Source organism: Cricetulus griseus, chromosome 3 (genome assembly GCF_003668045.3).
Source record: "Cricetulus griseus strain 17A/GY chromosome 3, alternate assembly CriGri-PICRH-1.0, whole genome shotgun sequence".
Taxonomy (NCBI): domain Eukaryota; kingdom Metazoa; phylum Chordata; class Mammalia; order Rodentia; family Cricetidae; genus Cricetulus; species Cricetulus griseus.
This window is the reverse complement of record NC_048596.1, coordinates 94831646-94903734: the sequence shown is the minus strand read 5'-3', so window position 1 is coordinate 94903734 and position 72089 is coordinate 94831646. Positions and strand designations below refer to the sequence as shown.

The 72089-nt window shown below is 40.8% G+C and overlaps 3 pseudogenes; 1 reads left to right on the top strand and 2 right to left on the bottom strand.

The window, feature by feature from the left end:
* LOC113834864 overlaps nt 1-5486 on the bottom strand; it is a 7698-nt pseudogene extending 2212 nt beyond the window's left edge.
* A 20887-nt stretch (nt 5487-26373) lies between these two features.
* LOC113834865 lies at nt 26374-49629 on the top strand (annotated as a pseudogene).
* An 11268-nt stretch (nt 49630-60897) lies between these two features.
* LOC113834866 lies at nt 60898-64393 on the bottom strand (annotated as a pseudogene).
* Between the last annotated feature and the right edge of the window lie 7696 nt (nt 64394-72089).

Below are 72089 nucleotides of genomic sequence, written 5' to 3'. Positions count from 1 at the left end.
TTTGTTAGGATATTTATTTTCAAGGAGTAAGATCCCAAACAAGTTTGGGAATTTATTAACTCATCATTTCTTCATACATTTTTCCATATGCTACACCCAGCAGTGAATAAAATAGATAGAAATTTCCTTTCCAGGGAGTAACAATACAAAACACCAACTGATACAGAGATGGAAGAGCTAGGCCAGGCAGTGTGAAGGCAAGATTGTGGAGGGTATAGGAAATCTCAGAGTTACAATATTGAGTTTTAAGGTGAGAAGGATTTGTGTTAACTCTGAGAAGATACCTGAAACTGTTGAGGGCTTGTGTCATAGTCCTCGGAAGGAAATGATGAGTTATTTAATGACAAAGGAAGTTGCCCAGAGAAGCATGTTTTTTGTGGGTACATTCAGAAATTTAAAAACAGTTAATTGCATGGTATTTTCCAAATAAATAAAAAAATGCTGTATTTTGCCCTGAATGAGATGGAAGGATGTAGGAAGTAGTAAAGGATGGTTATACATAGTTTTGTTTACATTTCTCTTATAGAAAAATAGTCCCACTAACTATTAATATCATTGGGATAGTACCAGGTAGTTTATTAAGGCATTCTGTGTTGTGTTAAAATTGTCCATAATTTATTATTAAAACCATCTTACGGTTAGTGAAAATGCTTTTGAAATGTTCTGAATTTCCATATCAATAATATTTAAGATGAAACAATGGAGAACTATCTAGTTACACCAGAATGGAAAAGAAATAGAAGCAATCCAAATGAGGAAAATGGTGTTTGCAGATTCAATCATTGCCTAAGATACACCTTAATACAGATCTAAGGAAAATTGATCCTTCAACTTATTGTAAGCTAAGCAATAAGTAAATGAGTTCAATTGGATGCTTTCAAAACTGCTTTTTGCCCCAGAAAGATACTAGAATCTAATGGTTTTCATTAAGAAGATTTTCTACAGATCCTGTTTCTCAAAGTAGAAAAGAACAATGAGAAGCAAGTGGTCCTTAAACACTGGTTAACATGTAGAAGGACTGCATTCTTCTGAATACAAGAGCTTAAAATTATTTGGGTGATGACAAGAAGGACAAACTCAAAGTATAATTTGATAGATAGCATTATATATACCTAGGCATATTTATATATGATCATCATAAATGTCTTGGGACCATAATGTGGTGGGTGGCAGAACTTGGGCTGGCTGACAGAAAGTACCCATATGGCAGCAGGCCTCGCATGGCTGGGCGGAAAGACTTATTGCTCCAGGTAAGGGTATTGAACATCTCCGTAAGAATTTCTTAACCAATTGAAATTCCTTGTTGGGAATTTTCTGTTTATATCTGCACTATTTTTAAAATTTGATTACTTGTTTTGTTGATGTCTGCTTCATTGCCTCTGTCAGATGTTAGGTTTGTGAAGAACTTTTCCCATTTTGCAGGCTGTCATTTTGCCCTATTGGTGGTATCCTTTACCTGACAGAGACTTCAATTTCAATAGTTCTCATTTATTTCTTGTGGATCTCAGTGCCTGTGCTAATGGTTTTCTGTTCAGGAAGTTATCTTCTGTGTCAATGAGTTCATGATTATGTCTCACTTTCTCTTCTATCAGCTTCATTGTATCTGGATTTATGTTGAGGTCTTTGATGCACTTGGACTCAAATTTGGTACAGGGTGAACATTATGGATCAACTTTTTCTTACTATGGCACTCTAGTAGAGCTTGAAATCAGGGATATTGATACATCTGGAAGTTCCTTTATTATCCAGGTTTGCTTTGGCTATCCTGGATATTCTGTTTTTTTTCATATGAAGTTGAATATTGTTTTTCAAGATCTGTGAAGTCCTGTGTTGTTATTTTAATGGGGATTGCATTGAATCTGTAGATTACTTTTGACAAGATGGCCATTTTTAGTATGTTACTTCTACAGATCCAAGAGCATGGGTGATGTTTCCATCTTCTGATATCTTCATCAATTTCTTTTTTCAAAGACCTAATGTTTTGCCTTACATGCTTTTCACTAGCTTGGTTATAGTTACACCTAACATTTTATATGTTTTGAGTCTTTTATAAAGTTGTTTATTCTATGATTTCCTTTTCAGCCCATTTATTGTTTGTATATAGGAAGGCTAGTAATTTTTTTAGTTAATCTTATATGCAGCCACCTGAATAAAGGTGTTTATCAGCTGTAGGAATTCCCTGGTAGACTTTTGGGGGAGATTATGTATACTATCATGTCATCTGAGTTCTTCCTTTCCAAGTTTATCCACCCCATTTCTTTTAGATGTTTTATGTTCCAGCTAGAACTTCAAGTACTATATTGAGTAGGTATGGAGAGAGTGGACAACCTTGTCTTCTTCCTCATTTTAGTGGAATATCTTTGAGTTTCTCTCCATTGAAATTGATGTTGGCAACAGGCTTGATGTATATTACATTTAGCTATGCCTCTTGTCTATGGAGAAACCTTGATTAAGAGGTACCACTGAACACATTGCTTGGGCCTGGTCACTGTTACCATGGCCACACTGCTTGGTTGTGGTCTGAGTGATGTAACAAGGGTTTAAGTAGAAGGGAGACACACATGCAGGCCCTTTTCTCTCATGCCTGACTGAGTTGACTAGGAAGCATCTGTGGGTCCCTCCTGCTCTGCTGCAAACCTGGTCACTGGCTCCCTTGCAAGAGTACTATTCCTTAATAAACTACGTTTTAAAAATCTGTTTCTGACTCCCCTTTGTAAAACTCATTATTTGGTGTCATGAGAGGGACTGAATTGGAACCCATGGGTGGGTCTTTACTAGTGGGGTTCATTCCTCTGCCACCTTGGAGCCGGGGTATCCTTTCCCCTCTCCCTTCAAACCTGCTGGCAAGAAACGCCCATGAGCACTAATTGCCACTGAATCTTTCTGTCACCATAGCTTACACTGCAAGGAAGCTGTTGCCACTTGTCATCGCATGGGGGTTTCATCCATCCTGGATCTGTCTCCCAGAACATGCACTTTTCTAACTCTCTCTGAAAGTCATTCAGATATTTTTCAGATAGTCTTGAGACCAAGGAAGCCATCTGCAGCTGAAAACTGCACCATCACAACTGGCCACCTGGGCCACCTGGTGGTCAAACACAGTTACTGTAACTAGAATGGAAACTGACACAGGTAAACTCACATTATGGCAGAACATCTGGCAAAGCAGACAATTGGGAATATTCTTGCTTCCTATGTGAACTCAATGTTAGAGGCAGCTTATTACTTGCTGGTAACATGCATATATACTATGTTAGCCATCAGCTTCACAGTTCATGTGATATTTCTAACCAGAGGACTGAGACACAGGGAAATGTCAGCTTAGAAAATTGGATGATAGATATAAAAGCTAGCCAGGAAAATTTGATCTCTGAAATGCAAGACATGAAATGTTTATGTTATGAAGTTGAGGATACTAACTCTGGCCATGCTACATTACTAACACTGGTAGAACAAACTTATGGCCAAATAGTAAACAATTTTTTTCCCGTGTCTGATGCCTTAAATGGAAAGATAGCTAAGAACCTGGACAGGATTTGTGAACTAGCATAGACAATTAGCACCATGTCTGATGAATCTATGGTGCAGGCTAAAAGCTGGTGTCTAGGATAGGACATTTAGAAGGCAATTTACATGCCATTCATATTCTATCTAAGGATGAGAATATTAACGTTTTCGAAGCACCTGTAATGAAAAAACAAGGAAACTTAATGATTCTATGAAATTATTAGATTACTATATGATTCATGAAATTCAATCACTGCATGAGACAGTGGTTGCCTGTCTCCAAGCCTTGGATGACTCAGGTTTGGATTCCTCTCAACCTGATGCACCTATTCCAATCAAACATCAAGAAAACCTTCCTAAGGTTGTTATGGGCACACCACTGGTCTTCAAAGAGACTACAACAGAAAAACCACCATCCAAAAAATACCCAAATTGTCATGACACATATCAATGGGAACCAATGCACCTGAAAGACCGGAAAGGAATCAAGGAGTCAGTTGTCTCATATGGTCTCCATAGCCTTTATGCCAAAGAATTATTAAATTTGTGCACAACTTTTAATAGGGTAATGCCCATAGATTGGGAACATGTAATATCTGCTGTGCTTGAAAATTCATCTCAAATACAGTGAAGGGCTCTATGAAGGGAGGAAGCAAAAGCCCTCGAGCTTCAGTGCGTAAAGAAAGATTCTGAAGCTCCCAAAGATAAGATTCTTGGTGAGGGTCTTTATGCTGAGCCACAGGTTCAGGCTGAATATCATGAACACATACTGTCTTTATGCAGGTCAGCATCTTTAAATTTCTCAGACAAAGTTTGTGAACCAGGAGAAAGAGCAGAAACTTATACTAAGATAGCACAGGGACAGACAGAACAATTCACTGACTTTTTACAAAGACTATACAGGGCAGTAGAGTTAACAGGTAGCAGTTCCAGAACCTAGAAAAATACTCAAATACTCTCTAGTTTATGAAAATGCAAATCTACTGAGAAAAAATACATTTGCCTTTAATGATAAGATCAGCACCACTTGAAGAATGGGTCTTGCATACAGCTAATCTAGACTATGGAGTCCAAGATATAGAAATTGGGTAGGAGAGGCAATCTCAAAAGGTTTAAAAAGATACCAAGAGATTAACTTTTCTAAAAGTGATGACTCAAGGACTGGGAAGAAGAAGCAAATCCCGAAGGTCTAAAAAGACACCAAGAGGCCAGATGCTTTCAGTGTAATGAAACAGGAACTTGGGTAGCAAAAGGAATCCCTCTAGGGGATCCTGTAGCCATGCCTACTTAGGGGCTGGCTACACGTGTGCCTGACCACGTCTGTGAGGGCATGTTCAGGGTGATGTATAGAAGGTTTAAGAGTGAGGGATGCCCACATGGCTGGCCTGCTATCCCTTTCATCTTTGCCTTGCTGTATTTACTGCTGGCCTGTCAGTTGGCTAGGTCACTCTGTAAGTAAGGCTTTTCTCTATTAAATTCCCTTGTATTTTTGACTGACACTGTATTGGTAATTTCCCAATTATCTGGTGTCAGAAGCAGGATCTTGTAAACCTGAGTCCCATTTGGGAGAGTCTGTGGGCCCTACAGGGCAGCAGTCTAGGCCGGGAAATGCCCTCTCTCCACAGGTGTTCCCAGCTTGCAGCCTACCCACTGCACCACACAAGTGAGCTCCAGCTTCCACTAAGCTTCTCAGAACAGTCTGCCCAGCTGGGAGAGTTCTCCAGACCTCCCACGGTTTTACCGCCATGTGCATGGGACCAGCCCAGACTGCAGCCTACCCGGGCCTGGAGGCCTCCTACCCTTGAACCAAGTAGGCCTGGGGAGTATGTCACGCCTTTCAGCAGGGTCCTCACCTTCCCCTGGCCGAAGAAGCCATAAGGCAGCATCTCTTTCAGTATTTGAGGCCCCAAGGGCGTACAATTCCAGCTAAAGCACAGCCACCTGTTTGACCTCAGCTCCAATGCCTCCAGTGGTGCCATCTTGCCTGACCCAACATTGCCAAAATCCACATTGACTAACTGAACGCCTTCACCACTTGCTGGTCAAAGATAGTTGTGTATGTGGAGTAGAAATCATCAGGTAAAATCATGATAGTATATTTGTACACCCTCTCATAATTGTTATGCTCCCATGGTTGCCTTTTCTAGTATACATACTTATACAAGCAAATATTACTATTCTAACACTTATGTTTGAGTCCCACACAGCCAACGAAGACCTGCCTGAGAGAAATCCTGTATGCCCCTTCACTGGATCCAACTAGCTCCTTTTCAACTGACACTCTGGCCAGAGCTTCAGGTACTGTCTTTAATCAAGTTGAGGATTTCATGTGAGATTTTTGAATCAAGCAAATCCCATCTAACAAGGACTTGATACAATCCATTCAAGAATTTAACTATACTAACATTTTCCTCCTACAGGAGCCCACGAGGCTATGGCCATCCCATTTCAGCAGAAAGTAAATTGGAGGATGCTATGCCCCCTTTGTTTTCACTTAGGATAATGTATATCCCTAGTTAGGGATAGCTTCCTATTTTTTATGGTTAGGATTGGAAGGATGTGTTCAGGCTTGGACACTTCTTTCAGATGACGTTAGAGTTTAGTTAAAATAGATAGTTAGGATGTGACATAAGCAGATAGTTCTATCTTCTTATATTTCACCTTTATGATTGTTAATTTTGGATAGTTTACATTGTAAAGTTTTAATCCTCTTTTAGACTAAAAGGGAAATTGTAGGGGATGTTGTAGCCATGCCTGCTTAGGGGCAGGATACAGGTGTGCCTGAAAATGCCAGTGAGGGCATGGTCAGGGTGGTGTAGGGAAGGTTTAAGAGTAAGGGATGCACCGGGCATTGGTGGCTCACGCCTTTAATCCTAGCACTCTGGAAGCAGAGGCAGGCAGATCACTGTGAGTTTGAGGCCAACCTGGTCTCCAGAGCAAGTACCAGGATAGGCTCCAAAGCTACACAGAAAAACCCTGTCTGGAAAAACTAAAAAAACAAACAAACAAACAAACAAACAAAAAAAAAACAAAGAGTAAGGGATGCTCATGTGACTGGTCTGCTTTCGATTTCATCATTGGCTTGCTGTACTTAGTGCTGACCCATCAACTGGCTAGGTCTCTCTGTAAGTAAGGTTTTCCCTATTAAATTACCTTGTATTTTTACCCGACTCCATTTTGGTAATTTCCCCTATTAAATCCCCAGAGGGTCATGAAGGCATCAGGATCCTAGATGTTTCAATTGTTGCATAATACATCATATTAAGAGAAATTGTAGGCAAAGCAATTCCCAAAATGTCTCATATAGAAGCCCTCCTCTTCCTGGATTATGTAGGAGATAGGGTAAGGGCAGACACTGGACCAATGAATGTAGATTGACCAGAGACATACAAGAAAACCCTTTACAATCTGGAAAATCCTGAAGGGTCCTCTCGAAGGCCCCCATGTCGAGAAAGGTGAAGAAAATCTCTCACAGAACATAAAGGTAGTATAGTGCTTATGGTAAAGAATGGTACCATTCTTGTTGGTAGTGTGGCTACTGAGGAGGAATCAAACGTGACTTGAGGAGACTAAAAACCTGCCTTATTTTGGCAAACTTCTATTAAGGATCAGAGGCCTCAGGAGAAAGTAAAAATAAATAATACATTTATTACTGGTTTAGTAGACACTGGGGCTGATGTGACTATTATAAACCAAAAGTCCTGGAATCTGGGATGTACACTAAAGGAGGTGATTGTTCACATTTTAGGGATGGGTCCTCTATCTAGAGTATGCCAGAAAGTTAGTGGGGCTTTCTGTATTGAACTGGCAGAGAAGAAGGTTAAAGTCGTATGTAGCAGACATTGCAAATAAATCTCTGGGGTCATGTACTTTTATAGCAATGAAAAATCCAGATTAACATTCCTCCAGTATCCAATGCAAATCATATACAACCTGTAGATGATAGACAAAATATAGTAAGGCACTATGGAAAACAGATACAAACCACCCAGGCTGTACATAAACAAAGTACAAATGATTAACCTACAGGCGAACCAGATGCTCTAACTTAAAATGGCCTACAGTGAACCTGTCTGGGTAGGACAATGGCCTGTGATCTCTGAGAAGCTAAAGGCTTTATAAAAGCTAGTGCAGGAGCAGCTAGATCATGGGCACATAGAAGTTTCTACTAAACCTTGGAATTCTCCTGTATTTGTAATCAAAAAGGCAGCAGGTAAATGGAGAATCTGACAGACATGATTGCTATCAATAAAGTAATTCAGCCTATGGGATCTCTACATCCTGGAATGATTTTGCCTTCTTTGATCCTGGAAGGATTGCTCATCATTAGTATTGATTTAGAAGGTTCCTTCTTCCCTGCATGGTTAAAAGAAAAGGATAGGGAAAAATTGCATTCAGGGTACCCACACTTAAAAATTCCCAGCCAGTTAAGAGATTTCAGTGGAAGATTTTCCACAGTGAATGTTAAATAGTCCTACCTTGTGCCAGCACTTCATACAAAAACCTTTGGAGATAATTTGTAAGAAATTTCCATGATCCATAATTTATGATTATATACGTGACATATTATTTTTGGATACTAAGAAGGAAACATTAGAATGGATGTCTGAGACAGTGAAGGAACTTCTAACTAATTGGGAATTACAGACTGTCCCAGAAAAGATACAAAGAGGAGATTCTATTAATTATTTAGGTTACAAAATAGACTTATGAAAAATCAGGCCTCAAGAAGTACAAATTAGAAGAGAACATTATCAAACTCTTAATGGCCTGCAGAAATTGGCAGGGGAAATTTCTCAACTACAGACAATAATTTGACTAGAAAGACATGGCTTAAAGCATTTAAAAATGTGGCTTAAAGGGGACAAGGACATAACAATCCACTAATATTATCTGCTGAAGCAGAAAAAGAATTACAATGGGTAGAATGAGAATACTAGATGCACATGTAGATGGTGTGGACCCTAATTTAGACTGTACTCTTATTATTTTGCCATCCAGAGAATACCCTTCAGGGATTCTGATGCAGAGGTAAGATATATTAGAATGGATATTTCTGCCACATAAACAGAATAAACAGCTAAAGACTACATAGAAAAGATTTCTGAAATGATTCTAAAAGACAAATTAAGACTTTGTCAATTGACTGGAAAAGACCCAGCAGAAATTATAGTACCTTCAACTAATGAGGAAATTCCCTCCTTATGGAAGGACAATGAATGCTGACACATAGCTTTTCCTAACTTCTTGGGAACAGTAAGCAACAATTATCCCAGAACGGACAGAATTAAATTAATAAAAAAGGCAATCTGGATCCTTCCATATATTGTAAGATAAACACCTGGAATCCTTACCTTCTACACTGATGTGAACAAATCAGGTAAGGCAGGATATAAATCCAGAGAGATAAGTAGGGTAGTTTGTAGTGGACACTGTAACCCCACCTGCTTGGGGCTGGCTACAGGTGTGCCTGACCACACCTGCCAGGGCATGATAAGGGTAATGTGGGGAAGTTTTATGGATGAGGGTCACTCACATGGGAGTACCTTCTTCTTTTTTATCATTGGCTAGCTGTACTTACTCTGTGCCCTGCCGGCTTGCTAGGTTGCCCTGTAATAAGGCATATCCCTAATAAATACCCTGATATCTTTTCCCGACTTTGCGTTGTTAATTGTCTCATATCTAGTTGTCAGGAGTGGGATCTTGCAAGCCTAGGTCCTGTTTGGGATTGTTGCATGTCACATTGGGATAGCAGACCAGCCAGCCGGGAAAGTCCTTTCTCCACAGGTGTCGCCAGCTCTGCAGCTGACCTACTAGCTGCACCAGCCTGCTGCTCAACACAAGCATATTCCTGCTGCCACTGCTCGGCCTCTCAGAGAACTGTGTGCCCAGCGGTGAGAGTTCTCCAGACTTCTACACGGTTTTGCTGCGATGAGTAAGAAAAACCACTGCAGTTTATACATGTATGTACACAGGACTGCTCCGAACCATGTCCTACCTGCCCTGGAGCCCCCTTTGTAATGCCCTGAGCAGTCCTTGGCCATCATCTGTGCCTCTCTCAGCAGCTGTGGTCCACATTCAGGATCCCGATTGCCACAAGGCTTTTAAAGAACACATATTTGATGCCAAACAGGTCTGCCAGGCCCACTAGCACAAGGCAATGATGAGATTCATTGTTTATTGATTTTCAGCGTGCCAGAGGCTCAGAATGTCATAAGAAACATGATGTAAATTACAAATGTTTAAAAAAGGACTTCTCCATCACTTGGCAACAAGCCAAGGAGATAGTGAGAAACTGTGCTACTTGTTCTTTTTATAATCAGACTCTATTGCCAACAGGCTGTAAACCTAAGAGCATTCAGAGAAATGAGGATTGATGGATGTCTTTCATTTTACAGAATTTGGAAATTTGAAATATGTGCATCATACTATTGATGGGGAATGTACTGTGTATGTTTATCTTATTGATTGTTAAATAAAATACTGTTTGGCCAATGAGACAACAAGTAGACGGGACTAGGAGTCAGAGGATTCTGGGAAATGTAGTAGAGAAGTTCTGATCAAGGCAGGAAGTGACATTGCAAGGAGACTCATATTTAAGTGAAGGAGAAACAGGAAGGGCCCTCTTTTCCCCTCCGTTCCTACTCCAGCGGCATGATGTGATCCACAGCAAGGAGGGATGCCAATAAGGTGTCCGATAAGATAAGTCTTATAAAATATATAGATTTATGACAGTTAAGACTAGGCTAGAAGATGAGAATCCTAGTCATTGGCCAAGCAGCTTTGTACCTAATACAAGTTTCTGTGTATTTATTTTGGCCCTTACTCGGCCTGGTGCTGGCATAAAGCATACACGTGGCGGTGGGGCATGACAGCTTTTGGTGGAAAGATTTATTGTAACATACTATAGACACATTCTCAGTGTTCCAATAGGCTACTGCTCTTAACTCAGAGAAAGCCGATTCCATTATTACAAACCTGCTAGAGGTGATGGTGGTTATGGGTATACCTGCACAAATAAAAACTGACAATGCTCCAGCATATATCTCCACAAAATTGGAAGTTTTTCTAATATTATAACATAAACAATGTCACCGGTATACCACACAATCCTTTGACAAGCAGGGGTTGAGAGATCTAACAGAACACTAAAGGAGGTGCTCCATTAACAGGCTGGGAAAATAAAAACCCCCAAACTTAGGTTGCATAATGCTTTGTTAACACTAACTTTCTTAATGCCAATGAGAAAGGACAAACAGCTACAGAAAGACACTGGACTACGAAAAAGAAATGCTGAACTGAATCTGCTGGTATACATACTCTCCTTTGTATGGAAACCAGTACATGTGTTACCTTTGGGAAGGGGTTTTCGATTTATTTCCACAGAAGAAGAAAAACTTTGGATACCATCAAAGTTGATCAATATTTGAGTTGATAAGGAAAAACTCACAATGAGGAGAAATGACAGGTGTTCTACTGGGTGATAAAAAAGGGTTCAAGTAGGAGGGAGGTGTGCAGCAGGGCCCTTTTCTCTTGTGCCTGGCTGAGCTGACTGGGAGGCATCTTGTGCGTCCCTATTGCTCTTGTGCAAACCTGGTGACTGTCTCCCTTGGGTGAGTACTCTTCCTTAATAAACTACCTGTTTTCAATCTATTTATGACTCCCCTTTATAAATGTCATTACTCTTGTATCCCTGATCTCTTAGACTAATCATGAAGGGGTGTTGAATTTTTTCAAAAACATTTTCAGAATCTAACAAGATGATCATGAATTTTTTTCTTTCTGTTTGTTTATATGATGGATTATATTGACAAACTGTCATATGTTGTACCATCCCTGAATCTCAGAATGAAGCCAACTTGGTTATGATGGTTGATCTCTCTGATGTGTTCTTGCATGTGATTTAATGTGGTGATATTGTACTAACTTATATCTCATAAACTAAATAGAAACCTCCCAAAGGAAAGGGAAGTGTTTGCTTTGATCTTCACAGGAAAACTCATCTCTAGAAGTCAAAGGATAATGCATGGGTAGATACTTTAATTTTGGATACCATCAAAGTTGAACAAGATTAGTGTTAAAAAATCAAAACCTCTGGATCAGAAGAAATGATAGTTCATCCACAAAGGTCTATCTCATACACTATATAGAAGCCTCACAAAGACAAGGGAAATGTTTTATTTTTATCTTCACAGGGAAACTCATCACTAGAAAGCAAAAAGACACTGCATGGTTGGATACATAAAGAAGAGAAGGTAGCTATCCAAAAGAACCATCACACTTAAGAAATTTGTCATATAGTGAACTCCAGAAATGTCTTTATATATGATATCTACTTCTATTTATCTCCTAGTCCCTATTCAATTAAACCAATTCTGGTTTTAGAGTTGGCTTTGACTCTCCTCCTCTGAATCCAAAAATGTTGTTAAAATTCAGAGTTTCTATACTATATCAAGAAGCCAATTGATGTAAGACAGAATAAGAGAAACATTTGGGGACTGTCATTTGTCTATTCTTGGCTCTTTCTCTAAAAGTATAAATTCCATCATAATTATTATTTTCCTTATTGTTGCCTTTCCTGGCATGCATACATATAAATGTTAAGATTTCTCTGATAATATTTATGTATACGTTTCCCACAGCCAATGAAAATCTTCCTAACAACAATCCTTGAGCTCTCTGGAAAGAAAATGGCCCCTACCTCAATAAGTCGACAGGATCCAACTTGATTCCTTTGAACTGACACTCTTGCAAAGTTTTGGGAACTGACTTCAATGAACAAAAGTACTTCAATCAAGATGAGGACTTAACCTAGACTTTCAATCAAGCATCTCCCCCCCAAACACAGACTGGATATAATACACTCAAGGCTTTCACAACTTTAACATTTTCTTCCTATGGGACCTCACGAGTCTATCGTTGTCCCATTTCAGCAGGAACTAATCTGAAGAATACTATGCCTCCTTTCCGCACTGTTGTCACTAAGGATAATGTACACCTAGGTAGGGCTAATTTCCTATTGCTTAGGTATGGGTTTGGAATGAGGTGTTCAGGCTTGGACATCTCTTTCACATGACTTTAGAGTTTAGTTGGAATAGATATACTTAGGATGTGATATAAGTAGGTTATTGTATCTTCTTGTAATTCACCTTTATAATTGTTAATTATATATAATTTACACTGTTAAGTTTTAATCTTCTTTAGACTAAAAGGGGAATTGTAGGGATAAACCTTGATTAAGAGGTACCACTAAAACAGCAGCTTCTTGTGCTAGGTCACACTTTCCTAACCACACTGGCTTGGGCTTGGTCACAGGTACCCTGATCATGCCCAAGTGATATTTTGTGTCTTGATCTATAAAGTTTGCACATGGTTATGTGGAAAAAACTTCTGCCAGGAGTGGCCTGAAGCACAGACCATCTAGGGAGCTAAGTCCTGGGGCATTTGGAGCCCAGGTGCTTCTGGAGTTTGGGTAGAAACTGCAGAATGTTTTTAGAGAAGATACAACAGGATAGTTAAAACAGGCCAAGAGGTTTGGGGAAAAAAAGAAAAACTAGCCAGCTGGGGAGTGGCTCCATGAGGAGCCTTGGTGCAGCTCTGGTCTTCCAGATGTAGCACAAATTCTAGTTGGTAAATGTAATAAAAAACAGATATAGATATTGGGGTTAAAATTGAAGGTCAGCCACTTACCTTTACCTCAGACCAAAGGGGCCATCCTTTGCTCATACTGCATTTCCAAACTCCACTGTTCCTCCGACTGCACTGTTCACCAAAACTCAGACTGCAATGAGATCCTGTCTCCTCCTGCCTTATATTCCTTCTATGCCCAGCCATATCACACCTGTTTCCACCTCCCTAGAGCTGGGATTAAAAGTGTATCATATCAAGTGCTGGGATCACACATGTGAGCAGTTTCTCCTTTTGACCCAATTAAACTGGAGTAGCCCAGGATGGCCTTGAACTCACAGAGATCCATCTGCCTCTGCCTTATGAGTGCTCAGATTAAGGTGTGTACAACAACTGCCTGGCCTCTGTGGCTGTTGCCAACCTTGCAATCTGATCTTCAGACAATCTTCATTAGATCATCAACAAAATATCACCACATTTTCCAGCAATTTATTGAAAAATTTGGCATGAATGTTCATGAATGAAATTTGTCTGTAATGGTCTTTCTTTCTTGAATCTTTGTGTGCTTTGAGTATCAGTGGGACTATGGCCTCATAGAAAAAAGTTGGCAATGTTCCTTCTATTTCTGTTCTGTGGAATAATTTGAAGAGTATTGGTATTAGCTTTTCTTTGAATGTCTATTGGAATTCTGCACCAAATCTGTCTGGCCCTGGGACTTTTTTTCTTTTGATTGGCAGACTTCCAATGACTGCTTCTGTTTTTAAGGGGATATTCCTCTATTTATATTTTCTATCAAAATTTGATTTTACTTATGTAAGTGATATCTATTCAGAAAATTTTCCTTTCATTTAGATTTTCCTGTATTGTGAAGTACAAGTTTTTGGAGTATGACCTAATTATTCTCTGTATTTCCTCAGAGTCGTGTTATATCCCTCTTTTTGTGTCTGATTTTGTTGATTCCAATATTCTCTCTTGGCCTTTTTGTTAGTTGGATAATGTTTTATCTATTTTGTTGGTTTTCCTCAAAAAACCAACTCTTTTTTCATTGATTCTTTGTATTGTTCTCTTTGTTTCTATTTTGTTGATTTCAGTCCTCAGTTTGATTATGTTGGACCCCAGCCCCCATAGGTGTCTCTGTGAATTAACAAGTGCATCCTAATCTCTAATCCTAGTTTACAGCCCCAGCCTTGTCCCACAGGCATTAACCTCTAGTTGTGACACCTGGGAAAACATGGACTCTCAACACACCTGGGGTTTTCCACTGTACTGTCAGTCTGTATATAAGGCTGCTCTCCCCTGGAATGAAGTCAAACAGACACACATAGCACAAGCAGCTAGATGTCTCTGCTGCCAACTAAATCTCCAGGCATTCACCCAATACTCAAACTTAGTTGGGGCTCACATGCCACACTGCCATATATTCCATTTGAGTGTGTTTACTTCTTTTTGTTCTAGAGCTTTCAGGTGTGCTGTTAAGTCACTCGTGTGAGATGTCTCCAAATTTTTCATGAAGCCATTTAGTGAACTTTCCTCTTAGCACTGCTTTGATTATTTCCCAGTCCATTTGTTTGAAAAATCTTTTTCTAACCCTTTACTATAACGTAATGCCTCTCTTTGATGTTGAAGTTTGTTTCTTATGTGCAGCAAAATGTAGGATCCTGTTTTCATATCTAATAGGTTAGTTTGTGTCTTTTTATTGGCAAATTGAATCCATTGATATTAAGGGATAGTATTGACCAATGATTGTTAATTCCTGTTATTTTGGTGGTGGCAGTGGTATTGTGTGTGTGTGTGTGTGTGTGTGTGTGTGTGTGTGTGTGTTTCCCTTCTTTGGTTATTGCTGGTGTGAGATTATCTAGTGCCTGTGTTTTTATGGATGCAGATAACTTCCTGTAGTCGGAGTTTTCCTTCTAGTACCTTCTTAGGCTGGGTTTGTTTTTATATGTATATACATTTGGTGTATTTAAAGAAAAAAAGCAATTCTAAATTTAGCACAAAAATCATACTATTATTAAAGATTCAAGTTAATAACATAAATCTCAGAAAATGAAGCACAATGAAGCCTCCAAAGTCATGAAGTAAGGGCTGCAGCAACCATGAACCTTAAGAATATGAAGCTTATTGAAGGGAGCAGACAACATGAGTTTGAGTATTAAACAAAAGCATGTGTATCAAATAGGCAATCTGAAATATTAGAAAGTCAATTGTTTATTGTCAGGAAATGAATGCTGAGCAATAGTGAGACAAGTTGTCTACCAGCTATGTAGCTGGCTTCTAGGAATTCCTCAAGCCTCTCCAGGAATTACATATTGGCTGCTTCCTTGAAAGTCTGAACAAAGGGAAACCCATTTAGTACTGATTTCAAATTCAATCTGCTAGAAATATTAGCTTTAGAATATGTGATTTTTTAAAATCTCAATAACAATGAGAAACTGTGACAAATTTCTTTCCACATATGTATTTTCTCTAGGTTCATGTAAAATAAGAGCAGATTTCAATTAATTAGAATATTATTACAGGAGTGTGTAAATACTCAATACAGGCGCATTTTTCATCCTTGGTAGATTAGCTTGTTGGAGCCTTTTCTCCATGGTGGGATGTCATGGTCAGCCTTACCTGGGGTAGAGGCTTGACCCTTCCTCAGCTTAATATTCCAGACTTTGTTGGCTCCCTATGTAAGCTCTTGCATATTGGGAGGAGTGGTTGAGGAAAAGGTGAGCAGGGTGGGAGGGAGAACTTTGGTTGGAATGTAGAATGAAATTTTAAAATAAAAAAATGGAATGCAGTCTAACCCTGTTATAAATCTCTTTATTGCATTATGATGGTTGGTAACAATTAAATTTAAAAATTTAAATGTTTTGTCAGAAACATAGATAGTGACTATATATTTCAAAAGCATTTAAGACTCCAGGCAGAGAAGCAGGTAGTCTAACTGCAGATCTTCTCTTATCCATCCTCCCTTCTGAATCCAAACCTGATGGGGGATGTTCTTCTGTATATATGTTTCTCTTATAGGTTGACAAATAAAACACTGATTGGCCAGTAGTTAGGCAGGGAGTATAGGCAGAGCTACTGGGTGAGGAGAATGCTGGGTAGAGTAAAGGGAAAGAGGTCACTAGGTAGACATGATGCTGCCAAAAGTGTTACATGCCAGATTATGGATAAGCCACAGACTCATGATAATATATAGGTTAATAGTAATGGGTTAATAATTAAGAGAGATTGATAGTCAGTAAGAAGCCTAAGCCACCAGCTGAACAGTTTATCAATTATAATAAACCTATGTGTGTTTATTTGGTGCTAAGTGTTTATTTGGTGCTGATGTGGGACAAAGCTGGAGAAGAAACTCCATCGAAACTCCTAGACATCAGGTGAGAATTTTCATGTAAAACCTGATGAAAGCTTAAAAATGGATTTTAAAAACTAAAGAACAGAGGCAAGCACAGCTTCTTGGTAATATCATTTTCTTGGTTGGGCTTTTGCTAGAGACAAGCAGAGACTTATGTCTCCTTTAAGGAAAGATTCCTGACTCAGCATTAGTGGCAAAAGCAAGGGATGCTTTGAAGATGCCCTGCTACCAAACAATTAAATGAAAGCAGCATGCTTCTTGGTGTTAGCATGTACATAGAAACTCCACAGTAATGGTAATAAGCAGGAAGCTAGAAATGAAGCTAGACTCTCAGAAAGCCAAGGAATAAAATGGAGCCAGCTGCCACTTTAATCTTAGATATGCTGTTTTGTAGGGAGACACCCTAGCCCCGCACTGGGACAGGTACCACGTGGACCCGGGACTTGCCTATAAGGGCGTGGTGTAGGAAAGCCAAGGTGACATAAGGGAGGCTTCTTAAGGACGAGTTGTGGAGACCCGAGCTCCTTTTTTGTTCTGGCCGCGCTTGCTGGGTTCTATAACCTCGCTCTGGCCCGTGTTCTGCCCTGGTGTTTTCTTGAATAAAGAGACTTTAATCGATACAGGTGGCCCCCCATCAAGAAGCCAATTGCTGTAATACAGAATAAATGAAAAATAAGAGGACTATCTTTGTCTGTTCTTGGCTTTTCTTTCAAGGCCCACACCCTCTCATATTTGTTGTTCATCAAGGTTTGCCTTTCCCGATACACATACATGAACAAGCGAGCATTTCTCTGATGACACTTATGTTTGAGTCCCATACAGCCAACAAGAACCAGCCTGACAGCAATCCCTGCATGCTCCGGAAAAAGAATTGGACTACAACTCCCCGACTGCACTGGATTCAACTCACTCCATTTCGACTGACACTCCAACCAGAACCTCGAATAATGACTTCAATCAAGTTGAGGATTTCAACGTAGATCTTCAATCAAACAAAACTCATCTAACATGGACTAGACATAACTCATTAGAGACTTTCCCTGAACTAGCATTTTTTCCCCACAGGGCCCCCACATGACTATCATCGTCCCATTTCAGCAGGAAGTAACCTAGAAGATGCTACGCCCCAGTTCACATTATTGTTTTTTTAGGGTAATGTAAGTCTAGTTAAGAATGACCTTCTTATTGTTTAGAGTTGGGATTGGAAGAAGGTGTTCAAGTTAGACACTTTTTCCACATGACTTTAAGACTTAGCTAGAATAGACATAGGATGTGTCATAGCAGGTTATTGTATCTTCTTGTATTTCACCTTTATGATTGTTAGTTTTGGATATTTTGCACTATTAAGTTTTAATCCTCTTTTAGACTAAAAGGGGAATTGTAGGGAGACACCCTAGCCCTGCCCTGGGACAGGTACCAGGTGGACCCGGGACTCGCCCATAAGGGCGTGGTGTAGGAAAGCCAAGGTGACTTAAGGGAGGCTTCTTAAGGACGGGTCGTGGAGACCGGAGCCCATTTTTTGTTCTGGCCATGCTTGCTGGGTTCTATAACCTTGCTCTGGCCTGTGTTCTGCCCTGGTGTTTTCTTAAATAAAGAGACTTTAATTGATACGCTGTTTAGCAGATAAAAATTTTGTGGCCAGAAAAATATAGAGATATAAAGTAAAGACAGATTCAGAGACACAAACCAATAAATCTTACATAGTATGTTTGAAAATATATGTAGGCTTGGGAAAGAAAGTGAAAAGGATGGAGTAAGTCCTTTTAAAGAAGAAGAAATAGAGTAGCTAGGTGTGGTGGCACACAACTTTAATCCCAGCACTTGGAAGGCAGAGTTGAGTAGATCTCTATGATTTCAAGGCCAATCTAATTTACAGAGTGAATTCCAGGACAGGCAAAAATACACAGAGAATCTTGTCTCAAAAAAATGAAAAAATAACAGTAAAAGAAGTTGAGAAATAATAATTAAAAAAACCCCGCCTGGTAGAGATACAACATACACCGAGAATCTGGATACTGTATGTTATTGTGTTTTTGAATTATTTGACTGCTGATGAAGGAGCAACAGCTGCTAATAAACATTTGATTACAAGTGCTCCTGGATTAATCCAACATATATATTTTTAAAATGTCTTTACTTTAAAATTTAAGTCTAAGAACATGTTACTTTGGAAGAAAATTCTGCTTTTGTTTCCACAGAAGATGAAATCCTGTGGATTCCTTCCTGAAAAATATGGTTTGATCAAGCAAGAACCCCTGAAGCAGTGTCTCAGGTGACTCTACATCCAAAACAGCTAGGACGATGCAGCCTCATACCTCATACTACTACAGCCAGGATTTGGACACTTTCTGGGTTTTCTCAGGATCCCACTGGGACTGACTGCACCGCACCGCCCCCCAACATCAGGAAGCAGTTTGGAAACAACGATGCCCAAATTCTCAAATATTGTCAATGAATGTTTGTTTACATTTAAACAGGGTTGGATAGAAATGTCTAAGTGTCAAATTCTTTCTAAGGGAAAAAGAAAGGGAATATGATATGGAAATGAATACTTTGCATTGGTGTGGATTTGGGTTTATTGATACATTTTTAAGGTCAATTTTGTTATATGTATATTTCTACTCATGTTTAGGTAATGTATTATACAGCTCTTTTAGAAATATGCATAATGAAATACAGATTGTATATAGTCACCTATAGTAGTCAAAACTTAGTTTAGTTAGGTTTTCAAGATATACTGAGATATATTTGAGATGGATATTCTGCAAACCTTTCAAATACCAACCGAATGTGGCATTTAAAATGGTTTATTAGGGATTATCATGACAAACAGAACACCAATAACTTTGGAGAAGCAGATAGGCATCAAAGAAACTTGTTAGAGAGTTGCCCTTTTGACATGTCAAGACTAGCCATTTAGGCCAGAAAATACTCTTGTCTGTACTGTTTAACTGTATGCTTTATCTACTGGACATGAATGACCCAAAGGAACGTGACTGCTGAACTTGCCAAAACAAGATGGACATTTCTTCAGGGTTCCTCCTCCATGGAAAAATCTGTCAGACATTCTGCAGGACACAGAGAAAAATGACTGACAAACTGCCAACACAAGGAGGACATTTTCAAATTTCTGGCTTTGCTAAGGAGTCTTCCAGGCACTCTAGGCCTATAGGCTGAAGATAGATGCGCCAATGTTACAGAGAAAAGTTGGGTGACTGTCCAAGCAGCAAGTTGTCTCTTTCAATACTCAGGATTATAGATTATCGTTTTGTGGTCTTTGATAGACTTGAAGATATGAAGATACATAGTTACAGTTATGGTTTTCCTTAATTATAATAAAAAATAATTTACACATAAGACTTTAGACTCCCAATGATAGGCTACATGATTGAATATTTTCTCTAAATTTTGCCAAATATTAATGAACTAAATATTGTTAGCTAAGTTCTTACTTGATAACTGTTTTGTTATATATAATTTCACTATGCTGAATTTAAAACCTTTTGTTTTATTTAGACAGAAAAGTGAGATGGTGAGGGATGTACTGCTTTATCCATGTGTCTCTTATTGGTTGACGAATAAAACATTGATTGCCCAGTAGTCAGGCAGGGAGTATAGGCAGAGCTACTGATGAGGAGAATGCTGGTTAGAGCAAATGGAGAGAGATCACCAGGGAGAAACCATGCTGCGAAGGAGTAACATTCCACATTACAGGTAATCCTCAGCCTCATGGCAATAATAGCTTAATAGAAATGGGTTAATAATTAAGAGAGATTGCTAAAAGGAAGAAGCTTAAGCCATCAGCAAAATAGTTTATCAATTATTATAAACCTATTTTTCTTTATTTTGGGCTAAGCAGCTGTGGGACAAAGTAGGACAAGAAACTCCATCTAAACAATCACCCAGTTTCATCCAGAGCTCTATAACTGACCACCTGCTGCAGCCTTCCTTTCCTCCCTTCCTCCATCTATCTTTAGGGGAATCACATAGTCTTTACCTCCCACCTTTCTTGTCTCAATATAATGCTTTATCCTAGGCCTCAACTCAGCAGGCAGTCTGTGGGAAACTGCCAGCCAAGCATGCCACAGAGGTAAGTAGGCCAGCAAAGCAGGTAGACAAGATTCTCTTCGAAAAAAATCAACAAGATAGACAAACTTTTATCCAAAGTTACCAAACAGCAGAGAGTGAACATGCAAATTAATAAAATCAGGAATGAAAAAGGGGCCAGAACAACAGACACAGAGGAAATCCAGTGAATCATCAGTTCATACTTTGAAAACCTATATTCCTCAAATTCAAAAAATCTAAGGAAATGGACAATTTTCTGGACAGATTTCACTTAACAAAATTAAATCAAGAACAGATAAGCAACTTAAATAGGCCTAAAATAAAATCCCTAATGAAATTGAAGCAGTCATCAGTAGTCTCCCAACCAAAAAAAGCCCAGGGCCACATGGCTTCAGTACAACATTCTACCAGAAATTCAAGGTACAGCTAATACCAATTCTCCTCAAAGTATTCCACACAATAGAAACAGAAGGGTCATTGTGAAACTCTTCATATATGGCTTTAATAATATTGATACCCAAGCCACACAAAGACACAACTAAGAAAGAACTACAGACCAATATCTCTCATGAACATTGATGCAAAAATTCTCAATAAAATACTGGCAAATCAATTCCACTTGATCAAGTAGTCTTCATGCCAGCAATGCAAGGATGGTTCAACATATGAAAATCCATAAATGTAATCCACCATATAAACAAACTGAAGGAAAAAACCACATGATCATCTCACTAGAGCCAAAAAAAGCCTTTGACAAATCCAACACCCCTTCATGATAAAGGTCTTGGAGAAATCAGGGATAACATGGAACATACCTCAACATAATAAAACCAATATACAGCAAGCCAACAGCCAACATCAAATTAAATGGAGCGAAACTCAGTGCAATTCCTCTAAAATAGGGACAAGACAAGGCTGTCCACTCTCTCCATACCTCTTCAATATTGTCTTTGAAGTTCTTGCTAGAGCAATAAGATAACAAAAGGAGATCAAGGGAATAGAAATCGGAAAGGAAGAAGTCAAACTCTCACTATTTGCAGATGATATGATAGTCTACATAAGTGACCCAAAAACTCTAACAGGGAACCCCAACAGCTGATAAACACATTCAACAAAGTGGCAGGATACAAGATTAACTCAAAAAAAAACCTGCAGCCCTGCTATATACCAATGACACATTGGTGGAGAAAGAAATTAGAGAAACATCAACCTTTACATTTGCCACAAACAACATAAAATACCTTGGGGTAACACTAACCAAAAAAGTAAAAGACCTGCACTGTAAGAATTTTGAGTCTAAATAAAGAAATTAAAGAAGATACCAGAAAATGGAAAGATATCCCATGCTCTTGGATAGGTAGGATCAACATAGAAAAATGGAAATCTTGCCAAAAGCAATCTACAGATTCTGAAAGGCCCGCTGCCTCTCTGTCTCCCCCCCGCCTATGCTGATGCTGGGTGTTCTCTCTGGAGCAGCCGGGATGGGCTGGAGAGTGCAGCGCGGGGCGATAATTGTCCGGCAGCTGCTAGCTGCCGCAGAGCTGCCCTGCTTCACCTTCATCCTGCCCCCGCCGGCCTCCACTTCCCCCGGCTGCCGTTTTCCCTCCCAAGCCGGTTCACCCAGGCGGGGCTGCCCTGGCACCGCGCCGGGGCTGGGGCCGAGCACCCCTCGCCCCCACGCCCCCCCCCCCCCGTTGAGAAACACTCCGTCCCAAGGTCTCCGCCCCCAAGGTCAGCCACCTGGGCGCGGAGGGAGGAATCAAGTCTGTTGTACCAGACACCAGACCTTGAGAATATGCTGATCTGGAATGGCTCTGTGCCTCATTTGAACCATCAAATAGAATCCCTGCTCCTAGCTTGCGCCTTTTTCCCTATATAAGGACCCCTTTCCCTTGGCTCGGCGCGCTTGGCCTCAGAAAAGCTAAGTCGCCCCGGGTACCCGCGTCTCCAATAAAGCCTCTTGTTTTTTACATCCAGTTCGTGGCCTCGCTGGTTCCTGGGTGTGTGGGTCTCCCTCTACGAAAGTGCCTCTTCGGGGTCTTTCATTTGGGGGCTCGTCCGGGATCGAGACCCGCCCAGGGACCACCGACCCACGTCTGGGAGGTAAGTGTTGTGCGGATCCGCTGTTTTGTCTTGTCTGGTCTGAGTCTGTCTTGTGAATTGCGCTTGCGTTTGTAGTATACAGCTGTGTACATTTGTAGGCGGATCCGAGGAGGGACTGACGGGTTCGAACTCCCGACCGCGGCTCCAGGAGACGTCCTGGTAGCGTTTGAAGCCCTCTGTGTGAGGGATTTGTATTTTGAACTTGGGAAGCCCTCAGTGTGAGGGATTTGTACTTTGAACTTAGATCTATGACTGGACATTTTCCCAGTCTCTTTGGAGAAGGCCCTTGACTTGAGGGATGTGCAATCTTTACTGGGGACGAAGAAGGAGGGCCCCCTTCTTCGACCCGCCCCCCCAATTCTTTCGACTCTCTGTTGAAACTGCGCTGCGAAAACCTGTTCTGTGTTCTGTGTTGTTTGGCCTTTGTTTTATAATTGATGTGCATAAACGCAAATGAATTACTCTTTGTTCCTCAGCTCGAGCGTATAAACTTATCTGGCCTGATCCGGACATCTAAACGGCCTTAAAGTTATTAAGAACTGTAAAAAGGACTTTGATAAAATTTTGATGTTAACTGAGAAATGAAAAAAAAATGTAGGAGACTTAAATAATAAAGAGGGAAAGAAAAAAAAAGGAAACTTGTCTAAGAATGTCTAAGAGAGTCAGAGAAATGAACTAAAAGGTTATAGAAAATTAAAGCAAGCAAGTCATAGCAGAGAAGATTGTTACAGAAAGTTATGGAGGGTCAAAGCAAGTTGTAAAAGGTCAGAGGAAAGTTGTTAAAAGTCAGAAAAAAGGTTATTATAAGTCAGAGAAAAATGTAAACTGTGCTATGGTTTCTCATGTCTAAAATTTTAACCATATTAAGCTAATTCTGTTTTATATATACTTGTTTTAAAATGTTCATATGACTTGACTGGTCGCCATTTTGCTAAAATTAAAAAAAGGAATACTTAAACCGCCATCTTGACTAAAGATGACCGCATGGAAATTAGAGGTACCATCTTAGAAACAAGTTTTTCAATTGAGATTTACAATGTTAATGCTTCTATATATTACAGAAAGACCTTAAGGGAATTTAAATTTCTTTTTAAAACCAGTTTTTTTATGTTTGTTTTTATTAATGTTTGTACTTAAAGAGCTTCAATTTAAAATTATTTTTGAGCAAAGCCTGACAATGTAAAGTTTTTGTTTTATGAAAGATGCTGATCTATTATAAGGTATTACAGTTTATATTTTAGAAATAAATTTAGGATGTTGATAACACACACCTTTAAGCTCAGGATGTTGGTAGCACACGCCTTAAGTTTAGAACATTGGGGATACACGCCTTTAATCCCACCACTCGGGAGTAAGAGGCAGATGGATCTTTATGAGTTCAAGGCCTGTCTGGTCCGGCAGATCGAATTCCAGGACAGGCTCCAAAGTCACAGAAAAACCCTGCCTAAGAAAGAAGTTAAGCTACTGTTTAAGGAATATAAGGTAGCTCTATGCAGTTTTAAGTTCAGCTGTGCTGTTTCAAACATCTTACTAAGTTAAAACCAGTTACAGTCAGACTAAAAATTATTTACAGAAATAAGACCTTACCTAGCCACCTGTATACTTAATGTGTGCTTAAGGCAAGTAATTAAAACAGACAAACAGACCTCTAATGCTTCAGAGATCTTCAGAATATGGCATTTAAATTGTTATCTTTAAAGTTTATAATGTCAGACAGACTGCCAGATCCTGACAATGACCCGAAGATTACAGGCACCTCAGTTCCTGCACCTGGACCAATGAGCAGATGCTCAGATATGAAACCTGCCGCCTGCCAGAACCTGGCCGAGACTGTGGACAAAGCTGCTGGACGCTGGAAAATTGATTGTACCCCTTTGCCTAGACAAAACAAGGTCAGTCTTTTCCATGTCCCTCTTCCACAGAGAGAAAATAAAACCTCTCACAGATAGGCCTGGCGAAGATTGTTGTTCTTTGAGACAGCTGCCTCCAACGGTAATGGAGAAACTTGGGTTTGGCTAACTGTATATGGACCTACTTCTAACTGGCTTCTGTCACTTTTTAGTAGATTCGGATAAAATATACCCTTCTCAGATCTCTGAAATATTACTGGTTGTCAGCTTGACAGCATCAGACAGTTAGATCCACTATAGACTAGTCAGTATGTTAGCTGATAAAATAATGACTATCTACTGTTCAGGCACAAGCTCAAGGTTTTTAAGTTTATTTTGGTTGTCATCTAAGTACAAACTTAAAGGGCTTTTCATCAGGCCAAAGGCACCCCTGTCCAATCCATACCTAGCTCTCTGGACAGAAGAAAAATGTACATGCTTATAGCCCAAATCTGTAGTTTTTGCTAGGACTCAAAGTTATAAATGTGTTCTTGCTGTTTGAACAGATATCCAGATATCTGCTTTTTCTGCACTGTGGGCTTCTATAAATAAGTTTTAACCTCTGTTCCTAGTTTAAATATGTCTTAAACAGGTTTCTGCTTCTGACAGACATCTGAGTACCAGTTGCTGACTTCAGACTGTTCTAAGTAGACTGCGAACCCTAGACTTGCTATGGATGTGAACTAGTCTGCTGATATGGACACCCCCTATCTCTGCAACAGTGTCTGCTAACCAGAAGCCCCTGATGGATTCCCCGTTGCCTAAATTCCTTTTTGTTTTTGACTAGCATTTCAACCTTCTGGGGTCCTTAACTTCGTCCCAAAGTCAGCAGGAAGCAGTTTGGAAAAGAATTTCGCCGTCCATTCTCCCTGGTTGAAATGCTAAGTCAAAGGGAACTTCCTTGCGAGGGGATGCCAGTACCTATCACTCCCTGATGGGGACACTAGAGACTGGGTCCTCCTACTCCCCCTAGCATACCCCTAGGCCATATGGGCTCACACCTTTAAAAAAAAAAAACTTATAAAGACCAGAGGGACCATCCTACCATTCCCCTGTCACTTTTTAGTAGATTCGGATAAAATATACCCTTCTCAGATCTCTGAAATATTACTGGTTGTCAGCTTGACAGCTACCAGTTGTAAAAGCAGATCAGGGACACTGTCTGGGTCCGGCGTCACCAGACCTCAGCGCCTACCAGTTGTGAAACTGCCATGCAGCACAAGCTCACATTGTCTGAGGTCTCAGGAAAGGGGCTATGCATAGGCAGTACTGGTTTGACCCCCTGCGTCTCTACTACCGTTCTCAATGCCACTATTGACTTTTGTATATTGACAGAACTTTGGCCCAGGGTCACATATCACCAACCTGAATATATTTATAGGGTACTAGAGAAGTCAACCCGACATAAGAGGGAGCCAATATCCTTTACCGTGGCCCTATTATTAGGAGGGATAACAGTGGGGGCCATAGCAGCCGGCATAGGGACCGGAACCATTGCCTTACAGGGAATTAATCATTTTAAGCTTCTACAACAAGCCATGCACACGGATATCCAGGTCCTAGAAGAGTCAGTCAGTGCACTCGAAAAATCCTTAACATCACTCTCTGAGGTGGTCCTGCAGAACAGACGAGGGTTAGATTTATCATTTTTACAGACCATACAGGAATAGTTAGAGACAGCATGGCCAAGCTTAGAGAAAGACCTAACCAGAGACCTTTGAATGAAAGATTTCATTCAGTCACAAGAGAAATGGGGGAATGAAAGGCCCGCTGCCTCTCTGTCTCCCCCCGCCTATGCTGATGCTGGGTGTTCTCTCTGGAGCAGCCGGGATGGGCTGGAGAGTGCAGCGCGGGGCGATAATTGTCCGGCAGCTGCTAGCTGCCGCAGAGCTGCCCTGCTTCACCTTCATCCTGCCCCCGCCGGCCTCCACTTCCCCCGGCTGCCGTTTTCCCTCCCAAGCCGGTTCACCCAGGCGGGGCTGCCCTGGCACCGCGCCGGGGCTGGGGCCGAGCACCCCTCGCCCCCACGCCCCCCCCCCGTTGAGAAACACTCCGTCCCAAGGTCTCCGCCCCCAAGGTCAGCCACCTGGGCGCGGAGGGAGGAATCAAGTCTGTTGTACCAGACACCAGACCTTGAGAATATGCTGATCTGGAATGGCTCTGTGCCTCATTTGAACCATCAAATAGAATCCCTGCTCCTAGCTTGCGCCTTTTTCCCTATATAAGGACCCCTTTCCCTTGGCTCGGCGCGCTTGGCCTCAGAAAAGCTAAGTCGCCCCGGGTACCCGCGTCTCCAATAAAGCCTCTTGTTTTTTACATCCAGTTCGTGGCCTCGCTGGTTCCTGGGTGTGTGGGTCTCCCTCTACGAAAGTGCCTCTTCGGGGCCTTTCATTTCAATGCAATCCCCATCAAAATCCCAACACAATTCTTCACAGATCTTGAAAGAACAATGCTGAACTTTCTATGGAGAAACAAAAGACCCAGGATAGCCAAAACAACCCTGTAAAATAAGGAAACTTCTGGAGGCATCACCATCCCTGACTTTAAGCTCTATTACAAAGCTATAGTCCTGAAAACTGCTTGGTATTGGCACCAAAATAGACAGGTAGACAATGGAATAGAGTTGAAAACCCGGTATTAACCACATACCTAGGAACACCTGATTTTTAGTGCTGGCATAACTGGATGCCTACATGTATAAGACTGCAGATAGACCCAAGCCTATCACCATGCACAAAACATTAGTCAAAATGGATCAAAGACCTCAACCTAAACACAGCCACACTAACCCTATTGGAAGACAAAGTGGGAAATACCATTGAAATAATTGGTATAGGAGACCAATTCCTGAACATAATATCAGTAGCAGAAACACTAAGATCAACAATTAATAAATGGGACCTCCTCAAACTGAGAAGCTTCTGTAAGGCAAAGGACATAGTCAGCAAGACAAAATGGCAGTCAACAGACTGGGAAAAGATATTCACCAACCCCACATCTGACAGAGGACCGATCTCCAAAATATACAAAGAACTCAAAAAGCTAGTCTCCAAAACACCAAACAATCCAATTGAATAGTGGGGTACAGAACTAAATAGACAATTCTCAATACAGGAATCTAAAATGGCTGAAAGATACATAAGAAAGTGTTCAACATCCTTATCCATAAGGGAAATGCAAATCAAAACAACAGTGAGATTCCATGTTATTCCTGTCAGAATGGCCAAAATTAAAAACACCAATGATACTTTATGCTTAAGAGGATGTGGTGAAAGGGGAACACTTCTCCACTGCTGGTGGCAGTGCCAACTTGTACAGCCACTTTGGAAATCAGTATGGCGCCTCCTCAAGAAAACGGGAATCAGTCTACCACAAGATCCATGAATATCACTCTTAGGCATAAACCCAAAAAACACATTCATACAAGAGCATCTGTTCAGCAATGTTCATAGCCGCACTATTTGTAATGGTCAGAAACTGGAAGCTGCCTAGATGCCCGTCAACCAAAGAATGGATAGAGAAATGTGGGAAATTTACACAATGGAGTACTTCTCAGTGGAAAAAACAATGCAATTTTGAAATTTTCAGGAAAATGGATAGAACTAGAAGAAACCATTCTAAGCAAGGAAACCCAGTCACAAAAGACAAACATGATATGTACTCACTCATATATGGATTTTAGACATAGAGTAAAGGATTACCTGCCTACAGTCCACAATTCCAGAGATGGTAGTAAATGAGGAGGACCCTAAGAGGGGCATACATAAGAGGGTCCCTTCATCAGGGATGGGACATTTTCCCCTTCCCTGACAAAGGGGAAAAGGTCAAGATCCCCTGAGCAAATTGAGAGCACCGGAAGTGTGGGAGGGAGCTACAAAAATGAGAAGGGAAGAAGAAGGATGAAGAGGTCATAAGGGAGCAAAAAGGTTGAGTGAGGGGAAGAATAGAAGAAAGGATATATGATAGGTAGCATTTGTGTTGGGGGCTGTAATAGGGGAGAATCAGAGAGAGAAGGTAACTGGGATTGTCATGGAAAACAGTATTTTTCTAACTAAAATAAAAAAAATGACTTAAAAGAGAGATTAGGCTTTGCCAGAATGTCAACCTAATGGGGCATAAAAGGACACAATAAGACTAGGCACCAATCCTCCTATTAATGCTGGATGAGGCAATATAGTAGGTGGATAAATGTCTCAAGATCAGGCAAAATGTTGAGATATACACCCATTCCCCCTGTTAAAAGTTTCACCAAATCACAAGGCTAAACACCTTGTAAGTCCAAACAGCTGCAGGTTCAAGGACATTTGTTTTTCAGTGAGGGCATTCAAAATTCCTAGAGAATACATGATATCTACCATCAAGTGACCTTGACTGGATGGTAAAAAAGAGACTGTGGAGCTGTGTGTTCTGTGTGCCTTTTCAGACAGCCTCCAGCCCCATGTGGGCATCAGTGCTTACAGAACCTGCAGGATTGACCAGCATGAGACAGCTCAGATGTGATTTCTTTATCAGATTTTGTTGAAAAGCTCCACCATTAATCCCAAGAGTTACAGACAGGGAGATTTATGGATGTTCCAGGTCAGCCTGGTCTACAGGGCTAGTTCTAGGACTTCCAAGCCTGCACGGAGAAAAAAATGAAAAAAACAAAATGAAGAAATAAACATGGGATTTCTTTGGAATGAACAGGGCATCCTTATGGACCAGACTGATTCCAAATTGGTGTCAAAAACCATTTTGTTTTAAGGACAGAATAAGTTGGTCTTTTGCTACAGTATTGAAGTTTTACTCCCAGTATTCTACTCCAGGGTGTATTGGTATCCTATCAAGGAACCTTGAGATTTTGCCACAATAGTTGTCAAATAATCTAATCTGTTATCAGCTTCTGTAAAAATCTCTTTCAAAATCATGATGTTACAAAGATCTCATTTTGTAAGGTTCTCTAGAAGAGAGCCTGTAAATTAACCGACACTGTATTCTAAATTCTCATATTGTAGATCCAGTTCTGAGCCTAGGAAATAAAGCTTGCTTAATTCACTTTAACAGGGGTGGCAGTTTGTGTTCTCAATAATTCAGATTGCCAGATCACTGATAGAAATTCTGATATGAGGGTGAAAGCATTTCACTTAAATCCTGTTGCTTTCATTCTTCCATTACTTCTTCCTTCCTTCCTTCCTTCCTTCCTTCCTTCCTTCCTTCCTTTCTTCCTTCCTTTCTTTCTTCCTTCCTCCCTCCCTTCCTTACTTTCTTCCTTCCTTTCTTCCTTCCTAATGGTTTTTCTTTTGTTCATTACCTTCACACAACAGTTTCCCCTTCCTCCACTTTCCCAGTTACTGCTACATCTTACCTCTACCCTTTTTCCTACATCCTCCATTTCTCTTCAGAGTTTAGGCCTTCCCGGAATATCAACCTATTGGGCATCGGAGGACACAATAAAACTAGGCACCACTCCTCATATTTATGCTGGTTAACCAATACAGTAGGTGGAGAAAGGTCTCAAGACTAGGCAGGAATGTTCAGAGATTTGCCCATTCCCCCTGTTATGGCTTTCACCAAATCACAAAGCGAAACACCCACAACATATATGCAGGTGAACTAGCTCATACCCATGCAGTCTTTTTGATTAATTCTTTAGTCTCTGTGAGACCCTTTGAGCCCTGTTAAGTTATCTTGTGGGGCAAGTTCTCATGGTGTCCGTGAACCCTCTTCCTCCTACAATCATTCCTTTTGCTCTTAAGCCAGATTCCTTGTGCTCTGTCTAATTTTTGGCAGTGGTTCTCTGCATCTTCTCCCATCAGTTGCTGGGGGAAGCCTCTCTGATGATGGTTAGGATAGGAAGCCATGGGTGAACATAGCAGAATCATTCAGTGGAAATTGTTTATTATTTAATTAAACATTTATTTATGTGTGTATTTATCTGTTTGCCACTTGTGTTGCATGCAATGTTGTGCATGAGCTCCTCTTTGAATAGGCTACAGGTCAGACCAGTCATTGGTTGGCCACTCCCAAAAATTCAAACCACCATGGCCCCAACAAGCATTGCTGGTAGGATAGATATTAAATCAAAGATTTTGTTATGGCGATGTTATGTTCATGATATAACAAATATCGCTTGCCTGGAGGTCAGTGTGCCGATCTTGGTGCAGTATTAGCCATGAAAGCCAGGCTGTGGTGGCACACATGGTTCATCCTAGTTGCCATACTAGTTAACCATACATTTTAAGCAGTGGTGATACACAACTTCAATCCTAGCCCTAGGATGGATTTCTGTTAGTTTAAAGTCACCATGAGCTGCTGGAAATTGATCCAGTGTCATTGAGAAACATATCTCACATAAAGGTGGTCTTAGCACATGTTATCCCAGCCTTTAATTCGAGCACTACGGAGAAAGGTAAGGTAATTGTAGACAGGAGCTCTTTGCAGTCTGAGGAGCTGTGCAGTCTGAAGATGCAGACTGATGACAGGATCACCATTTTGGTTGAAAATTAGTACAGTTGAGGAACTCTCTAGTGGCTGTCTGCTTTGCCTCTCTGATCTTGAGGCTTAATGCCAATATATGTATCTGTGTTTTTCTTTTTTGTACTACATTTTTTTCCCATCATGGGAGTGAACCAAAATTAATGTAGCCTATGGGCACTATCTTTTGCCATCCTGAGGTCCAATTAAACCCATGGCTGAGCCACACAAACCTTCTTAGATGTCCTCACTGAGGAGTAATGACATTTTTTATTGTGTTTACCCGCAGATAGTATTTCTCTGCATTGCTTTGAAGGCTGTCCTGAAACCTGCTATGGAGCCCCAGGTGGCCTCTAATTCACTGAGATCTGCCTGCCTCTGCCTCCTGATCTGGGATTAAATGCTTGTGCCTCCAAAGCCTGGCTTAGGAGTAAAGATTTCTAATGGCTGGTCTACTCATCTTTCTTTATCTGATGTGGTTTTATACTTCTGTTCTGATGAAAACACATTGAAGACTCTTAGAAAATGGTTCTGCCACCTGGGAAAGGGGCCCCATGAAAATGTAACCTGAGAACTGCTTTGCAAAAACCACACCTGTTTTGACTAAGACAATTAGATACTAGTGGAGGGTTAGCTCTTACACCACATTACTGTTTGAGGCCACAGTCCTGAACTATAGAGGATAATTATTTGGGAATTTAGAGGATTTTTTGAGATTATAATTCCTTCATTAATGTGGTTGGTGAAGTTGGAAAAATGATAGTTCTCTTCATTACTGATATACTTTTATAGAAATATTAAAACTGTTCTTTTTAGAAATACACTGTAGGCTCAACTTCATTTATTTTCATTTTTCATTTTTTAATTGAATGAAGATTATAATCTTCTACAATATAACCTGACTAATGTTCCCTCTCTCACCACATCTCCCAGATCTCTCTTCCAAGCCCAGTTGTTCTCCAGGTCCACTTCCCTCTATTTCACTTCAGAAAAACAAAGGCTGGGAGGACACAATACCCAACAATGACAAAGCAAGATACAAGAAGACAAAACAAAAGCCCTCATGCGAAGAACTAGACAAGGCAACTTAGTGAATACAAAATCAATGTTTATTCCAGTGGGAGGCAATTGACTGCCCATTTACCACAATGTAAACTCAGGGTTTCCCTATTGGAGTCCAAGACATTGCAAACCTCTCATAGATTCTACATCATGGCTTTTGTGTTGTATCTGCTCATTGAGCAATTTATTGATTTTAAGATAATCTTACATTTATTTAAAAACTAAAACATTGTGTGTGTTTGCTCTAGATTTTAATAAATATTTATTGTTTCATTTTTATTTCATTTTACTTTCCAACCACAGTTCTCCCTCTCATATCACATCACACCCGTCACCTCATCCTAGCCTCCCATCCCCATATCCCACCCCTAGTCCACTCCTTCTCATGGGTAATGGCTCCCATGAGGATTTAACATAGTCTGGCACAATAGGTTAGGGCAGGTCCGTCCCTATGCCATACACTAAGACTTACTGTGGCATCCCATCATCGGGAGTGGGCTCCAAAAATCTAGTTCATGTACAGAGAAAATATCATGGTCCAACTACCACTAAACATGGCATCCTATCCTAAGGAGTGGGCTCCAATAAGCTAGCTCACATCCCAGGTTTATATCATGGTCCTACTGCTAGGGTCCCCTTGGATAGTCCAAGCTTTACATAGGGAGGCCCAGTTTGGTCTCCTGATGTCTCCTGAGTTGTAGGTCTAGACTTAATAAGTTTCCACGAGTTTAGTCAGCTGTCTCTGTAGATTTCTCCATCATGATCTTGACCTCCCTTGCTCCTATATTCTGTCCTTCCTCTGTTTAACTGGATTTCTGGAGCTTGTCGTGGTTTTTGGTTGTAGATCTCTGTGTCTGGCACCATCAATTACTGGATGAGGGCTCTGTTATGATAGTTGTGGTATTAATTCATCTAATTACAGTAGTAGACCAAGGCCAGTTGTAGCATCCTCTGTACTATTGCTAGAAGTCTTAGCTGGTTTCCCCCTTGTGGATTCTTGGGAGAAACACTAGCACCAGGGTTCTCCCTAATCCCAGAGAATCTCTCTATTGGATTATCTCTTTCATTGATCTTCAACTGTATCCCTTTCCACCTCAGCCAACTGATTCCCTCCTGTTGTTATCCCTTCTTCCTTACCCTTGCAACCCCACCCCCACACCAGATTGCACTCATAAATCTCATCTAATTTACCTTCCAAGGGTGACCCACGTTTCCCTCTTAGGGTCAAACCTATTACCTAGCTTCTCTGGAGCTGTGGATTACAGTCTGGTATTTATATTACATCTAATATCCACTTATGAGTGAATACAATAAAGCAATTGAAAAATCGGGTACAGGGCTAAACAAATAATTCTCACCAGAAGAATCTCAAATGGCCAAAAGACATTTATGGAAGTACTCAACATGCTTAATCATCAGGGAATTGCAAATCAAAAGGTCTCTGAGATACCATCTCATACCTGTCAGAATGTCTAAGATCAAAAATACTGAGGACAGCTTATGCTGGAGAGGATGTGGAGTCAGGATGACACTCCTCCAGAGATGGTAGAAGTGCAAACTTGTACAGCCATCTTTCAGATCAGTATGGTAGTGTCTAAAAATACAGGGGATCAATCTACCTTAAGAACCTGTAGTACCACTCTTTTGAATTTACCAATTTACCGAAAATATGTTCAATCATACAACATGAAAATTTGCTCCCAATATTCATAGAAGCATTATTTATAATAGCCAGGATCTGGAAACAATCTGAATGCCCCTCAACAGAAAAATTGATAAGCAAAATGTGGTAAATTTACACAATGGAGTACTAGTGAGCAATAAAAAGTGATGACCTCCTGATATTCAGGCAAATGGATGGTGTTAGTATTAGGCATCTATACTATCCTGTTCCTCGGGTTCTGATAGGATACACCCTCAGCTGTCCCACTAAGAGCACCACCTGTGCCTCATCACCATGTTCCTTTTAAAAGGGCCTTGCCCTCCTCCAAGCCTCCTCTCTTTCCCTTTTTCTTTCCCTCTGTCTGTCTATTCTTATCTTTGTCTCTCTGTCTGTCTGTGTGTCTGTGTGTCTCTCTGTGTCTCCCTCTGTCTCTCTGTCTCTGTCTCTGTCTCTCTCTCTCCTGTTCCTGTGAGTGTGTGTGTGTGTGTGTGTGTGTGTGTGTGTGCGTGTGTGTGTGTGTGTGTGTGTGTGTGTGTGTGTGTGTGTGTGTGTGTGTGTGTTTGTACCGATATTTATGCTGTCCTGCAGCTCCTGTCCCCGGGGACTGGTGTCCCCACTCCCCATTTCCTTTTTTGCTCCATTTATCTAATAAAAAACCTATCTGCTTGAACCATGTTGCATGACATATTTTTCTCATGTGATGCTTTTCTTAAATTACTACAGATGGAACTTGAATACACCAACCTGAGTGAGATAACCCAGACTGGGGAACATGAACACGGTATGCATTCACTGATGGATGTCTATTTTTATTTTAATATTTGTTGCTATCTTTAGCATTTAACTTATAGCATTTCACAATGGACTAACACTCTATCACTGGGTTACACTGTCTACCCTAAAAGATTCTTTTATTTTGAGACAAGGCCTAGACTATAAATATTCTTAACCAAAAGATGTTCTATTTAATCCAGCTCAAATAGTTTTTTCCCTATACACTGGAAAATTTAATATTATTTGTTTGTTTCTTTGGTGACAATTGTATAATAATTCTCCATTTAATTAGGAACATTGATTATCATTCTTTACTTCTTAAGACAAATTAACTATAACTTAAATCATGGAAAAGGAGATACTGAGACAAACCATTTACAAAGTTTCATAGACAGATACACATTTCTCTCTAATTATGATATAGAAATGTTCGCAGTGTCCAAAAATTTAGCCATTTCCATTTGTAGTCAATCCATAACACACAATTAATTTTGTTGCTGGTAGAACTATGGAGAAGAATTGTTTCTTCCAGATATTCCTAAATAAAGAAAATGCATGGAATTGATTCAAAAACCAAGATTTAAATCCACAAAACTATGAATACTTTATTTTTGATAAAGAAGCCAGAAATAGACAGTGGAAAAAGAAAGCAAAATCAATGGTCCTTGCTAATCTTACCCGATATTAACATGTAGAAGAATGAACATCGATCCATATCTATTACCCTGCACAAAATTTAAATCTAAGTAGATCAAAGACCTCAACATAAAACCAGATGTGCAGGCCTAATAAAAGAGAGAAAGTGTGGAATAGCCTTCAACTCATTAGCACAGGATTCAACTTCCTGAACAGAACAGCAATAGCACAGGCACTAAGAAAATAATTTATAAATGGGGCCTCCTGAAACTGAGAATTTATGTAAGACAAAGGACTCCATCATTTGGACAAAACAGCAGACTACAGAAAGGAAAAGATTTTCACCAATCCCACATCTGACTGGTGGCTAATATCCAAACTATATAAAGAAATCATGAAACCAAATTTCACAAACCAAATAATCCAACTTATATTCAGGGTACATATCTAAACAGATAATTCTCAACAAAATACTCTCTAATGGCTAAGAAATATTTTTGAAATGCTAGCCTTCCTTAGCCATTATGGAAATGCAAGTCAAAATAACCCTTGGATTCTATTTGACACCTGTCAAAATGGCTAACATCAAAAACAGAAGTCACAGCTTATGTTGTCAAGAATGTAGAGATAGAGGAACACTTATCACTTGCTGGTGAGAGTGCAAACTTGTACAGATGCTTTGGAAAATAATGTGGCAGTTCCTCAGAAAATGGGGAGTTGATTTACCACAAGACCCATCTACACCACTCTGGGAATGGACTTATATCCAGAGGATGTTCCATCCTCCCACAAGAACGCTTGCTCAACTGTGATCATTGAAGCTTCATTTATAATAGCAGAAAGTGGAAGTATCCTAGCTATCCCTCCACTGACAAATGGAGAGAGGGAAAATATACACAATGGAATATTACTCAGCTGTTAAAAACAATGACATTGTGAAATTTGAAGGCAAAAGGATAGAAATGATATTAGGCAGAATTTTCTTTCCTGCCGACCAGTTTCTAAATAACTGGCATGAAGACTAAAAATTAATTATAAATGCTCAGCTGATAGCTCCTGCTTATTTCTAAGTATCTCTTAATATTTAAATTATACAATGTTTCTTTTTTGAAATATATTTTTATTTAAATTCAAAACAATCTTATTTTACATATCAATCCCAGTTCGCTCTCCCTTTCCATTCTCCCATATCTTCCACCCACCTCCTATCCCAGCAAGGGTGAGGCCTTCCATGGGGGAACATCAGAGCCTGTCACATCATTTGTGGAAGGGCCAAGGGGCTTTCCTGTACATCTAGATTAAGAGAGTATCCCTCCATGTGGAATGGGCTCCCAAAGTCCATTTGTGCACTAGGGATAAGTACTGGTTCCAGTACCAGAGGCCCCATAGACTGCCCAGGCCTCCTAACTGACACCCACATTCAGGCAGCTTGGTTTGGTCCTATGCTGTTTCCCCAGCTGTCAGACTGGTGTCTGTGAGCTTCCACTTGCTCAGGTCAGCAGTTTCTGTGGGTTTCCCCAGCATGGTCAAGATTCCAATTTTTTGCACTGAGTAAATGTACCACATTGTGTAAATGTACCACATTTTCTTTACCTACTCTTCAGTTGAGGGGCATCTAGGTTGCTTCGAGGTTCTGGTTACTACAAATATGCTGCTATAAATGTGTATCCTTTAGGTATATGGATAAGAGTGGAACTAGGCTTATTTCTTACTAGCTCTTGTAATTTAAATTAGCCCATATTTCTTTTCTAAGTTCAGCTGATAGCTCCTGCTTATTTCTAAGGCTCTTGGATAGGTAGAATTAACATAGTAAAAATGGCAATCTTGCCAAAAACAATCTACAGATTCAACGCACTCCCCATCAAAATCCCAACACAGTTTTTCACAGACATTGAAAGAACAATACTCAACTTTATATGGAAAAATAAATAAAACCCAGGACAGCCAAAACAACTCTTTACAATAAAGGATCTTCTGGAGGCATCACCATCCCTGACATCAAGCTCTATTATAGAGCCGTAGTTTTGAAAACAGCTTGGTATTGGCATAAAAATAGACAGTTAGACCAATGGAATTGAATTGAAAACCCTGATATTAACCCACGCACCTACGAACACGTTAGTTTTGACAAAGGTGCTAAATCTATACATTGGAAAAAAGATAGCATCTTCAACAAATGGTGCTGGCACAATAGGATTCGTACATGCAGAAGATTGCAGATAGATCCATACCTGTCAACATGCACAAAACTTAAGTGCAAATGGATCAAAGATCTCACCATAAATCCAGACATACTGAATCTTCTAGAAGGGAAAGTGGGAATTACCCTTGAACAAATTGGTACAGGAGACTGATTCCTGAACATTAGGCAAACAGCAAAGACATTTAGGTCGGCAATTAATAAATGGTACCTCCTGAAACTGAGAAGCTTCTGAAAGGCAAAGGACACAGTCAGTAAGACAAAACGACCGCCCACAGAATGGGAAAAGATTTTCACCAACCCCACATCTGACATCAGGATGATTTCCAAAACATACAAGGAGCTCAAGAAGCTAGCCACCAAAACACAAGTGAAATTAAAAAGAGGGGTGCAGAACTAAATAGGGAATTCTCAACAGAGGAATCTGAAATGGCTGAAAGGCACTTAAGAAAGTGCTCAAAATCCTTGGCCATCAGAGAAATGCAACTCAAAACTACTCTGAGATACCACCTCACACCTGTCAGAATGGCTAAAATCAAAAATACCAATGACAATCTATGCTGGCGAGGATGTGGAGAAAATGGAACACGCCTCCATTGCTGGTGGGAGTGCAAACTTGTAAGACCACTCTGGAAATCAGTATGGCGGTTGTTCAGAAAAATGGGAATCCATCTACCTCAAGATCCAGCCATTCCTCTCTTGGGTATATACCCAAATAGTGTATGTTCATACAACAAGGACATATGTTCAACCATGTTAATAGCAGCATTGTTTGTAGTAGCCAGAACCTGGAAGCAACCTAGATGACCCTAACCTAAAGATAGAGAAAATGTGGTACATTTATACAATGGAGTATTACTCAGCAGAAAAAAGCAACAGAATCTTGAAATTCGCAGGCAAATGGATGGAACTAGAAGAAACCATCCCGAATGAGGTAATCCAGTCACAAAAGGACAAACACGGTATGTACTCACTCATATATGAATTTTAGACATAGAGCAAAGGATTACCAGCCTATAATCCTCTTCACCAAAGAAACTACGATATACCCCAGGAATGGGAAGTGGCATGAAGCCCTGAGCTAATTGGGAGCATGAGGGTAGGGGAGAGGATGCTTCTACAATAAGTGAAAGAGAAGAGAAGTAGAGGGGAGGAAATGGAGGAGCAGAAATACTGAATTGGGGGAAGAATAGAGGAGAGAGAGCAGGATGAGAGATGCCATATTAGAGGAAGCCATTATAGTTCTGAGAAGAGATCTGGAACTAGGGAGATCTCCAGGGACCTACAAGGATGACACGATCTGACAATCCAGGCCATGGAGAGGATAACCTAGAAGCCCTTCCCCTAAAATGAGTTTGATGACTATGCCTTATGCCATTCTAGAGCCCTCATCCAGTGGGTGATGGAAACAGAGACAGACATCCACAGACATACACTGAGCTGAAATCTGGAATTTAGTTGAAGAGAGGGAGGATGAAGATTGAAGGAGTCTGTACCAGGTTGGAGAAACCCACAGGAACAGTTGGCATGAACAAGGGAGAGCACATCGAACCCAGATGCTGTCTGGGAGGCCAGTACAAGACTAATCCAGACCCCTGAACATGGAGGTCAATAAGGAGGCCTCTGCACTCCAGGAAGCCCCTGGTAGTGGATTAGTATTTTTCCCTGTTGTAAGAAGGGACTTTGAGAGCCCATCCCACGTGAAGGGATACACTCTGGCCCTGGACATATGGGGAAGGGCCCAGGCCCAGCCCAGGAAGATTTGGTGGACTTTGTAGAGCCCCCGTTGATGTCCCTACCTTGCCTGGGGAGTGGTGGGTGGATGGGTTAGGGGTATGTTGGGGGTGGGGGAGTAGGGATGAGGCTGGGGGGAGGGAGAGGGAGAATGTGAAACAAATTTGTTCCCTAACTTGAACTAATAAAAATAAAAAGAATTTTAGACTATAAAAAAATCATTGGAATGCCTCAGAGACAGAATCACTACAATCTGAAGCACCTACTCAACCCAGGTATCATGACTATTCCTCTAAGATTGTTACTCATACACCATTAGTGTACCCAGCCACCATGGTAGAAAAGACATCTTCTAAGAAACACTCTCAGAGACAGATGGCTTATGTATGGCAACCTATACAGCAGAAGGATCTTAATAATATTAAAGAATCAGTTGTCTCATATTGTCTCCATAGCCCATACATAAAACACCTATTATATTCATGGGCAACTTTTAACAAGGTGACACCCACAGATTGGGAACAATTGGCAGCAGTTGTACTTGAGAATTCATGCCAAATCCAGTGGAGAGCATTGTTCAGGAAAGGAGTGAAGCTCCTTGAGGGTCAAGGCATAAAGGAAGATTTTGAAGCTCCCATAGATAAGATTCTTTGTGAGGGTATTTATGCTGACCCACAGGTTCAGGCTGAATATGATGACCATATACTGTCCCTATATAAGGTTCTTGAGCTAGGAGAATGCCTAGAAGCTCATGCCAGAATAGAACAGGGACCTACAGAACAATTTCATACATAGTGACTATATATTTAAAATGCATTTTAAGACTCCAGCCAGAGAAGCCAGTAGTCTAACTGAAGATCTCCACTTATCCATCCTCCCTTTTGAATCCAAACCAGATGGGGGATGGCTATATATATATATATATATATATATATATATATATATATATATATATGTTTCTCTTATTGGTTGAAGAATAAAACACTGATTGGCCAGTAGTTAGCCCAGGGGTATAAGCATAGCTACTGGGTGAGGAGAAACCTGGGTAGAGCAAAGGAAGAGATGTCACTAGGGAGACAGCATGCTGCCAAAGGAAAAACATGCCAGATTACAGGTAAGCCACAATCGTATGACAATACATAGTTTAATAGAAATGGGTTAATAATTAAGAGAGATTGCTAGTCAGTAAGAAGCCTAAGCCATCAGACCAACAGTTTCTCAATTATTATAAACCTATGTGTGTTTTGTGTGTTTATTTGTGGCTAAGCAGCTGTGGGACCAGCCTGGAGAGGAAACTCCATCTAAAATGGCTCCTAGACATGGGGTCAGTATTTTCAGGTAAAACCTGACGAAAGCTCAAAAATGGATTTTAAAAACGAAAGAACAGACGCAAGCACAGCTTCTTGGGAGCAGCATTTTCTTGGGTAGGCATTTGCTAGAGACAAGCAGAGACTCATGGCTCCTTTAAGGAAGGTTTCCTGACTCAGCATTAGTGGCAAAAGCAAGGGACATTTTAAGATGCCCTCCTAACAAACAATTAAATGCCAGCAGCATGCTTCTTGGTGGTGGCATGTACCTAGAATCTCCACAGAGTAATGGCAATAAGCTGGAGGCTAGAAATGCAGGTTGACTCTCAGAAATCCAAAGAATAGAATGGAGCCAGCTGCCACTTTAATCTTAGATATGTTGTTTAGCAGATGAAAGTCTTGGGGCCAGAAAAATAGAGATATAAAGTGAAGATAGATTCATAGACACAAAACCTCTAAATGTTACAGTATGTTTAAAATATATGAAGGCTTGGGAGAGAAAAGGAAAACGATTCAGAAAGTACTTTAAAAAAAGGGAACAAATAGAGTAGCTGGGTGTTTTGGCACACACCTTTAATCCCAGCACCTGGATGGCAGAGCTGGGTAGATCTCTATGATTTAAAGGCCAGCCTAATTTACAGAGTGAATTCCAGGACAGGCAAAAGAACACAGAGAAACCCTGTCTCAAAACCATGAAAAAATAAAATAAAAATAATAATAATTTAAAAAAATACCAAAAAAGAGATACAAAACACACACAGAGTCTGGATACTGTATGTTGTTGTGTTATTTTTGAATTGTTTGCTGATGAGGAAGCAACAGCTGCTAATAAACATTTGATTATAAGTGCGGCTGTAGTAATCCGACATATATGTTTAAAAAATGTCTTGACTTTAAAATTTAAGCCTAACAACATGTTACTTTGGAAAAGAAATTCAACTCTTGTTTCCACATAAGATGAAACCTGTGCATTCCTTCCAAAAGGATATGATTTGATCAAGGAAGACCCCCTGAAGCTGTGTCTCAGGTGACTCGACATCCACAACAGCTGGGATGATGCAGCCAGGATTTGGACAGATTTCTGGGTTTTCTCAGGATCCCATTGTGATTGACAGCACCCCTGAACATCAGGAAGCAGTTTGGAAATGATGCCCAAATTCCCAAATATTGTTAATAAATGTTTCTTTTCAATTAAACAGGGTTGGTTAGAAATGGCTAACAGTCAAATTCTTTCTAAGGGAAAAAGAAAGGGAATATAATATGATAAGGAATACTTTGCATTGGTATGGATTTTGGTTTGTTGATACAATTTTAAGGTCAAATTTTTATATGTATATTTCTACTCATATTTAGGTATTGTATTTATACAGCTCTCTTAGAAATATAATGCATAATGAAATAGGGATTATATAGTCACCTATAATACCCAACACAGTGTGTATTTATATATTTGCCAGTTGTGTTGCATGCAATGTTGTCCATGGGCTCCTCTTCATATAGGCCTCAGGTGAGACACGTCGTTGGTTGGCCAATCCCAAAAAATTCAAACCAGCATGGCCCCACAGGCATTGCTGGTAGGATAGATATTATATCAAAGAATTTTTATGGCGACCTTTTGTTCATGATATGACAAATATAGCTTGCCTGAAGATTAGTGTGCCAAGCTTGGCCCTGTATTAGCCATAAGAGCCAGGCAGTGGTGGCACACACCTTTCATTCTAGTTGCCATAATAATTAGCCATACAGTTCAAAGACTTTTTGTTTGTTTGTTTTTGTTTTTGTGTCTGGAGACAGCGTTTCTCTATATTGCTTTGAAGGCTGCTCTGGAACTCACTCAGGAGAACAGTATGGCCTCGGAACTCTTAGAGATCTGCCTGCCTCTTTCTGGCAAGGGCTGGGATTAAAGGTGTGTGCAACAATGCCCAGCAAAAGAGACCATTGTATGGCAGGTCTACTCCTGCTATCTTTATCTGATGTGGTTTCAAAATATTTTTTTTAACAAGGGAAATCCAAGACTAAGACTCAAAGGTTAAGAACCCCCAAACAGATCAGATTTTAGTGCTGCTTTGCATAAGCCTCACCCTCAAATGCCCTTTGGAAAGTGGAGGCTTGAAGGGGTCTGGCTGTCCCGGCAGGAATTAGTCGGTGTGGCCACATGAATGAGGTATAAAAGCATCAGCCCTTGGGCCAGGTGCTCCTTTAGAGTCATTGGCCATAAGCAAGTTACTGCATTACCCCTGAGGCAAAGAACAGCAATTTTCACCAGGCCTATAAGGTGAGAGGTTTTTTTTTTTTTTTCTGTAGAAGAGGGACATGGAAAAGACTGACCTTGTTTTGTCTAGGCAAAGGGGGTACAATCAATTTTCCAGTGTGTAGCAACTTTGTCCACAATCTCAGCCAGGTGTGGCAGATGGCAGGTATCACATCTCAGCATCTTGCTCACTGGTCCAGGTGCAGGAACTAAGGTGCCTCATAATCTTCTTTGGAGACTTTGGGTCACTGTCAGGATCTGGCAGTCTGTCTGATATTATAAACTTTAAAGATAACAATTTAAATGCCATATTCTGCAAGTCTCTGAAGCATTAGAAGTCTGTCTGTCTGTTATAGTTATTTTCCTTAAGTACACAGGTGGCTAGGTAAGGTCTTATATCTGTAATTAACTTTCAGTCTGACTGTAACTGGTTTTAACTTATTAAAATATTTGAAACTTAGCACAGCTGAATTTAAAACTGCATAGAGTTACCTTATATTCCTTAAACAGTCGCAACATGTACACATTTTAGCTGCTTTGCTTAAACTTAACTTCTTTCTGAGACAGTGTTTTTCTGTGGCTTTGGAGTCTGTCCTGGAATTTGCTCTGCGGACCAGGCTGGCCTTGAACTCACAAAGATCCACCCACCTCTGCCTCCCAGGGGTGAGATTAAAGGCATGTGCCACCAACGCCCTAAACTTAACTTCTGAAAACATAAACTGTAATATCTTAAAATTGATTAGCATCTTTTATTAAACAAGAACTTTATATTGTCAGGGTTTGCTTAAAAATGATTCTAAATTGAAGCACTTTAAGTACAAACATTAATAAAAAAACATTTAAAAAAAACATAAACATATAAAAAAAACTGGTTTTAAAAAGAAATTTAAATTCCCTTAATGACCCAGAGACTGATATTGTGGTTCAAACTGAAGATCAGGGCAGCAAAACCACCGACCACTAACTGTCGCTTCAAGCTCAGACTGAAAGGCTGATTCATACACCACCAATCCTCAAACTGCAGCCTCTCTTCATTGTGGCTGGAGAACCCTAACATGTCAATGTCTTCTTACCCTCCCTGAAACTTGCCAACTTCAGTGAGGCTGGAGAATCAATGCCTGGTATCCTCAGTGTGGTAGAAAGAATGACTAACCCAGAATTTTCTCCTGTCCTGTATACCTCCTGAATCCTGGGATTAAAGGCATGAGCAATGGACACTTTTAGTCTGATTCAATGTTGTCTATAACTGGGTGACCTTGGCCTCAGAGAGATCTGTCTACCTTTAATCCTGAGCCCTAGAATTAGAGGTGTGTACCAGTACTTCAGCTTCTTCCCACTGGGATTAAAGGAGTGTGCTTGGTTTCTATGGCTCATGATTGACTGGGCTGTCTGATCCTCAGCAAGCTTTAATAAATCATAAATAATGTATATCTACACCTGGCCTTGGGGAAATTTCCTCCCCCAATGTGAAAGCTGCATCAAGTAGAACATTGTGTCCCACAGTCCCTCAACTGAAGTCCCTCTAAGGCATGGCTGGGACAGTCTGGCTCTATCATAAGATAGGAAGCTATATTACAAGGTGGAAATAAGTTTGTTTCTGTTTGTTGCAAGATTTCATTTTCTATTTCTTGGAATTTGACTTTATCATACCTTGAACATCCCTGCAATTCACTTGGTCTCCAATCTGTCTGTTCCTTGAAATAGATTGTGCCCACACCACAAAATTTTCTGTGAAATACACTCAACACTGCTATCTCCTTATGTAGTCTACTTGAAAAATGTATATGTTGACAAAATACACCCATAATTTACCATCTGAAATGAGCCTAGAAAGTTAATTTCCAGGTGATCTCCTGAGACTCTGTAGTTTGGGCATAGGTGGGTGGGAGGGTGGCACTGCCACTGTACCTAATATGCTGTGCCCAGAAGTGAAGCCTACTTGCTTCGGCCAAAAGCAATTTGTGACCTTAGCCTTTACATTCTGTGGGTGGGATTAACAATATCAAGGAGACTCTATTTTCTTTTTCATTTTCATTTTTATCTTGTACTATTTTTGGTTTGATTTTGGAGACAGTGTTTTTACTCTACTGATTTGATGATGGTCCTGGAACTCGCTAAGTAGAAATGGGTGGCCTCGAACTCATAGAGATCTGCCTGCCTCTGCCTCTGGAGAATTGGGATTAAAAGACAGTGGAAAAATACCCAGCAAAGAGAATTGTATGGCAGGTCTACTTCTGCTTTCTTTATCTGATGTGGTTTCATAAGTTTTTTTTTTCTTTACAATGCAAATCCAAGATCAGATTTAGTGCTGCTTTGCATGAGCCATAACTTAAATTTCCCGATTATAATTGGAGGTATATAGGGAATTGGCAGTCTCTGTTGTTAGTAGGTGTGTGCATAGGAGGGAGGTATAAAAGCACCAACATTTGGGACATGTGATCTCTTGGAGTCCTTGGCAGAAGAAAATAGAATCCATCCACCTACTCCCAGAGAAGCATGCAGCAAGATGGTTGAAACTGTCATCTGGAGATATGGAGACTGCTCAGAGGCTCTCAGAATGTGAGTCTCATAGCAAGGCGTTACAGGCTGGAGGGCTGAAGCCATGCTGTATATTCTGAAAAAATAGGAATGTGGTTACACTACTTAAACAGGAGATGAAATCTAGTGTGTTTTTGTAAACAGGCAGGCAGATCATGGGTGATTTAAGCACCCTAACTGCAGTTACACAGCAGAGGTCTCAGGGCTCAATAAAATGTTATTATCAGTAATTAGAGATAGAATTGACCCTACACATCCTATATAAATATGAACAGCTAGGTTGGTGAAATGCTAGGAATCCTCTATCCTTATATACACTTTAAAAAAGATTGTAGTTTAAACATTATTATCATTTTCAGAGGGACATTCTAAGTACAAACACCTTGAAGGTTAAAGGACATTTGTTTTTCAGTCAGAGAATTCTAAATCTCAAGAGAATACCTGACATCAACCATCAAGTGGCCTTGACAAGATGGAAAAAATCAGACTGTGGAACTGTGTGGTCTGTGTGCCTTTGCAGACAGCCTCCAGCCCCATGTGGGCTTCAGGGATTACAGAAGCTGCGTGATTGACCAGAATGAGACAGCTCAGGTGTGATTTCTATACCAGATTTTACTGGAAAAGCTCCACCTTTAAACCCAAGAGGTACACACAGGCAGATCTATGGATGTTCCAGGTCAGCCTGGTCTACAGGGCTAGTTTACCACTTCCAAATCTGCACAGAAGAAAAAAAAATGAAGAAAACCAAATGATGAAATAAATTTGGGAGTTCTTTGGAATGAACAGGTCATCCTGATGGAGCAGAATGATTCCATTTTATGTCAAAGCCATTTGTTTTAAGGTCAGAATAAGTTGTTCTTTTTGCTACAGTAGGACTCTACCCCAGGATGATGGGCTGTCCTGTCAAGGAACCTTGAGACATTCTGCCACACTAGCTGTCAAATAATCTAATCTGTTATCAGGTTCTGTGAACATCTCTTTCCAAGTAATGATGTTACAAAGATCTCATTTTGTAAGGTTCTCTAGAAGAGAGCCTGTAAACTAACCGACACTGTATTCTAAATTCTCATATTGTAGATCCAGTTCTGAGCCTAGGAAATAAAGCTTGCTTAATTCACTTTAACAGGGGTGGCAGTTGGCGTTCTCAAAAATTCAGATGCCAGCTCACTGATAGAAATTCTGTTATGAGGGTGAAATCATTTCAAGTAAATCATGTTTCCTTCTTTCTTCCAGTCCTTCCTTCCTTCCTTCCTTCCTTCCTTCCTTCCTTCCTTCCTTCCTTTCATCCTTCCTTCACTCCTTCCTTGCAATCCTCCTACCTTTTGTTCTTCCTTCATTCCATGCTTCATTCCTTCCTATTGTTTTTCTCTTGTACAGTACTTTCGCACTTCAGTTCCCCCTTCCTCCACTTTTCCCAATTACTGCTACATCTCCCCTCTCCCCTGTTCCCATCATCCTCCATTTCTCTTCAGAGGAGATTAGGCCTTCCCGGAATATCAACCTAATGGGGCATAGGAGGACACAATAAGACTAGGCACCAATGCTCATATTCATGCTGGATGACCAATACAGTAGGTGGAGAAGGGTCTCAAGATCAGGCAAAAATGTTCAGAGATTTGCCCATTCCCCCTGTTATGGCTTTCAGCAAATCACAAAGCTGTTCACCTATGACATATATGCAGGTGAACTAGGTCTTACCCATGCAGTCTTTTTGATTAATTCTTTAGTCTCTGTGAGACCCTTTGAGCCCTGTTAAGTATTCTTGTGGGGCAAGTTCTCGTGGTGTCCTTGAACCCTCTTCTTCCTACAATCATTCCTTCTGCTCTTATGCCAGAATCCTTGTGCTCTGGCTAAATTCTGGCAGTGGGTCTCTGCATCTTCTCCCATCAGTTGCTGGGGGAAGCCTCCCTGATGATGGTTAGGATAGGAAGCCATGGGTGAACATAGCAGAATCATTCATTAGAAATTGTTTATTCGTTTATTTAAACATTTATTTATGTGAGTTTTTATCTGTTTGCCGGTTGTGTTGCATGCAATGTGGTGCATGGGCTCGTCTTGGTATAGGCCAGAGGTCAGACCAGCAGTCATTGTTTGGCCACTCCCCAAACTTCAACCCGGCATGGCCCCAACAGGCATTGCTTGTAGGATAGATATTAAATCAAAGATTTTGTGATGGCGATGTTGTGTTAAGGTATGACAAAGATAGCTTGCCTGAAGATCACTGTGCCAATCTTGGCCCTGTATTATCAACAAAAGCCAGGCAGTGGTGGCACACACCTTTCATCCTAGTTGGCATAGTAGTTAGCCATACAGTCCAAAGGCTTTTTGTTTGTTTGTTTGTTGGTTTGTTTGTTTGTTCGTTTTGGTTTTTGTTTCTGGAGACAGCGTTTCTCTATTTTTCTTTGGAGGCCGTTCTGTAACTCGCTCAGGAAAACGGGGTGGCCTCGAAACTCATAGAGATCTGCCTGCCTCTTTCTGGCAAGTGCTGGGATTAAAGGTGTGTGCAACAATGACCAGCAGAAGAGACTCTTGTACTCTTGTATGGCAGGTCTCCTCCTGCTATCTTTATCTGATGTGGTTTCACAATTTTTTTTCTTTTTTTTTTTTAACAAGGGTAATCCAATAAGTCTCAAAGGTTAAGGAGCACCAAACAGATCAGATTTTAGTGCTGCTGTGCATAAGCCACACCCTCAATTGCCCTTTGGCAGTTGGAGGCTTGTAGGGGATTGGCTGTGGCTGCTGGGCTTAGTGGGTGTGGCCACATGACTGAGGTATAAAAGCGTCAGCACTTGGGCCAGGTGTGCCTTTGGAGTCATTGGCAGAAGAGAGTAGCATCCATCCACCTGCTCCCAGAGAAGTCTGCAGCAAGGTGTTTGCAAGTGGCGGCTGGAGATATGGAGGCAGTTCAGAGGCTCTCCGAAGTTGAGTCTCCCTGGAAGGCCAGTACAGGTTGCAAGCCCTCAAGCCATGCTGTAGATTCTGAAGTGTCTTCGTGTTGTTTTGGTTCTGCAGATTCAGCCTGGTCATCTCCTTTGGTCCAAGACCTCCACCAGGATAATGCTCAGGGGACAGCAGAGCTGGCTGCCAGGGGCAAGCACAGTGCGAGTTGGTAGAGGCCCCTCGGCGTGGGTGCGAGTCTCCTGAACACAGGCAACAGCTGCTACCTTAATGCAGCCTTGCAGTGTCTGACACACATGCCTCCACTCGCCAACTACATGCTCTCCCGGGAGCACTCTCAGAGCTGCTGTCACCACCCGGGAAGCTGCACAATGTGTGCTCTGGAAGCTCAAGTTAATCAGAGTCTCCTCCACTCCAAGGATGTCATGCAGCCCTCGAAGATCTTGACTGGTGCCTTCCACCGGCAGAAGCAGGAAGATGCCCACGAGTTTCTGATGTTCACCTTGAATGCCATGCACGAAGCCTGCCTTCGAGGGAGAAAGCCCTCAGAAGAATCCTCGAAGGACAGCACCCCGATCTACGAGATATTTGGCGGCTGTTGGAGATCTCAGGTCAGGTGTCTCCAGTGACAGGGCACCTCAGATGCCTTTAGCCCATTCCTGGATGTCCTACTGGATATCCATGAGGCTCACAGTGTGAAGCAAGCCTTGGAGTATTTAGTGAAGGCCGAAGAACTGTGTGGGGAAAACGCCTACCTCTGTGACCATTGCCAGGAGAAGACGCCAGCTTTGAAGAGCCTGACAATCCAAGGCGCCTCGAAGGTTCTGCTGCTGGTCTTGAACCGCTCCTCAGACCCCGCGGGTGGCAAAACGGACAGGAAAGTAAGGTACCCCGAGTCCCTTGACCTGAGGCCATACATGTCTCAGTCTAACAGAGGACCGTTGGTGTATGCCCTGTATGCCGTGCTGGTCCACGCTGGTGCGACTTGCCACACTGGACATTATTTCTGTTATGTCAGGGCTGGCAACGGGAAGTGGTACAAAATGGATGATTCTACGGTCACCAGGTGCGAAGTGGCTTCTGTCCTGAGTGAGTCCGCCTATCTGCTCTTTTATGTCCAGGGGACCGATGGCAGAGGGGACAGTGTCAATAGGCCAGTAGGCACAGGAAACAAGGCTCACGCTGGGAAAGGCTGGCAGAAAAAGCACAAGAGAGGATCTTGTGTGCAGGCCGCAGAGCCACGGTGAGAGCCAGAAGAGGCTGCGGCCCAAGCAAAGTCCTTAGACCAGTGGAAGGTGCTCCAGGAAAACAAGCTCCCGAAAAGTGGACTGAACCTCAAGCGAACTGGGTCCACTCCGCCAGCCGATGGAGTTGGGATCCACCGGGCCAGAAGAGGAGAGGACTGGGACAGGAACGGGCCCGACAAGGAGAACCACCCATGGCACGATTCTGCCAGGTTCCCGCCTGCTCCCAGAGCCATGGACTCTGTGTTACTCTGCAGTCAGGAAGAAAGTGCAAGATCCAAAAGAAGAAAAAGAAGCCAACTTGGAGGCCTTTGCCTCTTTACTAATGCTCATAAAAAACTCACAGACCCTGGGTGGTTGTGGTGGTGCTGCTGCTGCTGCTGCTGGTGGTGGTGGTGGTGGTTGTGGTGGGGGTCCTGAGGACATCTGTGAACTTGCAAGTGTAACCCACGATGTGCGGAGGTCTCACCCTTCATCTGTTTCCATGCCTGGCCTTGCTGAGTGCCTAAGAAAGACAGCTTGGATGCAGAAAACAAACTTTCCCGGGTCCTAGGACGAGTGAAACTCCAGAAAGCTTCTGGGTTCCAGGGGGACTCCTGCAGTAGCCTCTACTCTTCCTCACCGACTCCATGCTAGCTAGAGACTAACTCAGCGACCACAGATTTTGGATGCCGGATTTCCCTTCAGCCAGCAAGGGGCTGCTCAAATGGCTTCCCTTAACTGTTTCCTGTGAGATCTTCCTTTCCGGTTTGCTGTATAGAACCCTCTGTGGGAACTTTCTTACTCATTGTTCTAGAGCTGCAATACTTTGAACCAAATAAATTCTGTTACTTCACACTCTTTTTTGGTCTTTTCTTTTCAGCATGACTTCATATCAATATTGAGTACTCTGGGAAGGGTCTACTCTGCTTAGGACTGTGGTCTCACTGTTTAAACGGGAGATGACATCCAGACTGTTTATGTCAACAGATCACCGGTGATTTAATCACTGCAGTTACTCAGCAGAGTATGCAGGGCTCCTTAAAATGTTATTATCAGTAATTAGAGATTGTGTTGAGGCTAGAAATCCTATATTACTATGAACAGCGAGGTAGCTGAAAAGCTAGGTCCCGGCCTTACTCTTATACACAGAAGAAAAAGACTGCAGATTAAAGATCCTTATCTTTTTCAGCTGGACATTCTAAGTGCAAACAGCTGCAGGTTCCAGGACATTTGTTTTTCACGGAGGGCATTCTAAATCCCTAGAGAATATGTTTCATCTATGATCAAGTGACTTTGACTGGAGTTAAAAAAAGGAGAGTTTGGAGCTCCATCCCCATTTGGGCATCAGGACTTACAGAAGCTGTTTGAGTGACCAGCATGAGACAGCTCAGGTGTGATTTCTTTATCAGATTTTGCTTGAAAAGCTCCACCTTTAAACCCAAGAGGTACAGACAGGCAGATCTATGGATGTTCCAGGTCAGCCTCGTCTACAGGGCAAGTTCTATGACTTCTAAGAATGTAGGAAAAACCAAATGAAGAAATATACCTGGGAGTTCTTTGGAACAAACAGGGCATCCTGATGGACCAGACTGATTCCATATTGGTGTTAAAAGCCATTTTGTATTAAGGTCAGAATAAGTTGTTCTTTTTGCTGTAGTGTTGAAATTAGACCCCCAGGACTCTACCTTAGGATGATAGTGTCCTGTCTAGGAACCAGGATACATTCTGGCACAATAGTGGTCAAATAATCTAATCTGTTATCAGCTTATGTAAAAATCTCTTTCAAAATCAAGATGTTACAAAGATCTCATTTTGTAGAGTTCTCTAGAAGAGGGCCTGTAATATTAACCGACAGTGTATTCTAAATTCTCATATTGTAGATCCAGTTCTGAGCCTAGGAAATAAAGCTTGCTTAATTCATTTTAACAGGGGTGGCAATTTGTGTTCTCATTAATTCAGATTGCTAGCTCACTGATAGAAATTCTGGTGTGAGGGTGAAATCATTTCACTTATGTCATGTTTCCTTCTGTCTTCCAGTGTTTCCTCCTTTCTATCTTCCTTCTTTTCTTTCTTCCTTCCTGCCTTCCCTCCTTCATTCATTTCTTACTTCCTTCATTTCTTTATTGCTTCCTTCCTATTGCTTTTTCTCTTGTACTTTACATTCCCACTACATTTTCCACTTCCTCCTTTTTTCCCTATTACTCCTACATCTCACATCTCCCCTGTTCCCTTCGCCCACCATTTCTTCAGAGGAGATTAGGCCTTCCCAGAATATCAACCTAATGGGTCATAGGAGGACACAATAACACTAGGCACCAATCCTCATATTAATGCTGGATGACCAATACAGTAGGTGCAGGAGGGTCTCAAATTCCCACAAAATCTTCAGAGATTTGCCCATTGCCCCTTTATGGCTTTCACCAAATCACACAAACTATACACCTATATCATATAGGCAGGTAAACTAGCTCATACCCATGCAGTCTTCTTGATTAATTTTTTAGTTCTTGAGACAGTTTCAGCCCTATTAAGTTATCTTGTCGGGCAATTGAAAAATTTGGTGGAGGATTAAACAAATAATTCTCACTAGAATAATCTTAAATGGCAAAAAGACTTTTAAGGAAGTACTCAACGTGCTTAATCATCAGGGAATTGCAAATCAAAAGGACTCTGAGATACCTTCTCATACCTGTCAGAATGGCTAAGATTAAAAATACTGAGGTCAGCTCATTTTTTAGAGGATGTGGAGTCAGGAGAACACTCCTCCACTGCTGGTGGAAGCGCAAACTTGTACAGCTATTTTAGAGATCATTATGGTGGTGTCCAATAAAAACGTGGATCAATCTACCTTAAGAATCTGCAGTCCCACTCTTGAGAGTTTACCAAAAGGATATTCAATCATACAAAAAGGAAATTTGCCCAACCATGTACATAGCAGCATTATTTATAATTGCTAGGATATGGAAACAACGTGGATGCCCCTCAACAGAAGAATGGATAAAGAAAATGTGGTACATTAACATAATGGTGCCCTAGTCAGCAATAAAAAATGATGACCTCATGATTTCAGGCAAATGGATGGTGTTAGTATTAGGCATCTGTACTATGGTGTTCCTGGGGTTCTGATAAAATACACCCTCAGCTGTAGCCACTAAGAACACCACCTGTGCCTGTTCACCATGTTCCTTTTAAAAGGGCCTTGCATACCTCCAAGCCTCCACTCTCTTTCCCTTTTTCTCTCCCTCTGTCTGTCTGTCTGTTCTTCTCTTTCTCTCTCTCTCTCTCTCTCTCTCTCTCTCTCTCTCTCTCTCTCTCTCTGTGTGTGTGTGTGGGGGGGTGCGTGCGCCCGGACACACACACACACACACACGCTTGCCCATATTTACTCTCTCCTTTAGCTCCTGTCCCCAGAGACTGGTGTCCCGACTCCCCTATCCCATTTTGATCCATTTATCTAATAAAAACCCATCTGCTTCAACCTGTTGCATGGCATCTTTTTTCTCATGTGCTGGTTTTCTTAAATTACTGCAGATGAAACTTGAATAAACTATTCTGAGTGAGATAACCCAGACTTGGGAACACAAAGACAGTATGTATTCACTGATAGGTATCCATTTTTATTTTAATATTTGTTGCTATGTTGAGCATTTAACCTATAGGCATTCACATATTGGACTAACACTCTATCAATGTGTTACACTCTCTACCCTAAAATATTCTTTTATTTTGAGACTGGGTCTGGCCTATAAATATTCTTATCCAAAAGATATTCTATTTAATCCAGCTCAAATAGATTTTTTTCCTATAGATTGGAAACTTTAATATTATTTGTTTTTTCTTTGGTGACAATTGTGTAATTACCTTCCATTTAATTAAGAACATTGATTATCATTCTTTGCTTCTTAAGATAGTTTAAATGTAACTTAAATCATGGAAAGGGAGATATTGAGAGAAACTATTTACGAGGTTTTATAGAGGTGTACAGATTGCTCTTTAATTATGATATAGAAATGTTCACAGTGTCCACAACTTTAGGCATTTCCATTTGTAGTCAATCCATAACACACAATTAATTTTGTTGCTGGTAAAACTATGGAGAAGGATTGTTTCTTCCAGATAATTCTAAATAAAGAAAATGAATGGAATTGAATCAAAGACCCAGACTAATCCACACAACTATGAACACCTGACTTTTGATAAAGAAGCCAGAAATAGACAGTAGAAAAGGAAAGCATCATCAATGGTGCTTGCTAGTCTAACCGGATGTCAACATGAAGAAGAATGAAAATCGATCCATATCTAATACCTGGCACAAAACTTAAATCTAAGTGGACCAAAAACCTCAACATATAACCAGATGTGCAGGCCCTGATAAAATAGAGAAAGTGTGGAATAGCCTTGAACTCAATGAAACAGGATACAACTTCCTGCACAGAACAGCAATTGTGCACAGGCACTAAGAAAATCATCAATAAATGGGACCTCATGAAACTGAGAAGGTTATTTAAGACAAAGGACTCCATCATTTGGACAAAACATCAGCCTAAAGGTGGTTAATATACAAACTATATAAAGTAATGATGAAACTAAACTTTGACAAACCAAATACTCCAATTAAAATTCAGGATACAGATCTAAGCAGATAATTCTCAACAAAATACTCTCAAATGGCTGAGAAATATTTTTAAAATGTTAGCCATACTTAGCCATTACGGAAATGCAACTGAAACAACTCTCAGATAATATCCTACACATGTCAAAATAGCTAATATCAAAAACAGAAGTCACAGCTTATGTTGTCAAGAATGTAGAGTTAGAGGAACACTTATCCATTGCTGGTGAGAGTGCCAACTTGTACAGATACTTTGGAAAACAATGTGGCAGTTCCTCAGAAAATTAGGAGTTGATTTACCACAAGACCCATCTACACCACTCTGGGAATGGACTTATATCCAGAGGACGTTCCATCCTCCCACAAAAACACTTGCTCAACTGTGATCATCGCAGCTTCATTTATAATAGAAATTGGAAGCATCCTAGATATTCCTCCACTGACAAATGAAATGAGGGAAAAAGTACACAATGGAATATTACTCAGCTGTTAAAAAATGACATTGTGAAATATGAAGGCAAAAGGATAGAAATGACAGTAGGCAGAGTTTTCTTTCCTGCCTACCAGTATCTAAATAACTGGGATGAAGACTAAAAATTAATTATAAATGCAAACCTGATAGCTCAGGCTTATTTCTAAGTAGCTCTTACTACTTCAATTATACAGTATTTCTTTTTTGAAATAGATTTTTATTTAAATTCAAAACAATCTTATTTACATATCCACCCCAGTTTCCTCTCCCTTCCCATCCTCTCATGTCTTCCACACACTTCCTATCCCACCTGCATCCACGAACAGGGGAGGATGAGGCCTTCCATGGGGAACATCAGAATCTCTCACATCATTTGGGGAAGGGCCTAGGGCTTTTCCTGGACATCTAGGTTGAGAGAAGTATCCCTCAAAGGGCAATGGGCTCCCAAAGTCTATTTGTGCACTAGGGATAAATACTGGTTCCACTGCCAGAGGCCCTATAGACTGCACAGGCTTCATAACTGACACTCACTTTCAGGTATCTTGATTTTGGGTCCCATGCTGTTTCCCCAGCTGTTCAGACTGGGGTCTGTGAGCTTCCACTTGCTCAGAGCAGCTGTTTCTGTGGGTTTCCCCGGCATGGTCTTGACCCCTTTGCTCATCACTGGTCCTCCTCTGCAATTGGGTTCCAGAGTTCAGTTCAGTGTTTAGCTGTGGGTGTCTGCTTCTGCTTCCTTTAGCCATTTGACTCTGCACTTCTTCCCAGCATGCTATGCTTCCAAAACCCTGCCAAGATATTGGCCAATAGTTTTTTTATTAACAGTGAGTGTAACACATTTTCATAGTGTGTAGCAGGATTATTCTACAGCATTTTCCCTTTTGTCTATATAAAAAGGAAGGGTTAATTTAATAATTAAATGCCATATTCTGTAGGTCTTTAAAGTGTTTCAAGACCATCTATATATCTAAATAGATTTGTAGATGACCGTGAAAACATAACTAACAGAACTATAAATTTAGCTATTATACATGACTATTAATCTGTATTTGTTAATTATATACTACATACTATAATAAATGAGCCACATAATACCTCAAACAAGAGTAGAAACATCCATACAGTATAACAAAGTAACTTCAAATTTCTATCACTAAGCCAAATCCATACCAATGTAAAATATTTAAGATTGATAGTTACTTTTGATTAAAGTAGATTCAATAATCTACATTTTTATCTCATTATTTCTATACTGTCTATACCTTTGTTCCTTTAAAACAAAATCTTTAATTTAACTCATTTGTTTAGATCTTTTTTTTTCAAAAACCATGATGAATAACAACTTTTAACCACCCCCCTTAAATGATTGTAAACATCCATAATCTGGCTTTTGGGAAATGGTGTTATTTTCTACACTACTCTGTGGTGTTTGTAGGCACTGGTGTCTATGGAGGAACCTTGAGAAAATGAGGAAAATTGTTAGGTCTTGGCTGGAGTGTTTTTGGGGTCTGAATCATCTTGGCCAGAACTTTGAAGCTGTTTTGGATGCAGAATTCTGAGAAGACCCTAACACAGACATTCTGAGAAGCTGGATCACCTGGGTCATCCATTTTCATTGGTGCTTGGTCTCCTTGTTCTAAAAATACATACTTTTAAGGGTAACATACAAATATGGAAAATGTGGTGTTTTCAAGTCAGTTAAACATTACTTTTTGTTTTATACTTGAGCAGGAAAAATATGCATTAAGTGTGTGGGTTTTCTAGGTTTATTTCTTTGTCTGTTGCCAGGGATTCAGGGGTTTCCCCAGACAAACCTCATCATCTACAATCTGGAATGAATCCATAGTCTTTCATTTCCTATGGAAATAAAAGCTTAACTTTTGCCCAAAAGCATACATTTTGACTTCCATTTTGAAGTCAAGATTTTTTTAAATTGATAGGTTAGTTTAATCTAACAGCATTCATAATCCAGTTTCTGTTATCAGCCAAACAACTTGAAAGATAGCACAATAGGACACAGATTACAGAATATCTGTGTGGTTTCCATCTTTATGTTGCTTTTAAAAATATTATCTACTCCCTTTTCAAGGACTTTATTCATATATATACATATATCATGGTGATATATTATTTTGATTTATTACAGCTTGCTGAGGGGGTCAGAAAGACAAGTCATCCTCAAGATGTAGAGATCAGACAGTGGAGGTTCACATCTTCAATCCCAGGACTGGTTACAAAGAGGTAGACAGATCTCTGTTAGTTCTAGGCTACTATGGCCTAGACAAGAGTGAATAGTAACAGAGCTCATGCCTCATGCCTTTGATCCTAGCACCTACAATCACATACATTTAATTCCTTTATTTGGGCATAATATAAAACAGGAGCAAGTTCTCAGAGATTGCATTTATTCTGCAGCCATATAAAGGATAGTATGGCTCAGTCTCTGAATTCTCTAGCCATACTGAGGAGAAGATAATAGTCTGGGCTTTGGTTGTGACAGGTTCGCCTTTCAAAGTGAGGTAAAGTTAAGAGCTGGTGGCCAGATACGTTGTTTTTCTGATCTTTAGTTTGAAGGCTGAATGAACCTCAATATCTGTTTCTGGGTATTTTAGTTTTCATATTACAATATAAGAACTGTCTATAATTTTTTTATTTTGTCTCAGAAAGCCTTGCACATTTTTATATACTTTAACACCTTAATAGGTATTTTTCCCCTCTGGAAGTATCATTACGGAGCATCTGTATCCTTTGTTGTCTGCATGAGAACACCCTGCCTCATGCAATGAGCTGGTATTTCAATCCAGGAGACAATGCCTGGGAGGCATCTCTCTATATATCAGCTCATATAAGAGAATGTAGGAAAAAGCAATGTGGGTCTGCTGGCAGCTCCCAAGAGATACATCTCTGTACTGCATCCAACATGAGAGGCACGTGACTTAAAATAAGCTGTATTTAGGTAAATATCTGTATGTTTAGAATGTTTTTAAAGTTTTCTCAGTCTTATGTAGATATAGGTGAACCATGTTGGAATACCAGTTATAGGCAAACTAACATTCCTACATGCTAGTTCCCTACTGACATGGAGCCTAAAAGATAATTATAAATTGTCTGCCAATAGCTCAGACTTATTAATACCTAGCTCTAACAACTAAGTTTTACCACATGGCTCATTTTGTACACATTCTACCTCTGCATCTGGCTCAAGACTCCTCATAGTCTTCTTCCCAAAATTCTCTCTGTCCCCCAAAATCCTGCCTATATATCAACCAATCAGCTTTTTATTGATAATGATAGCAACACATGTTCACAGTGTACAGAAGGATAATTCCACAGCAATAGTCATTTTGTGTCAAGTAAACCAGACACAAAAAGACAAATAGGGGATACACTCACTTATAATTCTACATTAGTTGCTAAGTAAAGAACAATCGTGCTACAATCAACAGACCATAAAGTCTAAGTAACAAGGTGGATCAAGGTGGGTATACATGACTCTCTCTCTGGGAAGGTGAAATAGAATAGATTTTGCTGGAGGACTAGGGGCAGGTGGTGATGGTAACAGGAGAGATCAGGCAGTGGGGAGGGAAAGAGGAATAGAGTACTGATAGGAAAAAACCAGAACTGGGGGCTGCATTGGGGAGGGGTAATATAGAAACAAAGCAGTGCAATGAAAACTCCATGGAATCCCTAGAAGTGACACTAGACAAATTTCCTAATAATAGGGTATATGGAGCCCAAACTGGCTATCTTCCATAACCAGGCAAGGTGCCTAACAGTGGGGCTGGGTCATCAACGCAGCCACAAAACATTCAAATTACTATCTGTCATACCTGAGAGACCTGCTGTTGTTGGTGAAGAACTTGTGTGAGTGTACCCCATTTTTAAATTGGAATGTTCGGTGTTTTCAAGAATAGCTTCTCGAGTTCTTTTTATATTTTGGAGATCAGCCCACTGTCAGATGTGAGGTTGGTGAATATCTTTTCCTAGTCTGTGGGCTGTCATTTTGTTTTGCTGACTGTATCCTTTGCCTTACAGAAGCTTCTCAGTTTCAGGAGGTCCCATTTATTAATTGTTGATCTCAGTGTCTGTGCTACTGGTGTTATGTTCAGGAAGAGGTCTCCTGTACCGATTAATTCAGGCTATTTCCCACTTTATCTTCTAGTAGGTTCAGTGTGGCTGTGTTTATGTTGAGGTCTTTGATCCATTTTGACTTAAGTTTTGTGCAGGGCAAAAGGCTTGGGTCTATCTGTAGTTTTCTACATGTTGCATCAAGTTATGCCAGCACCATTTGTTGAAGATGTTCTCTTTGTTCCAGCGTATAAATTTGGATTGTTTGTCAAAAATCAGGTGTTCATAGGTATGTGGGTTAATATCAGGGTTTTCAATTCTATTCCATTGGTCTACCTGTCTATTTTTGTGCCAATACCAAGCTGTTTTCAGGATTTTAGCTCTGTAATAGAGTTTAAAGTTAGGGATGGTGATGCCTCCAGAGTCCCTCTATTGTACAGGGTTGTTTTGGCTATGCTGGGTCTTTTGTTTCTCCATATGAAGTTGAGAATTGTTTTTTCAAGGTCAGTGAAGAATTGTGTTGGGATTTTGGTAGGGATTTCATTGAATCTGTAGATTGCTTTTGGTAAGATTGCCATTTTCACTATGTTGATCCTGCCTCTCCACGAACATGGGAGTTCTTTCCAATTTCTGGTATCTTCTTTAATTTCTTTCTTTAGAGACTCAAAATTCTTATGGTACCGGTCTTTCATTCTTTTGGTTAGTGTTACTCCAAGGTATTTTAAATTGTTTGTGGCAATTGTAAAGGGTGATGCGTCTCTAATTTCTTTCTCCACCAATGTGTCATCTGTATATAGTAGGGATACAGATTTTTTTCAGTTAATCTTGTATCCTGACATTTTGCTGAAGGTGTTTATCAGCTGTAGGAGTTCCCTTGTTGAGTTTTTCGGGCCACTTATGTAGACTATCATATCATCTGCAAATAGTGAGAGTTTGACTTCTTCCTTTCTGATTTGTATCCCCTTAATCTCCTTTTGTTGTCTTATTGCTCAAGTTAGAACTTCAAGGGCAATATTGAAGAGGTATGGAGAGAGTGGACAGCCTTGCCTTGTTCTACAGTGAGTTTTTATTGTCCAGAAAAAAGTAAATGGATAAGATACACAAAAATACTGCTTTTAGATCCGGACTTCAGTCAGGGGTGGTTGATCAGGGAATATAAAGAATTATCTCACTTTGTAGAATTGCTGAAGTAGACAGATTTCTATGTTGCTTTCAAGATAGAGAGGAATGGCTAAAAATGAGGTGCAGTTTGGTTCTGAGAGATGGGGATTCCAACATAGTGATGTCACAAGGACTAAAGATTATAGCACTGACAAGTTCATTTCTATATAATTAAAGACGCATGTCTGTCTTTTTCCCAGGTGGTGGACTGCTCCTTAGAAAGAGGTAAGACGTTTTATCAACCAAAATGCATTTGTGAAGGGAGAATAAGGAATTCCTGTGATCATGTATCCCAATTACTGTCAGGCACTTTTCTAACACTGGCTGCTTTCCCTTCAATGGAAAATGTGTGATTTCATTGGCTTCACAGTCTCCCTAGGATATTTTATCTGCCTGGATAAACAATATTATATGAACCCAGATTTACTATTTCTGCCAATATGTATTATATACATAGAAATATGTATATTTCTATACACACATATATTCTTAATTTTGTGAATAATACAAAGGTAATTATATAGATCTATTATATATTTTTTCAATTATCAATAGCTGTGACATTATTTTTGTAAGGTGCCAGTCATATATTTATAGAAAGATAATTCTCTGGCATTAAATAGATATATACATACAAATATGATCAAACTTAAAAATCTACAAACCCTTGGCTCACAAGGGGGCCTCTGGGAACACCTCTATGCTTCCCTGTCACCCAAGGTCACAGAGCATAAGTCTGCTTTTTAAAATTTAATTAATTTTGGCCATCCTTGCAACAACAAGCCTGAAGTCAGGTTGTTTCCCATAAAGTGAAAGTCAGAGAAAAAATTCAGTTCCCACTCTGAATTCTGTATCTCCAAAATTGGCGCTACCTGCCCTTTCATTTAACTAGTACATCAGGGTAAAGGGGGGGAGGAACCCCTGAAATGGGTTAAGAAATAAGATGCACTCATTAAAAAAGGGTGAGTTTCATTTGTTCTGAAAGCAATCGATAGGATAAAGTCATACAGAACCCAGAAAATGCCCAGTACCCACACCTCAGGATCACACTGACTGGAGTAGGCCCTGACCCTACAATCTTTGCGCTAGCCAACTCCTATTTCTTTGGTATTGTCAGAAGACAAGATACAGTTCCTAGGTGTTGGGGAAGAGGGAGTATAGGTCATAGACTTCCTCTAAGTACTGAGTGACCAATTTAAATGTTTCCTTTTTAAATTATTTAAAAATGAATCAATTTACATCCTGTGCTGTACACAGCCCTTTTGACCCCTGACATTGATTAGAGGAAGGCAGACAATGGTGTCAGCATTGGAGGGGCCGCCTCACTTTCTTCTGCCATTTAGGTTTGGCTTCTCCCTTGGGTACTGTACTGTTGGGCTTGGAGGTCGCAGTGGCCCCAGGTCCAGGGTGAGGTGCTGCAAAGAAGTTCCCATTGGACATCTGGCCGTGGGCTACTTGAAAAATCCAGCTCAAGAAATCCTGTAGGTCAGCAGGAGGGGTCTCTGGCATGGCCCTCGGCAGACCACTACTGCCCGGTACCTGAGAACCAAATGAGATGTGATAAGGAACTCTGGGTATCTGGAGAGATTCCCACATTCTGACATCCCTCCCACTCTGTGATATCATAGACCTTTCCATCCATCAGTGCAAAATAGGTGACCTTAAGGCATAACATGCTTGACTCTGCCCAAAAGTCTCCCTCCTCAGCAGGATGCAGCCTGTTACACTCAGCACAGCATCTAGCACTCTTAGGTTCCCCCGTACATTTCAAACCTCCTATGCTTTCCTTGGCATCGGCTGCACATCATAGTATTCATTGCCCCTTGAGGTCATCTTGTAGCTTCGAAGGAAACTCATCCACTGACCGGCTCAGCTCATTCACTGCCATTTGTTTCATCTCATATCCTGCCGACTCTCTGGGTTGCTGACAATGTCCCAAGCTGCCCACAAAACTTTGAAGGCTTCCTCAGCCTTGGGATGAGTTTTATCAGGATGAACCATCTGTTCTAGCTGCCTATAGGCCTTCTTTAGCTCCTTATCTGATGTTGTGGCTTCAACCCCCAGCACACGAAAAGGGATCAGTTCATCTTCAGGGACCCTGGCCATGATCAAAAGTCGGGCCACTTCCTCTTCTGGGTAGCAGTGGCGCTCACTAGCTGCAGGTGCCTTACCTTTCATATTAGACCTTGGCTTGACCCAAGGAAACTCCAGCCAGTTCTGCTGAACTACTCTTACCAGTTGCTGCCATGGCCTGCTAGCTCGAAGCAGAGTCCAGCAACGATGTACAGCTGGAGAATCCAGCCAAGAGAACAGCCTGGTGGTCCTTTCCCTCCAGGCTAACCTGTCACCCAGTCCCACCAAATCCGGCTGCCGAGCTGTAGACAACCCAAAAGGAGGACAAGAGCCAGCAGCAGGAAAGCACCCACTAACCTAAGACGACAGGTGAATAGCCCTGCTGCACAGGAAAAGCTCTGGCTTAGGAACTGGACATCACCCGGGCCCAGCCCCCCAATCTCCCTGCCCAGGCTCCCACCCAAACTTGAAAGAGGTTCAGGTCACTGCCTTTCAGCTGCCTGCATGCATATATGATGGCCACATGTTTCTACATACTCTCCCACCAATACCAGAAGTACAATCACCCACCAGAAGCCTGCCTGTCCAAGCTGACATAGCTCTTCCACGGCCACAGTCCCATGCCTCTGTGCTTATCTGCCTGATTTTGTTTTCGGACCAGCCGATGACGACCTGGGGACCTGGGATCTCTGTGTCCACTATCCCGTGTATCCTCCTTGGTCAAAAAACAGTGCCTCTGCCTCCGGGATGGGTGTTGCTTTCCACTGGACACACGTGAAAAATCATTGGGAAATTTAAGAGGTTCCTCGTCATCATATTCTTCTTCTAACTCTTCATCTTCCCTACGGCTGGGGAGGTGCAATGGTGGCAAAAGTTGCTAGAAGAGCCATCACCTTCCTGAGAGTAAGTCCCTTAGGGAATTCCAGGGCTTCTCTGGCAGTTACAAGCAGACAGAATTTGAAAGAAAGAAGGGCTCCCATCCTCCTGGTACCCAGTCTCATACTCTCTTGAGAGTTCCTGGTCTGCTCCTGACTCTTCTGAGGATGTCTCACTCTCATGAAGGTAGCCTCCTTCCCTAGGTGGTCGTGGACCCCTGGGAGATGCATGGCTTAGATCCCACAAGTGGGCTGGTTTGGGGGGCTGTGTAACTTAGAACCAGAGGGCTCTGTGAGGCAGCAAGTACCATTAGGAGCAGTCTCTGTTGAGTCCCTGAGTCCAAAGAGTGGCGCTAACTCTTCCCCCTCTAGCAGCTGAGCCTGAGGCCATGGGGAGGTATGAAAGCAGCTGCTCTGGCTCTGCTTCAGGCTCATGCACTGCTTCTGCCTTTCGTCCCTGCCGCGGGTGCCTACTTCCACTTCTGTGACATCATTTTTAAAAAGTCTTTAAGGTGATTGAAGACATCATGAAAATAGGTTAGACTTAATTGAGATGAATTCTTGTTTTTCAGTGTTTGTTTAGCAACAATTTGTTAGGATATTTATTTTCAAGGAGTAAGATCCCAAACGAGTTTGGGAATTTATTAACTCATCATTTCTTCATACATTTTTCCACATGCTACACCCAGCAGTGAATAAAATAGATAGAAATTTCCTTTCCAGGGAGTAACAATACAAAACACCAACTGATACAGAGATGGAAGAGCTAGGCCAGGCAGTGTGAAGGCAAGATTGTGGAGGGTATAGGAAATCTCAGAGTTACAATATTGAGTTATAAGGTGAGAAGGATTTGTGTTAACTCTGAGAAGATACCTGAAACTGTTGAGGGCTTGTGTCATAGTCCTCGGAAGGAAATGATCAGTTATTTAATGACAAAGGAAGTTGCCCAGAGAAGCATGTTTTTTGTGGGCACATTCAGAAATTTAAAAACAGTTAATTGCATGGTATTTTCTAAATAAATAAAAAAATGCTGTATTTTGCCCTGAATGAGATGGAAGGATGTAGGAAGTAGTAAAGGATGGTTATACATAGTTTTGTTTACATTTCTCTTATAGAAAAATAGTCCCACTAACTATTAATATCATTGGGATAGTACCAGGTAGTTTATTATGGCATTCTGTGTTGTGTTAAAATTATCCATAATTTATTATTAAAACCATCTTACGGTTAGTGACAATGCTTTTGAAATGTTATGAATTTCCATATCAATAATATTTAAGATGAAACAATGGAGAACTATCTAGTTACACCAGAATGGAAAAGAAATAGAAGCAATCCAAATGAGGAAAATGGTGTTTGCAGATTCAATCATTGCCAAAGATACACCTTAATACAGATCTAAGGAAAATTGATCCTTCAACTTAATGTAAGCAATAAGTAAATGAGTTCAATTGGATGCTTTCAAAACTGCATTTTGCCCCAGAAAGATACTAGAATCTAATGGTTTTCATTAAGAAGATTTTCTACAGATCCTGTTTCTCAAAGTAGAAAAGAACAATGAGAAGCAAGTGGTCCTTAAACACTGGTTAACATGTAGAAGGACTGCATTCTTCTGAATACAAGAGCTTAAAATTATTTGGGTGATGACAAGAAGGACAAACTCAAAGTATAATTTGATAGATAGCATTATATATACCTAGGCATATTTATATATGATCATCATAAGTGACTTGGGACCATAATGTGGTGGTGGCAGAACTTGGGCTGGCTGTCAGAAAGTACCCATATGGCAGCAGGCCTCGCATGGCTGGGCCGAAAGACTTATTGCTCCAGGTAAGGGTATTGAACATCTCCGTAAGAATTTCTTAACCAATTGAAATTCCTTGTTGGGAATTTTCTGTTTATATCTGCACTATTTTTAAAATTTGATTACTTGTTTTGTTGATGTCTGCTTCATTGAGTTCTTTATGTATTTTGGAAATCAGTCCTCTGTCAGATGTTGGGTTTGTGAAGAACTTTTCCCATTTTGCAGGCTGTCATTTTGCCCTATTGGTGGTATCCTTTACCTGACAGAGACTTCAATTTCAATAGTTCTCATTTATTTCTTGTGGATCTCAGTGCCTGTGCTAATGGTTTTCTGTTCAGGAAGTTGTCTTCTGTGTCAATGAGTTCATGATTATGTCTCACTTTCTCTTCTATCAGCTTCATTGTATCTGGATTTATGTTGAGGTCTTTGATGCACTTGGACTCAAATTTGGTACAGGGTGAACATTATGGATCAACTTTTTCTTACTATGGCACTCTAGTAGAGCTTGAAATCAGGGATATTGATGCATCTGGAAGTTCCTTTATTACCCAGGTTTTCTTTGGCTATCCTGGATATTCTGTTTTTTTTCATATGAAGTTGAGTATTGTTTTTCAAGATCTGTGAAGTCCTGTGTTGTTATTTTAATGGGGATTGCATTGAATCTGTAGATTACTTTTGACAAGATGGCCATTTTTAGTATGTTAGTTCTACAGATCCATGAGCATGGCTGATGTTTCCATCTTCTGATATCTTCATCAATTTCTTTTTTCAAAGACCTAAAGGTTTGCCTGACATGCTTTTCACTAGCTTGGTTATAGTTACACCTAACATTTTATATGTTTTGAGTCTATTATAAAGTTGTTTATTCTATGATTTCCTTTTCAGCCCATTTATTGTTTGTATATAGGAAGGCTAGTAATTTTTTTAGTTAATCTTATATGCAGCCACCTGACTAAAGGTGTTTATCAGCTGTAGGAATTCCCTCGTAGAGTTTTGGAGGACATTATGATGTGATAATATTATCATATCATCTGAGTTCTTCCTTTCCAAGTTTATCCACTCCATTTCTTTTAGATGTCTTATTCCAGCTAGAACTTCAAGTACTATATTGAGTAGGTATGGAGAGAGTGGACAACCTTGTCTTCTTCCTCATTAACTTTTCTAAAAGTGATGACTCAAGGACTGGGAAGAAGAAGCAAATTCCGAAGGTCTAAAAAGACACCAAGAGGCCAGATGCTTTCAGTGTAATGAAACAGGAACTGGGTAGCAAAATGCATCCCTCTAGGGGATCCTGTAGCCATGCCTACTTAGGGGCTGGCTACACGTGTGCCTGACCACGTCTGTGAGGGCATGGTCAGGGTGATGTAGAGAATGTTTAAGAGTGAGGGATGCCCACATGGCTGGCCTGCTATCCCTTTCATCTTTACCTTGCTGTATTTACTGCTGGCCTGTCAGTTGGCTAGGTCACTCTGTAAGTAGGCTTTTCTCTATTAAATTCTCTTGTATTTTTGACTGACACTGTATTGGTAATTTCCCACATTATCTGGTGTCAGAAGCAGGATCTTGTAAACCTGAGTCCCATTTGGGAGAGTCTGTGGCCCCACAGGGCAGCAGTCTAGGCCAGGAAACGCCCTCTCTCCACAGGTGTTCCCGGTTTGCAGCCCACCCACTGCACCACACAAGCAAGTTCCAGCTTCCACTAAGCTTCTCAGAACAGTCTGCCCAGCTGGGAGAGTTCTCCAGACCTCCCACGGTTTTACCGCAATGTGCATGGGACCAGCCCAGACTGCAGCATACCCGGGCCTGGAAGCCTCCTATCCTTGAACCAAGTAGGCCTGGGGAGTATGTCATGCCTTTCAGCAGGGTCCTCACCTTCCCCTGGCCGCAGAAGCCATAAGGCAGCATCTCTGTCAGTATTTGAGGCCCCAAGGGCGTACATTTCCAGTAAGGCACAGCCACCTGTTTGACCTCAGCTCCAATGCCTCCAGTGGTGCCATCTTGCCTGACCCAACATTGCCAAAATCCACATTGACTAACTGAATGCCTTCACCACTTGCTGGTCAAAGATAGTTGTGTATGTGGAGTAGAAATCATCAGGTAAAATCATGATAGTGTATTTGTACACCCTCTCATAATTGTTATGCTCCCATGGTTGCCTTTTCTAGTATACATACTTATACAAGCAAATATTACTATGCTAACACTTATGTTTGAGTCCCACACAGCCAACGAAGACCTGCCTGAGAGAAATCCTGTATGCCCCTTCACTGGATCCAACTAGCTCCTTTTAAACTGACACTCTGGCCAGAGCTTCAGGTACTGTCTTTAATCAAGTTGAGGATTTCATGAGAGATTTTTGAATCAAGCAAATCCCATCTAACAAAGACTGGATACAATCTATTCAAGACTTTAACTGTACTAACATTTTCCTCCTACAGGAGCCCACGAGGCTATTGCCATCCCATTTCAGCAGAAAGTAAATTGGAGGATGCTATGCCCCCTGTCCTCCTTTGTTTTCACTTAGGATAATGTATATCCCTAGTTAGGGATAGCTTCCTATTTTTTATGGTTAGGATTGGAAGGATGTGTTCAGGCTTGGACACTTCTTTCAGATGACGTTAGAGTTTAGTTAAAATAGATAGTTAGGATGTGACATAAGCAGATAGTTCTATCTTCTTATATTTCACCTTTATGATTGTTAATTTTGGATAGTTTACATTGTAAAGTTTTAATCCTCTTTTAGACTAAAAGGGAAATTGTAGGGGATGTTGTAGCCATGCCTGCTTAGGGGCTGGATACAGGTATGCCTGAACATGCCAGTGAGGGCATGGTCAGGGTGGTGTAGGGAAGGTTTAAGAGTAAGGGATGCACCGGGCATTGGTGGCTCAAGCCTTTAATCCTAGCACTCTGGAGGCAGAGGCAGGCAGATCACTGTGAGTTTGAGGCCAACCTGGTCTCCAGAGCAAGTACCAGGATAGGCTCCAAAGCTACACAGAAAAACCCTGTCTGGAAAAACTAAAAAAAACCAAAAAACAAAAGAGTAATGGATGCTCATGTGACTGGTCTGTTTTCGATTTCATCATTGGCTTGCTGTACTTAGTGCTGACCCATCAACTGGCTAGGTCTCTCTGTAAGTAAGGTTTTCCCAATTAAATTATCTTGTATTTTTACCTGACTCCATTTTGGTAATTTCCCCTATTAAATCCCCAGAGGGTCGTGAAGGCATCAGGATCCTAGATGTTTCAATTGTTGCATAATACATCATATTAGGAGAAATTGTAGGCAAAGCAATTCCAAAAATGTCTCATATAGAAACCCTCCTCTTCCTGGATTATGTAGGAGATAGGGTAAGGGCAGACACTGGACCAATGAATGTAGATTGACCACAGACATACAAGGAAACCCATTACAATCTGGAAAATCCTTAAGGGTCCTCTCGAAGGCCCCCATGTCGAGAAAGGTGAAGAAAATCTCTCACAGAACATATAGGTAGTATAGTGCTTATGGTAAAGAATGGTACCATTCTTGTTGGTAGTGTGGCTACTGAGGAGGAATCAAATGTGACTTGAGGAGACTAAAAACTTGCCTTATTTTGGCAAACTTCTATTAAGGTTCAGAGGCCTCAGGAGAAAGTAAGAATAAATAATATATTTATTACTGGTTTAGTAGACACTGGGGCTGATGTGACTATTATAACCCAAAAGTCCTGGAATCTGGGATGTACCCTAAAGGAGATGATTGTTCACATTTTAGGGATGGGTCCTCTATCTAGAGTATACCAGAGTGTTAGTGGGGCTGTCTGTATTGAACTGGCAGAGAAGAAGGTTAAAGTCGTATGTAGCAGACATTGCAAATAAATCTCTGGGGTCATGTACTTTTATAGCAATGAAAAATCCAGATTAACATTCCTCCAGTATCCAATGCAAATCATATACAACCTGTAGATGATAGACAAAATATAGTAAGGCACTATGGAAAACAGATACAAACCACCCAGGCTGTACATAAACAAAGTACAAATGATTAACCTACAGGCGAACCAGATGCTCTAACTTAAAATGGCCTACAGTGAACCCGTCCGGGTAGGACAATGGCCTGTGATCTCTGAGAAGCTAAAGGCTTTATAAAAGCTAGTGCAGGAGCAGCTAGATCATGGGCACATAGAAGTTTCTACTAAACCTTGGAATTCTCCTGTATTTGTAATCAAAAAGGCAGCAGGTAAATGGAAGATCTGACAGACATGATTGCCATCAATAAAGTAATTCAGCCTATGGGATCTCTACATCCTGGAATGATTTTGCCTTCCTTGATCCTGGAAGGATTGCCGATCATTAGTATTGATTTAGAAGGTTCCTTCTTCACTGCATGGTTAAAAGAAAAGGCTGTGGAAAAATTGCATTCAGGGTACCCACACTTAAAAATTCCCAGCCAGTTAAGAGATTTCAGTGGAAGATTTTCCACAGTGCATGTTAAATAGTCCTACCTTGTGCCAGCACTTCATACAAAAACTTTTGGAGATAATTTGTCAGAAATTTCTATGATCCATAATTTATGATTATATACGTGACATATTATTTTTGGATACTAAGAAGGAAACATTAGAATGGATGTCTGAGACAGTGAAGGAACTTCTAACTAATTGGGAATTACAGACTGTCCCAGAAAAGATACAAAGAGGAGATTTTATTAATTATTTAGGTTACAAAATAGACTTATGAAAAATCAGGCCTCAAGAAGTACAAATTAGAAGAGAACATTATCAAATTCTTAATGGCCTGCAGAAATTGGCAGGGGAAATTTCTCAACTACAGACAATAATTTGACTAGAAAGACATGGCTTAAAGCATTTAAAAATGTGGCTTAAAGGGGACAAGGACATAACAATCCACTAATATTATCTGCTGAAGCAGAAAAAGAATTACAATGGGTAGAATGAGAATACTAGATGCACATGTAGATGGTGTGGACCCTAATTTAGACTGTACTCTTATTATTTTGCCATCCAGAGAATACCCTTCAGGGATTCTGATGCAGAGGTAAGATATATTAGAATGGATATTTCTGCCACATAAACAGAATAAACAGCTAAAGACTACATAGAAAAGATTTCTGAAATGATTCTAAAAGACAAATTAAGACTTTGTCAATTGACTGGAAAAGACCCAGCAGAAATTATAGTACCTTCAACTAATGAGGAAATTCCCTCCTTATGGAAGGACAATGAATGCTGACACATAGCTTTTCCTAACTTCTTGGGAACAGTAAGCAACAATTATCCCAGAACGGACAGAATTAAATTAATAAAAAAGGCAATCTGGATCCTTCCATATATTGTAAGATAAACACCTGGAATCCTTACCTTCTACACCGATGTGAACAAATCAGGTAAGGCAGGATATAAATCCAGAGAGATAAGTAGGGTAGTTTGTAGTGGACACTGTAACCCCACCTGATTGGGGCTGGCTACAGGTGTGCCTGACCACACCTGTCAGGGCATGATAAGGGTAATGTGGGGAAGTTTTATGGATGAGGGTCACTCACATGGGAGTACCTTCTTCTTTTTCATCATTGGCTAGCTGTACTTACTCTGTGCCCTGCCGGCTTGCTAGGTTGCCCTGTAATAAGACATAACCCTAATAAATACCCTGATATCTTTCACCGACTTTGCATTGTTAATTCTCTCATATCTAGTTGTCAGGAGTGGGATCTTGCAAGCCTAGGTCCTGTTTGGGATTGTTGCATGTCACATTGGGACAGCAGACTAGCCAGCGGGGAAAGTCCTTTCTCCACAGGTGTCGCCAGCTCTGGAGCCGACCTACTAGCTGCACAAGCCTGCTGCTCAACACAAGCATATTCCTGCTGCCACTGCTCGGCCTCTCGCGTAACAGTGTGTCCAGCGGTGAGAGTTCTACAGACTTCTACACGGTTTTGCTGCGATGAGTAAGAAAAACCACTGCAGTTTATACATGTATGTACACAGGACTGGTCCGAACCATGTCCTACCTGCCCTGGAGCCCCCTTTGTAATGCCCTGAGCAGTCCTTGGCCATCATCTGTGCCTCTCTCAGCAGCTGTGGTCCACATTCAGGATCCCGATTGCCACAAGGCTTTTAAAGAACACATATTTGATGCCATACAGGTCTGCCAGGCCCACTAGCACAAGGCAATGATGAGATTCATTGTTTATTGATTTTTAGTGTGCCAGAAGCCTCAGAATGTCATAAGAAACATGATGTAAATTACAAATCTTTAAAAAAGTACTTCTCCATCACTTGGCAACAAGCCAAGGAGATAGTGAGAAACTGTGCTACTTGTTCTTTTTATAATCGGACTCTATTGCCAACAGGCTGTAAACCTAAGAGCATTCAGAGAAATGAGGATTGACGGATGTCTTTCATTTTACAGAATTTGGAAATTTGAAATATGTGCATCATACTATTGATGGGGAATGTACTGTGTATGTTTATCTTATTGATTGTTAAATAAAATACTGTTTGGCCAATGAGACAGCAAGTAGATGGGACTAGGAGTCAAAGAGGATTCTGGGAAATGTAGTAGAGAAGTTCTGATCAAGGCAGGAAGTGACATAGCAAGGAAACTCATATTTAAGTGAAGTAGAAACAGGAAGGGCCCTCTTTTCCCCTCCGTTCCTACTCCAGCGGCACGATGTGATCCACAGCAAGGAGGGACGCCAATAAGTGTCCGATAAGATAAGTCTTATAAAATATATAGATTTATAATAGTTAAGACTAAGCTAGAAGATGAGAATCCTAGTCATTGGCCAAGCAGCTTTGTACCTAATACAAGTTTCTGTGTATTTATTTTGGCCCTTACTCGGCCTGGTGCTGGCATAAAGCATACACATGGCGGTGGGGCATGACACCTTTTGGTGGAAAGATTTATTGTAACATACTATAGACACATTCTCAGGGTTCCAATAGGCTACTGCTCTTAACTCAGAGAAAGCCGATTCCTTTATTACAAACCTGTTAGAGGTGATGGTGGTTATGGGTATACCTGCACAAATAAAAACTGACAATGCTCCAGCATATATCTCCACAAAATTGGAAGTTTTTCTAATATTATAACATAAACAATGTCACCGGTATACCACACAATCCTATGACAAGCAGGGGTTGAGAGATCTAACACAACACTAAAGGAGGTGCTCCATTAACAGGCTGGGAAAATAAAAAACCTCAAACTTAGGTTGCATATTGCTTTGTTAACACTAACTTTCTTAATGCCAATGAGAAAGAACAAACAGCTACAGAAAGACACTGGACTACGGAAAAGAAATGCTGAACTGAATCTGCTGGTATACTTCAAAGTTGTACTCTCCTTTGTATGGAAACCAGTACATGTGTTACCTTTGGGAAGGGGTTTTCGATTTATTTCCACAGAAGAAGAAAAACTTTGGATACCATCAAAGTTGATCAATATTTGAGTTGATAAGGAAAAACTCACAATGAGGAGAAATGGCAGGTGTTCTACTGGGTGATAAAAAAGGGTTGAAGTAGGAGGGAGGTGTGCACCAGGGCCCTTTTCTCTTATGCCTGGCTGAGCTGACTGGGAGGCATCTTGTGCGTCCCTATTGCTCTTGTGAAAACCTGGTCACTGTCTCCCTTGGGTGAGTACTCTTCCTTAATAAACTACCTGTTTTCAATCTATTTATGACTCCCCTTTATAAATGTCATTACTCTTGTATCCCTGATCTCTCCAAGACTAATCATGAAGGGG